This window comes from Tyto alba, unplaced genomic scaffold (genome assembly GCF_018691265.1).
Source record: "Tyto alba isolate M040663 unplaced genomic scaffold, T.alba_DEE_v4.0 Super-Scaffold_3, whole genome shotgun sequence".
Taxonomy (NCBI): Eukaryota; Metazoa; Chordata; class Aves; order Strigiformes; family Tytonidae; genus Tyto; species Tyto alba.
The window spans coordinates 19,783,247-19,853,733 of record NW_024881304.1 but is presented as its reverse complement, the minus strand read 5'-3'; the positions used below and the strand labels follow the sequence as shown (position 1 = coordinate 19,853,733).

Below are 70,487 nucleotides of genomic sequence, written 5' to 3'. Positions count from 1 at the left end.
GTCCGACAGCGCGGGCCTGGATCGGAACCCCTCGGAGCACGGGCAGCCCTCGGCAGAGCCGGGCTGCGTCAGCCTCAGGGGCCGACAGCAACAGAGGGGGCTTCGCTGCCAAAGAGGATGTGGAAATTTGCCCTATGGCCATGGTAATTCCTTTCCTCTAGATCTGGAGCTAGTGGACTGGTGGAAACCACCTATTTTGTCCTCATTTCTCTGGACCCCAGCATCTGCAGTGTCCCTGGTACAATTTACAGCCACTTTCGAGTACTTTGTAGAATCCTATCGTAGAACAGTTGGGGTTGGGAGGGACCTCAAAGCCCCCCCAGTCCCACCCCCTGCCCTGGGCAGGGCCCCCTTCCCCCAGCCCAGGGGGCTCCCAGCCCCGTCCAACCTGGCCTTGAACCCTTCCAGGGAGGGGGCACCCACAGCTGCTCTGGGCACCCTGGGCCAGCGCCTCACCCCCCGCACAGGGAACAATTTCTGCCTTACATCTCACCTAAATCTGCCCTCTGGCAGTTTAAACCCGTCCCCCCTCATCCTACCCCCACCCCCTGACCCAGAGTACCCCCCCCTTTAAGCCCTGGGAGGCCGCTCGAAGGTCCCCCCGGAGCCTTCTCTTCTCCAGGCTGAACCCCCCAACTCTCTCAGCCCGGCCTCCCCGGGGAGCTGCTCCAGCCCTGGAGACCTAATATGACAATTAGGTCATACGTTAGTGTATGAATATATTTGCTGCTGCTCGTTCATTCATAGATAATTAATTAGCAGAGACGTCTGATTAAATTGAAAATTAAAGAAGGGCAAATATCATGCAAGTTCATGTATCCTGATTTTGCAGATAAAGCTGACAAATTTTTCAGTGAAATTTTTAGTGGGGAAGCAAGTATGAACCATCTATTACGTTTTATATGAGGGGGACTCACTCTCATTGGACACTGAATTAGAAAAACACTTTATTTTGAATTTATTAAAGTGAAATGTCTATGTTGCAAGAATCATTACTTGGAAGATTGAGTTATAGGAAAGGAAAGAGGCAAAACAGAAGCAGCAGCAGCAGAAGTGCTCTAACTCTGCACTGCAAGTACCACAGAGTGGCTGGAGCTGTTTTTTCTTCAGGTGCTCTGGTTGTATATTGCTCTTTCTTTCCCTGTGTAGTTTCACTCTAATACATAAATCCAGGCATAAAAAGGCTAAGTTGACCGGGAGCCAAAACTGTCTGTTCATAGTTCCCTCGTTTGAGCTATTTTACAGCGTGTTTATTTGATGAGCAGCAGTTAACCCAGTAAAATGAAGAGATAAATGCTTTGTAGGTGACACACACAGCAGCACGAGGAGCTGCAAGAGTCTTTGCTGAGGCAGAGCAAGCAAAGCTGTGATTCAGGGAAATATCTCTGCAGTGGCTGCTGGAGACCCCTCAGCGCCTTGGTGAGACGGTGCTGGGGACCACTGGCAGACTGGGACAGACTGGTCCTGGCGGCAGCGCGGGCTGGCGGAGGGGCAGGGTGGATGCACACCCCCGGGGGGCTCCGGGCAGGACGTCCATGACCAGCTGTAGGGCTTGATGGCAAAAATTGAAAAGATTTCTGGCTTACGAGGGGAGATGGCAAAAGAACTGTTTTCCTCGCTGCCATAGCAAAGCAAGCTGTTCAGAGCTGCTGTGGTTGAACAGAAAGAAATAATATGTTTATTACCTAAAGGTACGGCATCTAAAAGACACAACACAGACTTGCCTCTTACAATTGTTATTTAAACAACTCTTTTGGGGAATGCAACCTTTCCTTAATTCCACAAACACCCACTGAGCAGAAAAGAGTGGGGCTAGAGATTTGTTTAGATTCAATTTCAAAGGCTTTTCCTGTCAAAGTCATGTGTTTCTCTTCACATAACTTTTGAAGTTTTTTAATTGCGTTACAAAGTGGACTGCTTGGCCCACTGGACACAGAGACACAGCTCAGGACCCTCTCAGGACCCTCAGCAAGCCAGTGAAATTAAAACGAGCCTCATCCCGAGCCCCTCCCCAGTTCCATATCCCAGGAGCAATGTCTCCCCCCCAGAACGGCGGCTCGAGGGTGGTTTCTGTGCTGAACACGTCCTGGCTGCATCGCTGAAGCGTGGGGCACCCTGACCCGTCCGTAGTTTTGGCTCGTGAAAAAGGAGGTGGGGGGAGGACAAGAGCCCACCTGAGCCTCTTTAGCGCCGGTGCAGGGACCCACCTTCGCCCTCTCCGTGTGTTAATCAAGGGCATTTTCAATTATCCAAATTGTTCTCTCCTCCTAGATAAGCTCTTTTCGAGGAGGTGCTGGTGATGCACCTGCAGCCCTTTGGCTCTCCCCTTCACAGAACGGCACGAAGCCCGTCCTGGCTGCAGCAGCACCTTCTCTGGAGCATCCAGCCCAGCTTTGCCGAGGCCAAGCGCAGGAAATAAGATTCTCTCCCCCTCTGGTATGTTCGCCCAATACAGTATTTTAGACATTGTCTTGTCTTCCTCCAGAGCACCGTATTTTAGCTACCGTAGGACTGAGCCAGATGAAGTGCTGCTCTGCCCTGACACAACACTTGCTGTGTTTCCAAGGCAGAGGGGATGTTCTCGTGGTGGCTGTAAGTATTGCAAACACGGTTGCGTGGCAGAGGTTGATTCCCGTGGACCTTCCCTTAGGGATTTGCAGGATCTTCAGTAAATCCGACCCCTGGGCACAGCCTCCCCTCCCAGTTGCAGCTGCGTTTGCTGCCTGCCCCAGCCCGGTGCTGCTCCCGGCCTCGGCACGGGGGGAGCGTGGAGAGGGGGAGCTGTGCCACCCCAGCACTGCAGAGGCTGAGGACTGCTTCGCATTCAGGAACAGGGGAAGGCGCCAATGAAATGACAAATACAGCAGCAGAATCAACCAAACGTCATCTTTAGCAAAAGGAAAAAGTCCTGGTGTTGAGCGTTTCGATGGCAAATCAGCAGATGCAGGGCACAAGAGGCTGGGAGCAATTTGTGTCTGAACTCTGCTCCCAAGCCCTTCAGCTGAAAAGGGCTAAATCTGCACGAGAGAGCTGAAATACCACCTGAGAAACACTTCAATTAATGTATTGACATTTTTGACTTTGTATTTCACCTGTTTTACCCATTTTTCCTCTGCATGGGAATACAAAATGTTTCCTGCTTGATAGCTACTGTCTGCTACCTTAATTGCAGCTCTGGCTGGGGGTGAACAGAGAGCACTGAATGTCGTGCACAACCAGAGACAAGGAATAACCGCATAGGGAATTGCTAAAAGAAATTGAGCACTGGAAAGTAAAGTAATCTCATGCTGAGAAACAAAGGGTCTTAGCGCTGCCTTTCCTGGACTGGGATGCTAATTATGGGGTCTTTTGGCTTGGTAGTATTTCTCAAAAGCACACAGCATCCTTGCTTTTCTGTAAGTAGCTGAATTAACTTGCTTCAGTGTTTTTTTTGGGGAAAAAAAAAAGGAATTGCACCCAGGCAGAGAACCAAGCAGCCAAACAGAGGCTCTAAACCAAAAAGCTGCCAAAAGAATAAGCTGTTGGAGGTGATCAAATAGAATGGAAAATATTACAGACCTACCAGTGCATCTAAGCGCACAGCTTATCAGTTCAGTAGTTTTTATATTGGAATAACTTGGAGCTAGTGCGATTACTCATGATTTTCATCACATTTATTGGATCAGCATCAGTGTCCAAATGGGAGGTATCTGCATGCGCGAGAACAACGGCTCTCTAACGTCAACAAGCATCTGCTGTGGCAGAAGACCAAAACCAGCAAAGGCTAATTCATCGATGGCTTATTATTTGAATTTGTGTCCCTGTCTCGAGTCAGGGCTGCGACGGGGTCGTCTGCCGCCTCCTCTCCCCGAGCTGCCAGTCAGGCAGTCACTGGCATTTCATGCTGCCCTTAGGTCAGGTCCAACTCGATCAGCATCGGTTTATTAAGAAATGCCCAGAGTGATTTTACTCACGGTGTCTGTCTCAAAACAGGTCAAGACAAAGTTTAAATATTATTTCTGGCTCCTTCAGCCACTAACTCTAACAGCTTTTTCATGGAAGTTTCCATGCTGCTCTGTAATACTGCAAGATTTTTTCCACTGATTTACATTGGCCTAAAGACACTGAAGTTGGCGTAAAAAAAAAAAAAAAAAAAAAGGGATTTTGTTTGTGCTTTCAAGGCATTTCTGTGTGAAACGACCAGCTACTGGCGGGCCGGTGGCGCAGCTCAGTAGCGGCAGGAGGGATCTGCCTGCGGTTCGGTGGGGTGCCACCCGCAGTGTAACCTCCGCCGGGGGGGACAGACCCGTTCCAGCACACGGGCCGTGAGCACCCTGGCTCATGAACCTGGCCTTGGATCTCACAGCAAATTAAACAGCTGCAGGAAAACCGGGGGCACTGCAGGGCTGGCCCTGGGAGGGGGCTCCGGCCCCCGGCTCGCTCAGCCCCGCCGCCGCCTCCCGGGGACCCCCCACCCGCCGAGCGCGCCCGCGGCCTCCCCGAGGGCACGATTAGTCTGATTGCAGAGGCTGAGTGGGGCAGAAGCTAAGCCCAGGATTTGAGTGGAAGGCACTCTCTGTCTCGTGAAAGCTTATTCCCTGGCTGCTGAGGTCTGTTTTTGTAATGGCCCTTCAGAGGGTTCCTGGTTTCCCTGTTCAGCAGGCGCAGGCTTCCCTGTTCCATCAAAACCAAGTTAGGAGCAGGCTGCAGACACCCAAGCCTGACTAACGGTGCGTTTGGGTCCCGTCTGGTGACGGCTGCTCGGCCTGACGAAGCTCGGGGAGGTTTGATGCTGCGCTGCGGTGAGCAGGATGCGCTCGCCCAGTTGGAGGAGCAGGACCGAGCTGAGGGTCCTCGTGTGTGTAACGGCAGCTCTGGCACTTGGGATTTAATTTGTCCGTTTGTCCTGCAACGAAAAGGTGGGGCATAATTAAAAAGACCTTTCTAGTTTTTGGGCCTTTGCGTCCTATGCAGAGAAGGGATTCTGTGAGCGAACTGGGATATGGATCATAATTCAAATATATATAACTTGCTCCTTCTCTCCGCCTTGAAGATCGTATTTTTGACCTCTCAAGGAGATGCTACAGCATTACAACAAGTCTTATTCCTTGTGAAAACAAAAAATGCACGTCAGGAGAACTTTTCGTGGGGCAGCAATGTATGAAGTGCATAGTGCAGCGGGTTTGTTCCGGTTGCATGTTCAGGCATGGCAAAAATGGCACTATAAATTGCAGACACTACAGCAGCCGGTCGCATTCGCCGCTGTAGGTGCTAACAGCCGTCGTGCCAAGCCCCTGCTCAGCCTAACAGATGAGGAAGGCGCGGGGCAGGGGTGGTCCCTGCCTGGAGCTGGACGAGGGGGTTTAGAGCTGGGGAGAGGCCTGAGCTCTGCGCCGATACCTGCCAGGGAACCCAGCCGGCGCGGGGCAGCCGCGGTGGGAGGCTGAAGGTGCCGGTGCCGGCGCGGGGGGCTCTGCGGTGCCGTCCCCACCTCGGGCACCAGCGCAGGCTGCCGAGGGCTGCGCAGAAACCCCGAGGAAGAGGAGGAGGCTGTGAAGCACACGAGTGTCTTGCAGGGCCCCAGCGTCGGCTGGAAATGCCGATCATCGATTTGTAAACTGCCACTAAAAAAGAACTGCAGTTTAAATTGGATTTTGTAGAAGCAGCCATAAAACATCTTGCCGCGCAACGCCGTCTCCTTCAGAAAGTGCCTTGTCGTGCAAAATACCCTCCGTGCTGTGTGCTTCAAAGCGGCGTGGATCGCTGCTACCTGGCGGTTCTGTTCGCTTGCAGTGCTCTGACTTGCCAGGTTCGCAGCTCTCCGAGGAAATGATGGGAACGTGGAATAAAATGCCCCGGTGCCAGGGGTGCCCGGGCTCCGCTTGTGCTGTTCTGCGAGGGCGAACCACAGAGAACAGTGGGTTTTGGTCAGGTTACTATACTGAACCAAATAGCGTCAAACACGTAGGACAGAAGTATTTCCTGACAGGCACTGTCAGGAAACGAGTAAGTGGCATTCACAAAGCTTAACTTTCCATTACTTCTAAGCTTAATTACATCACTTGAATCGATGCTCGGAGCATTTGGCAGCATTACCTTACCCAGCAGATCAGCCCCTTCGTTGCCTCTGTCACCCAAAATAGTTCTTTGGTCAAGCCCTTTGCCAAGCGGGTGGTATAGGATGAACCGAACTATTTAATCAGCAGTTAGAGCTTGTGAAAGTTTAGTGAAAATGCTTGTGCTTTTTGGTCTAACGTATTCTCTCATTACAAGTCATCTATTAATTTCAGGGGGCTTTTCGCATGCTGCTGGTTCGAAGAACGGGAGGCCCGTGTTTGAGAAGTGCCTGCAGAGCCGGGGGCCCTTTGGGGTCCCGGGCGGTTCGTTCCCTTGCCCTTTGCTGGGCTGCCAGGCGCGCTGTTACCGGAGAATGTGCCCGGCTCGCTCCTCTCCAGCCCAACTGACTCCCAGCAATGAATTTCCACGGCCGCAGGTCTGACCCCCCGGCCGCTCAGCCCGGCCCGGATTTCGCGCCTTGTGCCGCCCTTGTGCTACAGACCAGTGCTCCTCCCGGCTGAAAAGCACCCCGGGAGCTCATTGTCTGTCCGCTAAGGACAAAGCACCCCGAGTTCACAGTCGTGTACATGACGTCCGGATTTGCTATTTATGTATTTCTCACTATTTTTCTGGCCTTTGCTTTCTTTCCATGAGAAGGATCGAGCAGGGGTTTTGATACCAACGTAGGCACGTTTCATTCCATGCTGTTCTTCACTCCCTGCTGTCCTCGGCTAAAACACTGGGCAATGAAACGCGCACGCGCCGGGCAGCGGGTCCTTTCCTCGCGGAGCTGGCGAGCCCGGCGCTGACCCGTTGCCGGTTCTGCCCTTTGCTCCCAGGAGCTGCTTCGGGCCGGGCCGCGCTCAGCATCGCCGCTCGAGTGAGCGCGTCTGGCCCGGGTACCGAAACTGCATCACCTCACTGCCGTGAAAAATCCTGCAAGCAGAAATGTTAAATTTCTTCGGTGCCTCCTGTCTCTGAAAGGGATATGGCAGAAAACAAATCTTCATTGTCTTGCTAGACTAATGCTATTAGTTTTAATGAACTGTTTCAGATTGTGCCTTGAAGTAAGAAGGAGAAAAAGCACAGAATTTCCTGTTTCTGATGACTCTCTGTCTCAGAAAAGAGAACTTTGGCACAAGCACTAGACATTTGCTAGGAATTAGATGCTGACAGTGAGCATCGGAATGTCCCGGTTTTCCTGCCTGTGAAAACAGAAAATGCCGTCTCTGATGCAGGATTGTTAAGAGGATAAATACATTGATATTAGCGCAGTACTTGAAATATTTATGTCCTGGTCTTGCAAGGTGTTTATACGCTGGTGGTCTGCACCAGATCCTGGGAAGGTCACAGAAAAATGTTTGTGGCCCCTGGGGATGTGCGAGGGAAGAACCAAGCATTGCTGCGCTGGTGGGAGTTTTGTTCTTACCCCATCCCAGGCCAGTCCTAACACTGAGTACCCTTCTGTGGTATGTGAAAGAAGGGAGAGATTTAGCTTTGTACAATAATGCCATAATTTCAGAGTGAACTTTTCAGTAAAGTAATTTATATGTCTCATTTAAACCCTTCTCTTCAGCTTCATGCCTGAGAAGTCTCTCTGCATTTTTTTCTAATAGTCAAGAGGAGTTCTTAAATGACAACCTGGGTAATAGTGACTATTATTAGAAGATTAAGGCAGCCAAATTGAGTACACTCTAGAGAGACTTCTGATCCCAGCTTTGCGCACTTCTTTCCATATAAAACTCTGACAGCAGACCTTTGAAGAAGTGCTGGCAGTGTGCTTGGGAAGGGGGGGTCTGAAATACCGCTGCAGCTCTCGGCCAGTTACTCTGCGACCTCTTTCCAACCCTGATGCCGCAGTGTGAACACTCAGGTTCTCCCCAAATATCCTCAGAAAGGCGAAGATGAGCAGCGAGTCCCTCTCGTGCGTGGTTCGCCCTGAGCTTGCCCCTGGGAGCTTCCCTGCGGCCGCCCCAGGGCGAGGGGCCCCGCAGCCCCCCGCGCCGGCTCTCGGCACCCTGCTCAAAAGGCTGCACCGAGCATCTGATGGAGGAGGGGGAGACGAGATGATTTCTTCTGCTTCTGTCACTCCGAGAGGGCTGGTTTAGAGGGAAATAGACTGCAAACAGATTTCTGAAGGGGGAAAAAAAAAAATAAAGTGCTTTGTGCTACCAGTTACTAATGCATTAAATGTCACAGCGGGGTTACATTTTACTCGAAGCATAAAACTAGGGTAGAAATGTCTTATTAAACATTGAAAATACGCCCCTCTACCTCCAGCAACGACTCCATTTAAACCCCCTGTGCTTGAACCCTTGTGACTTGCTAAATGACAAAGGTTGTACGTATTGCTTAAAATATAGATGTATATACTTACAGATCATGATCCCGACTGCTTACAAAACTTTGAAAGTAGAAACAAGACAAAATACAAGTTACGTTCAGGTGGCATTGTTTTTTTAGACAAAACTATCTACTACAAAAGGACGATGCCGGTTGATGTGCGAGCTATCAGGTAAGCAAGCTTTGGCAGTAAAGAGCAAGTGCGTGCCGTGGTGCTGAGCCTCCCTTCCCACACGCCGCGGTGCTGAGCCTCCCTTCCCACACGCCGCGGTGCTGAGCCTCCTTCCCACACGCCGCGGTGCTGAGCCTCCTTCCCACACGCCGCGGTGCTGAGCCTCCTTCCCACACGCCGCGGTGCTGAGCCTCCTTCCCACACGCCGCGGTGCTGAGCCTCCTTCCCACACGCCGCGGTGCTGAGCCTCCTTCACGCGCGCCCGTGACGCCCCGCGCTCCCTCGCACCCCCGGCCGTGCCGGCGCGGTGCCCTCAGCCCGGCCCAGGCAAAAGGGAGCGGAGGTTTTGGGGCGAGCGGTGGGGCTGAGCCGTGTTTCGGGGCTGACTCGCGTTGCGCTCTGGGCTGGTCGGCTCCCTGCGCTGGCAGAGGTCAGAGCGGAGGGGCTGTTGTTTTGGTTGGCACGGTGAATATTTAATTCGGGTTGCTATTGAAAGGGTTGCTTTGACAGGGACTTCGTATAGTGCCATCTCAAGAGTTAGTACTTCATGGCGGGATTTTTTTTTTTGTTCTGGAATTCTCATCATCAAACTAAATTTAGTCATGTAGAAATCAATAAATTACCGCCAACTTTAACATAAGGGCAGAGTTAGGTCAATATTACATGTTTTTGAACAAACTTACTCGTGGTATTCAGGCTCTTCTCCTCTTTAGTTAGGAATGACATGACGAGAAACTTTCCACTGCTTTAAATGTTAAAGAATCTCTGAAAATATTTAGAAACAATCAATTCAAAATGTTCTATGGTTCGGGTTTTGATTTTTTTGTTTTTTTTCTGAAGTACAGTATGTTCTTCTGCAGATTTTCATCCAGTCTACATGCTCATGTCCCAGAGGCTTGTTTCCATGGTGCATTTGTATTTCTATCAGAGAGTACATCCAGTGACACATACGTATGAGAGGCAGAGCCTGGTGGAGTATTTTGTTTGAAGAGTGATTTACTGAGGGCAGCTGAAGAGGAGCCGTTTGTCTGTCAGAGCAGAGAGAAAACAACCAGTTCTGTAAGCAGCACTGGGGCTGGAGCCGCCTTTGGGAACAAGCAATTTTTACATTATTAAGTTGTGCACAAACAGCTGGGAACTATGTAAAATGCCACTTAAATCTCCTCTTTGTCTCAACAGTACTTAGGAAAATAAGTAGCTTTTGGAGATTTGCTTCATGTTGGGCTATTCCATCTCCTACTAAGCTCTTCCATACATTTCTGCTAACCAAACAGGGCAATAAGCTTACAGAAATGCAGGTTGGTAAAAACTGCTATTTTAATTTAAACGGATATTTCAGGGGGTCGGGAGGAGAGTATATGTTCTCTGTTTTGGTGTTCTGTGCATAACAACAAGTTGTGGCTTGGTGGCTCAGCAAAATAAACCAGCTTAGTACTGCTACACCGGAGGGAGTCCAAAGCGCCAGTCAAACAGCGGGAAGCATTCCTACGGAGGAGGAGAAATGTCCTCGCTCCGCAGGAGCCCTGGGGTGGAACTCTGCTCCCGGGGAGCCGGGGAGTTTTGCCTGACCGAACTGCCGCGGCAGCCCGGTACGGCTGGAGGGGGGCCCGGGGGTCCCAGTGCCGCCCCCCGGGATGGGACGGCGCCCAGGCCCGTGCCCCGCGGGGAAGATGCTCACGCACGGCCACGCTCTGAGCTGCCGAGGCCGGGGGAGGCCTCCCCGGCTCCGCGGGACAGAGCTCCAACCGCAGCCTCCTCTCCTGCCTCCAAACACCACCAGCCCCTCTGGTGGGGCGAGGCCCCGGCTGCGGCGCCCCCAGCCCTGTCCCTGCACCCCGTCCTGCCTCTCCACACCCCCCGGCACGGAGCCACCGCGAAGCAGAGGCACCGCCGGACGGCTCTGCGAAACGCTGCCCGCGGCCCCAGCACCGCGCTCGCCCCTCGCTGCCCACAGAGGTGGACGCTCTAACGTCTGGGCCCTGCAGCTTTCTTGGTGTAATGGAGGAGGATTCAGGTGAAAGCACAGGTTATCCAGTTTTTTGGAGACGGTGCTTTCCCCATAGAAATAGTTTCAGTTCCTTCTTATTTAGTGGCAGCCTGTGTGGATGGTGCTCGGCTATAAACTCGTTGCCCTTTGCTACTCATCAGTCTACCAAAATAAAAAATAAACATGTTGCTGTAGTAATGAAACCCTCATGTCCGCTCCTGGGGAGGGTGAGTTAATTGCCAGCCAATAAGCTCATGTCAGAAAGTGTGTGAACCTGGAGCGAGATCTGTGGAGTATGAGAGGGAAGAACAGAAAATTGAAATCCCGTAAGGGATTTGATACATTGCATTTTCACAGCTCGCAGAGAAAGCAGAAGAAATGGATTCCTTAAGGTGGAAGGAATGGGCACTTAAATGGCAATGAAATTATTCTGTAAATTTTAGCGCTTTCAGCAAGTGCCAGACAGTAATCAGATCCATTCAAATATATAAATTCAAAGATTCGTAATGTGTAAGGCCAGCAGAGACCATGGAGGTAAGTTCTGATGACCTCCATCATGTAGGTCATGAAGTACCTTTATATATATATATATATATATATATATATATAACTGAGTGCCAGTTCATGGAGCTTGACTTTAGCTGATTCAAAAATCAGATGTGCACAAATCAGGAGCAAGACCACGGAAATTATACTGCTACAAAAACTTATAGGACAAATCAGGCATCTGTGGGCATGGTTTTCAGATAGCAGCACGTTTGTGTCAGCAGCAGCTGCAGAGGTGAAGTGCTTAAACCTGTGAAATGAAGGGAGCAAAGGGAGGCATTATTGCTCTGCAGACTAATATATAAAATGAGTAAACACACGTTTTGCGTGTGCATCTGTGTGAAAACCTCTTCTACAACAAATTTAGTCAACAGGAATATTCGTGACAGTGTGCAGCGTGGAGCGTATTGGCGTGCTGCCGCGGCGGGTCTGCGAGGGGACCAGCCCTGCCTTGCTCAGCGCCTGGTTTCTGAAATCTGGATTGCGCCGAGGCGGCACAGTGCACTTTGTGGTCTTATCCTGCGGGCCCTCGGCACTGTGCTAATTTCCCCCAGACCCTCGGGCAATCAGTGAACCTTCCGAACCCACACTGGCACTGCTCAGCCACGACCATTGCTACCTGCCATTTTTTTTGTTTGTCACCCACGAGGCCATGTATTTTTAGCCTGGGTTTTGCGACGTCCCCTCTGCGGCAATCGAAGAGCCAGAGTCGGCCATGCCCAGGCCGGAGGTGACGGTGATGATGCCCATTTCCATGGCAACCCAGCACAGCCCTGCGCGCCTGTTCCCATAGCAAATGGCTGACGTACACCCGCATGGAGAGACGTAAACGGGAACCGGGACGCGTGGTGAGGTGGTGGAGCAGGTTAATTGCCAAAGGAAGGAAGGTAGGCAGGGGACAGCTTTTCCAAATCTCGTGCACACAGTGTCTTAGAACATCTCCTGGGGGATACAGGTGAAGACTCTCCCGTCTAGCTTACGGGACCGCTCAGTGACACACCACATTTGTCACCCGAGTAAACCGCTTGTCACGGTGGCCGAGTCATACTGCATCCAGGAGCTGTGCGCGGGAGCGCCGCGGACACGACGAACGCCCAGCCATCGGTGACGTTATTCCAGCAGCTTTGGGGGTGTCTGTGTTAGGAAGTACCTTCCACAGGTGCATTAAAAAAGGGGAGAGGAAGGTACTGAAGTGGAGGATTCAGTCTCAATAGGCGCAATAGCTATTAAGCAGTACTCTTTATTTGATGTGTTGGAGGCATGGGGGATCATTCCTCCCAATACACGTACCACCGGAGTGGAGTTTATGCTATTTATACACAATTCACTTACATATTCACGTGATTTCCAAGAACTAATTACAATATTAATCACTCTTCTAAGAAATCATTATAATACGTTGCCACCTACTTCCGCACGTGCGTTACAGTCCCGGGGTGGTCTTGTAGGACCCCGGGTGGTCGTTTACTTCATCATCCTCACCTTCATCACAGCATCCTTTCTGTGAACTGGGTTCTGTCTTCCCCTTTCCCTTACAGCTGAGACCACAGAACCAGCTCCATCTGGCAGTCGTGCAGGCTTCAGCCTCCTTCTGCCGTTATCTCGTTTCTCCTAGATAGGCCCGCACCTAAACCACGTAAGCAGCCAGGCTCAAGCCTGATAATCATAGATAAGGCGTACCTTATTCCTTCGTTAGGCAGGTTCCTAAGCACAACTACGAACGAGACACTATTACATGAAGCAGTCCTGTCACAGACCTTGCCACTACTGACAATTTGTAATTTCCCATGTGTCTTCCCTCTTCAGTGTTCAGAACGCCTGGCAGGCGATGCATGTGGCGCTGAAAAATGACTTCGGTGAACAGGATTTTAGGATTTCCCAAATCAGCGTTCGGTTAGAGGCCAGCAGAAGCGCGGAGCGGCCGGGAGCCCGGAGGGCCGCGTCGGGGCTGAGGCTGGCTGGGCCCGGCCGCTATCGCGACAGAGCGGGGCGGGCGGCGGTCCCTATCGCGACAGAGCGGGGCGGGCGGCGCGCTGCCCCGGCCCAGCCCCGCACCGACCCTCCCGGCAGCCGCAGCGGCGCCGGAAGCGCGGCCCGGCCGGCGGGCGCGGCGCGGGCGATCGGCGCTGGCTGAGGGGCCCGGCGGGGCCCGGGCGGCCATGGCGCAGCAGCGGCCTGGGCCCGAGCCGCCGTGGCCGGAGAGCCTGGCCCCGCTGAAGGTGCGTGAGGCGCGGCGAGATGGCGGGCGGGACGGCGAAATGGCGGGAGGGATGGCGAGATGGCGGGCGGGGTGCAGGCGGGAGGGCCGGCGGGATGGCGGGCGCGGGGCCGGCGGGCCGGCGGGCGGGATGGCGGGCGCGGGGCCGGCGGGCGGGAGGGCGGGATGGCGGGCGCGGGGCCGCGGTCGGCGCTGCCCGGGGCCGCGGGGGCAGCCGGCCCCGCCGCCCGCCTGAGCTCGGCTCTCTCTCGCAGGCGGTGGACGAGCTGCTGCGGTGCGGGATTTGCTTCGATTACTTCAGCGTTGCCATGATCATCCCCCAGTGCTCGCACAACTGTGAGTAGCGGCGCGGGGAGAGCGGCGGCCCCGCGGGCTGAGCTCACCGGGGGGCCGCGCAAAAAAACAAACAAAATAACCCCCAAAATTTACTTGTTTGGCGTTGTAAATCGCTGCTTCCTGCCCTGTCGCTGACGTATTTTACAGAGGGTCAATGCGTACATCGCTATTGGCTTGCTGGTTGCAGTTTACATTTACTTGGGTTTTAATAAAATGTGCGCCAAAACAGCTGCTTGAATAAAAGCTGCTCGAGTAGGAGCAAAGGTAAATGGGGCATTCAGTGTGGCAAGTCACTGAGGGGGCGGTGAGGTTGTTCTTTCCTGTATTCTGGGACTTTGTGGCATTTAGAATTAACATATTTCGTGTCAGTGCACCTTGCCGTATGTTCCAGGGAGAACCGGGGTGGCTGTGATGGGAGTGTGTCTTGCCCCTGTGACCCTGTTTAAGCCTGACTTGTCATTCAGGTGACAGATTAAGGCAGGCAGGTAGGGCTGAGGAGGGTGGACTGAAAGAAATCTTGAGTGAATGGTTTGGTTTTCATACCTCTTTCCCAGGAAACACAAGACTGGAGAACATCCTTGTCTGGCAAAATCCTCTTGCACCTGAGCCAAGTGACAGAAAACTCTTGATTAATGTCCTCAGAAAAGAGTTTTCTCCTTTAGAGTTTCAGAGACAAGTCATCATTTGACCATTTATTATTTACTGGCACCTAGAGCAGAGGTTAGCAGTCCTTTATCTCCTTTATACAACATGTAGCTCTCCTACTCACAGCTTAGCCAGCAAGGACGTTTGCCTCGGAGGAGCTCTTCTGCATGAAAGCTGTGAAGCAGCCAGCAACCTTTCCTCATCCGGTTACGGTTGCAGCCTTCTGTCAGCACAAATGCGTGTCATCTGGGTTAATACACTTAAACAGCGCCTATTCCTACAGCTCTTCATTTAGTATCTTTCCTAACATCTCGAGGGCGGAACAAAATGCAAAGCTGTATGGCAGAGAGCATTAAGTGTTATGACTTAAAATTTTCCGTGCTGCTCTGTCTGCCTCAGACTGATACCTGCTGGAACGTGGTAGCGAAGCAGTTTACTGAGAGTGTCATTAGGGAGAAGTACATTGCCTTTTCTCACGTTGAAATAAATGCTTATAATTGTTTTGTTCAGAAACTGTAGCACTTCCGCTTCCTTACATGTAGGAGGACATTGTAGTTTGGCAATGAAATTTAGTTTACCTTGGCAAAACTGTCACCATTGAAAACAGCACAGTTATGGTGGGGAGCACTGGAAGTTCTCTGCAGTAGCTGGTGTGACAGCCTGCCTGTGACACAGCTGGGTTCAGAGGCCCTTAACTTTGAAAAGAATCTGTCAGTTTTCCAACAGATTACATGCTTAATTTCCCCTTGCAAATTGCAGAAAGCCTAAGTTTTCTACAATAAATCAAAATTCCTTGAAGTATTTTCCACTCAGTTGTTTCTGTGTCATCTGTGCAGTCCACTGAGATTGTGCAAATTGGAGCAAAAAGCCCTCTGCCATTAATGAGTAATTATTTGTGAATAAATGAAAAATTTGCTTGCAAATTTTTTTTGGCTTCTTTTTTTCTTATTGATCTATTACAGGGATTCTAGACATCTCTCTAATCTGTTTGCACCTGTAGTCACTTAAAATTCCTCCTCTGCTCGTTCTTGGGTGACTGGTAGCTCTCTTGACAGTAGCTGTTTAACTTTCACAGTGCTTTGGGCTGTATCTTTAGTGACAGTAGATGTGCCATTCATATTTCTTTCAGATAATAAAAACAGCTGAAGATGAATGTATTCTTTTAATATGGATGTCTAACCGGGCAAAGTGTGTTGAAATTACTACTATGCTTCTAGCTAAGCAGGTTTCAGAATTGCTTGCTCACTTGAAAAAAAACCTATGGTCTTCGGTATGTGGTGTGTAAATTGTGGCACTACTGAGTTTTCTCGTGTCAGGCTTGTTTTATTCCTCTTTCTTTTCACAACCTTGCTACTTCCAGATTAAAGTCAATAGAGATTGTTATTTGCTGGCAGTGACTTGTACATTTTCATTCTGTCGTTGGCGTTAAATATCCAGTGATGGTTGTCAGCTGAAATTCATACTTCAGGATTCTCTTCTGTATGCTGAAATACAGTGTGGCGACTGAGTCTTATAATTAATTTGGTAGATGTGGTTTTACAGGTGGGTTTGGCCTGTCGGTGCAGATGGAAGTGAACGTTGTGGTACCATTCAGTTCTTGGCGTATGAGCCATCTACAGCAGACAGAGACCTGTTTTGTTGCCCCGGGAATGGCAGGCTGAGACCCGAGCCACGGCGGGGCTGGCTCCCATAGGAAGAGGCAGCGGATGGGAGAGGAGGGACTGGGGACACAGACTTGGAGGCCGTTGTCTTCTCTGCACGGGCCCAGAGCCAGCCCTGGGCACAAACGTTAGTGCTGAGAGCTTGTGTGATTTATTATCCCCAGACTGGCTTCAGCTGCCCTGGCTGTGAGCAGGGATGGCTGCAAACAGGCCGGTCCCATTGCTTACAGAACGTGACGGGGTGTTGGATGTTGGTACAGTTGATTCATATTCATACAGTTAAAGTTTGTTTATTGTTTTAAAGGATTTCTTGCCCCATATCACATCTTACTATATAACGTAATCTTTGAGTATTTAGATGGATTTGCGGTTTTAAGTGTTGAATTAGTGCATTAGTGCTCCTGCTGCTTTTCAGACTCCTTCACGAAGAATCTTTGAAATATACCTGCTTAGGTGTTGAGTGCTGAGACTGACCAATAATGATCTCATAAATGGATGTCTGTTTGGCTGGAGAGCGATGAAACTTTTTGCATCTTGGAAGTGGTTATGAAAGCTCATAGATAAGTAGAGAAAGTAGACTAATTTCAGGAATTTACTGTGACAAAGTGAAGCTTCTGGCATATTTCACCAAAGAGTCTACTGAAGCATCCTGGGATGATAGTATGACTTGCTTTTCCTGGGAAACATTTAAGCGGTCTCTCAGTCAGTGTTCCAGTGCTGTTTCCCATCCGTTCTACCCTTTTCCCTCAACAACAGGTTGGTATTGTTTTGAACCTGGAAAAAAGAGGGGATAGTGAGTTTGAGTGAGGCTATGCAGGAAGATGAAAGTGTTCTAACATCAGTCATGTTAAAAAAAAAAAAAAAGCGGTGGTGTGGGAGTGAGCAGTGCAAACACACTGCTTTGTAGTGGTAGCAGACTGAGGTTCTCTTGTCTTGTGTTAGAGAAACAGAAGTACGCATCTGCTTTTGACAGAGCGACTGAGATTAAATCTTGAAAGATGCTTGTGTAAAATACAGATTTTTTTGCTACAATGGTAATCTTAATTCGCTGGAAAAATTACGTATTTTCAATATTGGGGTGTTGTGGAATAGTTTGCATATATTGTACAACAAGAAAATATACTGGTAAGAATGTTGAACTGCATTTGGAAGAATGCCTGTTTAAAAATTACATATTTCCTTTTTCCAGATTGTTCCCTTTGTATACGCAAGTTTTTGTCCTACAAAACTCAGTGTCCAACATGCTGTGTGGTAAGTGTTTTTCTTTGGTTTATTTTTCAGCAAATCTCAGGAGTTTTCCCTTTGGACTATGCTAAATAATTAACTCTGGTCATATATAACACCCTCCCTTTTGGTGAGCAGCTCTTTGGTGTGGTGCTCTCACAGCTGAAATTCTCTCGTTTCAGAGCCACTCTTCTGTCAGCACAGGCAGAAGTAGGTGAAGCATCAAACCTGGGGTTTGGCTCAGAGCTGTGTGTACAGGCTCTCATGAAACATTTAACATTGCCTCCTAATTTGTTAAAATACACCATCACTTAAAACATGAGTGCTGAAATTTAAGCACTTAAATTTTCCGTGATTGAGTGGCCTCACTTCATCTTTCCAGGAGTCTTTACAAGTGTCCACAGACCACCTAGTCCTAAAAGTGCCTGACTGTACTATGGAGCCGTTTTGGGGATGAGAGGACTGTGTGACACACCGGGGAGAGGAGGCATTTGCCATGAGAAGTAGATTGAATGTCAAAAGCACTAGAGGCAGGTTCAGCCTGCTCTGCAAGTGGGTGATTGTTACAGTCTGACTTCAAGGCCCTTTTTGATTAAAGAACACAGAATGCAGTTTATTCTAGGCTTTAATCTAACTTTTCATTTTAAGCCAATTGGGCTTTATTGAACTCCTAAAAATGGTGAGCTGCCTAAAAACAATGAGAGGCACTTCAGGAATACTGGCAAAATAGAAGTAAGTTTCTTCTGTGTTTTTAAACCATGAACCAAAGACTGGAAAACAGATCTAGGTGTAGCTTGTCTAGTTTTGAAACATTTGAACAAGACCAGACTACTTGGAGTGTGGTTTACTACTGCATTCTGAAAAATCACAGGTATTGATATGGGCAAGACTGATAAAAGCTTTGTAAAAAAGAAGAGCGGAGAGAGACAGCCAGAGAGATAAAAATCAGAAATTGTTTAAGAAGAATTAATCGAATGCACGAAGCCATCTCTAAATTAATATTTTCATTCCACAATCAGAAGATTAACATTTCCCTTCATCAGTTTTCATGCCTTGTTGCTTAAGGTTCTTATCACATTCATGGGATCCTTGGTTTGCTTTTCAAAATAATTCGAACCAGGCTACAATGAAGCATTGTTGGAGACTGGGTACAGTGGATTTTGTTGCTTCATTTTTATCTATTACCTATAATTTTCCAGGCTTACAGTACTCAGGCAGTTATTTTAGTTTGAGATATTTTTCAGGAAAAAATGTTTACACTTTATACATCTTCATTCACATAGCAGTATAGTGGGGGCTTAGCTGAGGCGTTGATCCAAGAAACAGATTATTGATCACTTGAACGTTTTCTGGGTACTTGTTTTCACTGCATTTGAATGTTTGGGGTTTTTTTTTTTTTTTTTTTTTTTTTTTTTTTTCTTTCTTTCTCTCTTTTTTTAATAGGCAGCCTCGGAATCTGACCTGAAAAATAACCGGATGTTGGATGAAGTGGTACAGAGCTTTAATTCTGCAAGGTATACTGTAATTTTATGAACACTCTGGTTTGGCAGCTGGAAAGGCACATGTGATTACTTTGTGTGACCAGGCTAGGAGTCCCTGTAAAGGAGCAGAGCAAGGAGCAGTGTGAGGACTCGGTGAAAAAAGTTGTGGTGTCACAGAAACGTTGTCATCTTTTTGTTGTCATCAAAAGATGAATGTTTATGGCTTTGGAAAAATCCTGTAGTTTTCTGGCTGAAGGTTACTGTGTGCTCAGGTGACGTGTGGAGGTTGTGTAAGCTTATTTTGGCTTTGTTTCTGGTTAGCTGCTGTGTAAGTTACCGTCTCTTCCAACATGTAGGAAGTCAAGCAGACGTGTCAGGATTCTGCAGGGAAAATAATGGTAATAAATACTTTCTTTCAAGATCCTTCCTATGTGTTCAAGGGAAATTCTGAACAGAAAGATATTGTCCAGTGGTAATGTTCAACTTGCAAGAGAATTCTCGTTGTGAAGTAATTGTATGGGAAAAATGTAGGTATTGAGGGACCACAGATGTGAGTTTTCCTGGATAAGAGAAGGAATGGAGTATTGTACTTTCACCTGAATTTCTTAGCCACTTTGATGTTTGCTTTTACTTCATTTTTGATCTGCTTGTCCCTTTGAAAGACAGGAACAACAGAATAAGCATGATTTAGTTAATGCTTATCACAGTAGATATGAGAATTCTTGTATTATCTCTCTGTTTTATTTTGATTAGTAGCAGCTCAGTGATTTGCTAGGTATATTGTAGGTATTCCTGTGTCTATGGGAGACAAATACACTATCATCTTTTTCTCTGAAATGAGCTTGGAACTTGAAGTCAATGAGATTCTTGGCTTCATAAGTGATAGGAATATAGTTCACTTTATGGCTTTGTTTCTTGAGAGCATTTCTCTGTGATGGAGATCTAATATTCTGTATGACCACTATCAGATTGAATTGATTTTATTTGAAGAATTGAAATTCTATAGTTTCATTATTTTATCTCAAACTCTGTCTTTGTTTCCTAGTGATAAATGGATTACTTTTTCTTTTTTTTCTTTTTTTTTTTTTTTTTGTTTTTTGTTCTTAATGTCTAATTTTACAAGGAACAAGTAGTGCTGACTTGGATCCATTATGATATTGAATCTTAAACGTTAATTTGTTTTGACTGCTTTAATGGATTGGTATAAATCTTACCAGTCAGAGTAGTTTAATCTTTCCTTTTGTGACTTGGAGTTCAATCAATTTCTCAACGTAAAGCTAGATCAATAAGACAAAAACGGTCATGTCCTGTTGTGTACCAGGTGAGGGTGAGGTGGGAGAGAGCCAGTGCAGGGTTCTTTCTTGATCTCGGTAAGAAAGGCCCAACAACAAATTGCTTTCTAACTGCTCTAATAAATCAGACTCATAAGAGGAATATAGATAGCGAGTAAATCCCGTGTCTCTTCGGATGCTGGGCACCCCACGCTCGTGCCTCTCTCAGCCTGGGTTTGCATTTACTCTGCAGACGGTCCTGAGTTTGAGGGGAACACTGCTTGGCTGGAGAGTGTTATGTGATGTGAGTACCTTTAAATCAGAAGAGCATCGTTGGTTTCTGCCCTGGTGATGTTGGCTGCCTCCCCCTGTCCTTTCCCATCAGCTTTGTTTCCTTTTGGCCCACCCCAAAACAAATCCAAAGTCATAGGCATTGATTTTTGAAACATGCTCAGCTCTTCGAGTCCATTCTGACTTGACTGTGAGCCGCAGGTAGTTTAGCATTTATGAAAATCAGGCCTTAAATCTTTTCAGTATTTCACAAAATGCAAACACATTTCTTAAGTCAGGCCTGTAGGGAAAGAAAATGTTAATGTTGGTAGTACTTAGCAAAGTGAGAGCTGTGCTCCCAAGGTCAGTGTGTGCGTGGAATGGAAATCATTCTAAACAGACCTGAGTGCTGATCCCATTTATACTCCTGCTCAGCATTTAGCTGAGTGTGCAGAATCAGAGCTTTTGTGATTATTTGTGCTCAGTGAGTGTTGTCTTGGGAGCCCTGCTTCCTCCCTGTAGAAGTGGTGGACTCTGCTGTTGCCCAGTAAAAGTGAAGATGTTGTTTAGTTCGTTATGGCCCATTAGTGTTACGTTCTGTGTGAAAGGGTAGAGGAGCAGTTTTGAATAGGCTTAAATATCTCTGAATTTGCATTGCTTTGTCCTTGTGTTCAGGTGGAGGGAAGGGAGCACTTGGCTCAGGGCTCCATTGCCTTGTACTCTGCTTTTCAGGTAGAATTGGTCGCTGCCTGGGGCAGGTGAGCAAGATGGGCACTGCTACTTGTACCGTTGTTCCTTTAGGAGCAGTATTTTTATCAGTAGCAATGAGGCCAGTGTTTTCAAAAATAAGCGTAAAGTCTGGGGGTTGTTTTGAAATGAATTTCGTCGTCCTGTAATAAAGAGGTGGTTTTGATAAAAATTGCCAGTTTCTGCATCACCTAGTTAGAAAATTTAGCAATAGAAATTATACTTGCATAAGTAGAGAACTACTAGTCCTCGCTGAAAACGATCTGTGCTTTTTCTCGTGCATAGGGAAGAAAAATGTGCTTTTACTTTCAAGTTTATATCTTAGTTTCCTAATCAGGGTTACTTGATAGCTGGTGAGTCAGAGGAATAAACGCATCCACTCTGAGTGCTCAAGAGAGCAGGTACTGTCATTTCTAACACACTGATTAAACTTCCAGGAGGAGTGCAGAAGGAATTTCAAGGAGAGAAACTGTCCTTTAGTACAGTCAGAACTGCCCCGTGTGAGCTGTTCATAGGAAGATTCACAACCCCATCTCTTCCCTGGAATGCTTGTGGAAGCACTACATTCCCACCTACTTGCTCTGCTTTATAGCTGCATCGTCAAGGGAGAAGTAAATGGACCATAAAATGGGAACCAGGATCTTGATGAAGAAGGACATGGAAGGTTTTTTGTGGGTCTTGCAGCTCTGAAGAAAAAAAAAAATGGCAAGATATTTATACTGTTATTAAAGCATGCCTGGCAGAGAGAGTGTGCTGTATACAGCATATTAAGAGGACTGTCCATTTTTAGTTAAACTACAAGAAGCATAACTCCCTGTCCTGACCCAAGCCAGCGATTAAAGAGGATGGGTCTCTTAGGAAGATTTGGGTAGTGGTTTTAACAGTGCATTTTAGGACTCGCTGACATCTTGTTGAGTCATCTTTCAGCCTTTAACGTGTGCTGCTTGTGCTCTTAAACTGAGGTCTGTCAGCTGCGATGCATTTGCTGCTTTTGTGCCAGGAGGGTGAAAGAGTATCTGCTATAAACCTCTCAGAACTGATAGCAGTTTGTGTAAAGTTATTACGAGTATAATAGGTGATGCTGAAAACTGCATGCAAAACACAGAGCTTTTTGAGAAGTGTGTTGTCCTGAGGTTTACCAGCAGAATCAGTGTCTGGGTGAGCTGGACAGGCTGGGGGGGGTGGGTGGACTTCTCCATCAACTGCCTGCTTTCCCTCGACTCTGCCGGCTGTCTCGGGGATGAACCTTCCAGTCTGGTCATGCTTGTCGGAGTCACTCCGACAACTATCAGAATTTCTGTGAATACCGAGGAATTTGAGTAATTTGCTCGGGGCGTTGAGGGAGGGGAGGGCTGGTTGCTAAAGGTCCTGTTGGAGAGCCCAGGGCTGTGTGGGGAGCCGAGCTGGGGGGTGTGGGGGGGTGTCGGTGGGGTGCGGGTCTGGTGGGGTGTCCACTAGATGTCATCACGCAGCCAGTGAAGCTGCTCAGTGGGCCCAAAATACCACATGCTGGGAAAAGCCAGTCTGGGAGTCTTCTCTCCTCTTCTGAGTTTAGTACTAGCATTTTCTGTATTTTCCCACCAAAAAAAAAAAAAAAAAGGACATACCGAGATTTCATGTGTGCTTTGGCAAACAAGTTTTCATATTGTTGTTCTAGTGTTCTTTCCGTTGATTCTGTGCCAAGATCAGATCCCTTCGGAAAGTCTATTCGTAAGTCTTTATCCTTCAGTAAGAGGAAAAACTCCATATGATTATTTGTAGACCAATGATACAATTAAAGCAACTTTTATTATCAAATTATTGTTAGGATAGATTTTGGGGTTTGTATTGTTTTTCCAGTTTTTATCTCTCTTTGTTTTATATCGGATCATATGTTATTGAGACAATTTATTACAGATTCTGAAATTTCTGTTCGGATGATTTCCCTATTCTGGCTGCCTTCATGCAAATGTTATCAACTTGCATTTGAAGTGAGATGGTGTTCTATTTGGGCAGTCCATCCCATCAGCTCCAGAGACACTCTCCCGAGTTCAGAAGTCTATCCTTTCGTACAGGACACGTTGCAAAAATGCTGAGCTTTGTGCTCTGAGCCTTTTGCTGTGTGTCTGCCGCCTGCTTCTGCTGCCCACGGGGCTGTCTTCCTCCCTCCAGCCTTTAAAACCGGAATTGTTCAGCTGCCCCTTGCTTGGCCTTGCAGGCGACTGGGGTCCAGACCCACCCCCAAACCTGTGTTTTGGCCCGGCAGCCTTCCTGAGGGACAGGTCAGACTCTGAAAAGCTCTGCTTCAGAGAATTGGAGGTGTTGCAGGCTGTACTGTTGTGATACATCCTGAGAAAGAAATGTTGAGAAAAAGATACAGGAGGCATTCTTAAGTCTGGTGAAAAGATAAACTGATGTGAAGTTTGAATTTTAGGAGTGTTGTCAGCTAGTATGAACACACTGGGAAATATGTTCTAAGTAGTGAATGCATGTTGTCAAAAAATAAACACATAATTGGGAGCTACAAATAGTCGAATGTGTTACTTTGACAAGTGGAGGAGCTCTCAAAAGCATTAGAAAATACACTGAAAAGATGGGGGAGATCAGTTATGTTCTTTTGATGAAGACAATGAGTATAGGCAACTGGCTAATTGTTCTGATGGTTTTGCCTTCTGAGCTTATATCGTTCTTTATTTTATGGGAGAGCTAAATTGATACGATGCCAAATGATTGCATTTATTGATCTGTTTCATGTTATCTGAGCAGCAAAGAATTTATCTTGCTATAGCATAGGATGCTGGGCTTTTGTGTAAAAATGGTTGCTTAAAAGCCAAAAGAATAATATGATAAGACTATGTGTTGACTTTCATTAGCTGCTTTAATGGTAGGTAGCCTCTATGAAAACCTGGGGGAGTCTGAAGAAATAGATGACTTTTACATAACCAAAAGAGAAATTCCTTGCTCAAAAAAGAAAAAAAAAATTTTTTTTTGAGAGTACATCTTTGTTAGAACACCCAGCAGCATCCTTTTGAGGATTAAACTTTGCCTAAGTGTGTTAGGAATAAAAGGCAGCTCATTTGTTCATTTTTGGACCTGATTCTAGAGTATAACCATCTGTGGTGGGACAAGTCTTCTGAGGCTACAGTTTGTTACCTTTAAGTTGAAGAATACTGTGCATTTATCTGCAGTAAAATGAGATACTTTGCCAACTCTTGCTGCTGGTGGCTGTGTTGGGCAGCGATAGGCTGTCAGACCTTCCCGATATTTCTGGATGAAATCCCCCCCTTGTAAACAGCGGCCGTGGGGCCGGGCTGTGTGAAGGCACGCTGTTCGTGTTGCCATTAACCAGCTCCTGCGTTCCCCGTGAAGCTGATCCTACGCCAACAGTAGCTAGACTACTCTGTGTCTGTGGCAGCCGGGGAATTAACCTCCTGAGAAACTTCCAGTCCATATCTAGGCATGAGCAGACAGGAAAACAGAGTTTTGCTGCCACACTTCATTGCACTTGTTTGCACTGCAGAAGGCCAGAGTCTTGGGACAGATGTGAATTGCCACTGACGGATGTGGTCATTGCATCCAGTAATCCAGGAAATTTAAACCCCAAATCGGGCTTCTGAATCTGGCTTGAGTATAACCACTGCAGAGCTTCTGGTCTGCTGAGCTGGCTGCTGGGGTGGTTCCCCAGGAACTTACCCTGAGCGAGTATAATTGCGGGGTTACCTGGTGACTTATATGAACTAATTTTTAAAAGATATATGTACAGACAATTCTGAATTAGTTGTTCTTAGACATGAAAAATCTTTACCTTAAAAGACTGAAAAGTTTCTAAGGAGTTACCCAATACTGAAGTGTCATCAACTGCAAAATCTGAGAGCATAGCTGCATTTCAGGCTTCTTATGGGCCTTGTCTTCTTGAAAGTGCTGTAAGAAACAATTCTATGGCAGTGTGCATTATGTAGGTACCTCACCTACAGTCCTGTCCCCACCCCCCCTTTTCTTTTTTTTAAACAGAAAAGGAATAGTATTGCGAATTGTTTCAGCTGTTACTTATGCTTTCTGACTTAAAAACTTTGCAAATTGAGGACCCACAGCTGTTCTACTTCCACAGGCTTTGTCTCCTCAGGTGCAGTGAATTGTCACAATCAAAGCTGTACAGCTGTGGCATTTAAATAAAGAGCATGCACTCGCTGAGCAATGGCAGGAGTAAAAATCCTAGTGCTTGGAAAAGTGAATGTGTTCTAGATGGGAAGGAGGAGGACTCTCTGGTGGTGTTTGTGGTCTCTTGGGGCCATGCATTCGTATCCGAGGGATACCCAGCATCTTATGTCATTGTAACTTGTCTCGTGAAGAAGTTACCGTTATCCTTACTGCCCTGGGCCAGCGGCTCCTCAGCACCGGTGAACGCTGCGGCACGGGGCGGAGTGCTGGAGGCGCAGGCACGTGGGGATGCAGTGTGCCTTTTTGGGCAGAGGCTCCTGGACTCCTCAGCATCCTCGGAAGCTATCCCTATTCCTCTCCCTTCCACTTGTGTTCTCCTGCTACAAAGAGAAGGGAAGGTCCCCTCTGCCGCACTTAACAAGTGGGGACAGAGCACCGCTCTGAGGGGAACCGATCTCCTCCATTTATTGTTAGAGACATGCTGCCTTTCCTTTAAAATCTTCCCTTTTATTGTAAGCTGCCCCAGTTTGCCAGAGCTTGTAGATGGTAATTTTTTTCCTGTAGTTGCTTTTTTTTTGTTTGTTTGTGTTTTTTGTGTTTTGTTTGGTTTTGTGCTTTTTTTTTGGTGTGTGTTGTTGGGTGTTTTTTTTGTTTGTTTGTTTTTGTTTTGGTTTTTGTTTTTTGTTTTTTTTTGGGGGTAGAACTTCTGGCGATGCAGCAGGCTGGGGCTTGGCAGGTGATGGTTTTGAGAATGGCAGCAAGTCAGGGAGGAAGCTCAGGAACGCTTGGGCAGCCGTGCAGGCCTGGCACTCTTGGAGAGCTGGACAAGCAAACGGTGCGCAGGTGGCCAAGGGGTGATGCAGCACTGGATTAAAGGCTAATGACTGCATGTGTGCTTCTGCCAGCTGGTTTTGGCTGGATGATAGGAACTTCTTTGTGACCCTCAGGATGTGGAGGACTCTTGTCAAAATAGGAGTGGGACTTGTGGTTTGTCTGTTGCTGGTGTTAGCTGGGAAAGCCTTCCCTCTGCCTCTGGTGGTACAGGAGTGAAAGTGAACCACAAGGTATGTGGGCAGGCTGTGCCATCTCCCTGCCAAGGATGCAGTCACTGGCTTAATTTATCTTAGATTGAGCTGCATAAAATACATGGTAAATAGGATTCTACAAAAGCCCCTGGGGCAGGAGTAGGAATAAGACATGCTTTAAAGATCTTACGCAGTTGCCGAAGTAGGACAACTGTGACTTTGTGATTCTTTGTATTACCTCAAAGCTAAAAGAACTAATGAGACAGACATGAGGATGAGCCTTCCTGCGTTCCTGCTGATAAAACACAAGTTTGTCTATTTGAAAAGAGACTTCTGTTTAAATTGCATCTTGATATTTGCTAGCCCTGAGGAGGGCAGGGAGTATGAGTTGGGGGGATAAAGCATGCATAGACGGGTGGTAAGTATTCTGGTGGAGCCTGAAGTGGGCTGTTCCTGAGGGCAGTTATGTTTCCCTCTTATTTTCACATGAAAAAAGAATGGAGGGTTTGTGCTCTTTGGCTGATCATCATGAAATGTGACTGAAATAGTTTAGATTACTTGGTGCTAAATCTCCAGACCTGACAAGCATGCAGTTATCTCTTGGTGGGGTTCTGCTCAAGTGGGTGGGCAGGGAGCAGCTGTGTTCGGGAGATGCACAGTAAGGAGGGACAGAAGGAATATGGTAACGCTTTCTGCTAAGCTCTTTGGTTTCAGGAGCCTCTGTCACAGCTGTGTGACACAGTGCTTGAAGTACTCTCACTTGAAAATGGCTATTTACCATCTTCAAGTAAGGGGGAAACCTTTCTGTTCTTTACTGTGTCCTGTGTGATGTTTTGAGAGGCATTTTATTCCATTTGCAAAGTAATTCTCAGATTCAGTAGAGCATAGTGAGGCTCAGCTGGTGTGCTCCTGCTCCTGGTTTGTGTGGGCTAGCCAGTTCCCGAGTGCTGCGTGTGAGCAGGGGGGAGAGGGAGGAAGGAATGGAGGGAAAGCTCCATCTGTTTTCGTTCTGGTCTCTTTGCAAAGAAAAAGCTAATGCTGTCCAACATAGCTAACTGCATGTTGTCTCCTGGGTGCTTCTAGACAACAGCTGTTCCAGTTGGTCCTGGATGCTCCGCTGATGTCATCTCCATTGGCTGGTAGCAGGCGTTCGGCTGGCAAAAGCTGTGTTAGCAGTCCTTTTTCTGGGCCGGCTTTAAAAAAAGAGATGTCAGTGATTGACAGTTTCTTGGGAAAGGGAAAAGTTTGCACTTCAACAAAGTCAGAGGGCCTGGCAGGAACGGATGAGAAGATTTTCAGAACTGGGGAACATCAGAACCTTTACAGCAGTTCTGCAGAGGTTGATGGTAAAGACAATGAGGTGGGATCACAGGAGAGGCCTGAGTGCACCAAAAGTCCTGAAAAGCCTTCTACATCTGTGGTGAAAGTAGTCAATAAAGGTGAGACGCTTAATTTTTGGTTTTGTCCTATTCTCTTCCCCAAGTCCATGGTTGTGGTTGGCTGTATTCATCAGAGTACCTTCGGTAAGTGGCATTTGTCTCATTTCTCTGCATGGCTCTGATCTGTGCTGGCGTGTTCAGGTGCTTCCCGTTTCACTGACTGCTGCACTCACATTACTGCTCATGGGGGATAGCTCTGCTATGAGCATATTCTTGATGAGGAAGCTTGGGCTGATGCCAAGTAATTACATGAAATTCAATGCCTACAGATTCCAGTTGCTTTGAGTAACGACTCTAAAAAACAATAGTTGCACAAGACTTGCTCAGTAAAAAAATGAAGTCATTTTCTCTTCTCCTTCCCCTTAATGAGGAGACGTACAACGTTGACATTCATTCTGCTCTTGTATCCTTAAGTGACCAAAAGCAAGGTATTTTATAATATGGTTGTTGAGGGGTTGCACCCACATTCAAAAAGATCATGGCTTCAGTTTTGTTAATATTCCTGTTCGTATGCCTTCCAGAAGAAAGTAATCTGCTTTATTCTTTTGTAATTCTACAGTGTTAAGATTAATTTATTTTGAAAGCATGGAAATGCCCATTTATACTAATCAACTACAATAAAATGACAGAATCCTCTTAGTTTTGACATGATGCAGCCGTCCTATTGACCCAATTAAAAGCCTAAATTAAAATAAAAGACCATGTAGGAGTACAACACTGATTCTTATTAGTTTGCATTTATCCGTTCTTTTGTTTAATGGTTTATTCAACTGGAACCCTGAGGTTTATATTTGTTCATTAGCTAGGTAAAAGCTCCTTAAAGATGTAATACAGCCAGAAAAGTAGCCATATGAGAATGGCATCAACTTAGTTGTCGTTTCCTATTTTTACGCATCAGACTTGCTAGCGTTAGTAATTTGAAACTCCTATGAAATTTTACTGCTCATTTATTCTTGAGCAATTGAAATCTTCACTTGCTTACCATTTTATGACCTTATTAAATCTTCAAGCATGTACTACATTGAAATTATTTCCACAACTGCAAAATAGTTGGTCAGACAATATAAATGAAAGACTTGAAATGAGGCAATGCTGAAGTGGTTTTAGTAAGTGTTATTTGTTCCTGTGCTAAGAATTGAAATGTTAACTACAAACACAATAATAGTCTGCACAGGACTATTGTGTTATGTTACTGTCCCAGCTTTTTTTTAAACCTTTGACTAGAATATGATGTCATGGGAGCCAGGAATTGCAAAGCAGTGTAACCAGATAACTCTCACAATTCCCACAACATTTTACTGTGTTTGTCATAGGTTGTTTTTTGTTTTGTCTTTTAAATCAAAACTGACTTCCTTCATACTAATACAGAGGATGCCGGTTAAAGAATCTCTCATATTGTTCATTTAAAGGTAGCCTTTTGTTTTGGACATAATGTGATTGCTAAAGATGAATATTTTAAGTCTGTGGTTTTTGACTGTCTTTACAGGTAATGTTTATAGGTGCTCCTTGAAAATGTGATGCAAGAAGAATTCTGAGTTGGGTGGGACCATGCTGTAGGGCATTTGTGAGCCCAAGTCCCAGAATCTACTAATCTGCACTAAGGAATGAGTGTGAGGCATGGTTGGATCGTAGGATTCCCCTGAACCTGAGTTAACTCATGTATTGACAGTCCTGATGAGAGCTGTAGATTGGGAAGATCATGTTAAATATGAATAAAGTTTGTGCTATACTGTTTTATTAAAATGAAGCAGCTTCCTTTATTTAGAACTGAAATACTGCAAAAGTGAAACACATTAGCATGGAAATATGCCTATGTTTATATTAGCCCCTAGGTTTCTGTGTAGTATGTACATTTTTCCAGATTTTTGTTAGAGATTCCATTCTATCTGACTGCAAGGAAGATGTAAACCATTCTGATATTATATAGTGACGAAAATAAGTGTTCTGAAATGAAGATGAGAGCTAAAAATTAAAATTCTGGATAGACATGCCAGGTCTTTTAAAAAAGTAACGTTGGAATTCTGGATTTTCATTTTCTTCAATCAGCAGTTTGGTTTTCAGATGCAAACTTTTGCTCTGTGTTGTAATATTCATGCTAGTAAATGCCTTCTCCCTTGCTTTTAGTGGAGTGCCCTGTTTGTGAGGTTGCTATTCCAGAACAATACATAAACAAACATCTGGATGGCTGCTTGACAAGAGGAGAGAAGAAGGACAGCCTCAGAAGGTAAGAAGCAACTTTAAGAACTTTTACATGCATGTAGCCATTTGTCTGCACTGCTGAAATAAGAAATATTATTTGATGGGTTATTATACAGTAGATTGTGTTTGTTTCTTGGTTACCTGCTGTATAGATCGCTCTAAAATCCCTGTATGAATATGATAGTGGTGATTTTCTCCTCAAGAAAGTATGTGGATTGCCAGCAAAATTACTTTTTGGCTTTTAGTGGCGAGAAAACACTCGACAGTGTTTTGAAGAATTCAACACAGGGACTAAAACTTAGTCTGTCCATTATTCTCACCATGTTCCTGCTCACTAGCGTTAAAATTCTACTTAGATAACACTTATTCCTATTTTTTACTTGATGAATTAATCACTTCCATCAATTCAGATGGGTCAAAATAGAATTCCTTCACTAGATGTCAAGTTAAAAAATAAAAACTGCACCTTACTCTGCTCAGTGTGGTTCTTTTCAAGTTGCCACAGTCAAGGTTGTTTCTTTAAGATCTCAATTCCCACAGATTATTGCGTGCCTTTGACTTTATGCTTCCGCCCTAGAATTTGTCACGGTCGCCACATTCACATCAGAAGTATAGATTTCAGTTTGTTTTACTTGCTAGCATAAATTTAGGCCATTACTATTTCTAACTGATCAGACAAGAACTGTGAGGGTTTTACTGCATGCTTGTATTTCCAATTCCTCCAAACCTTGAATTAGAAAGTAATTTTATGCTAAAGCTCTTATTTTGCCCAGTCGTGCTTCGAATGCAATCTATAAGCTAGAGGACTTTGAAGTTAAATACGTGGTAAATTAATACTATAATCTGATGTTACATTTTAATTTTAATTTGGGATGCTTTTAGTGTCTTCTCTGTTCTTCATGGATGGAAATAAAAGCCAAATCTTTATTTGGTGTTAAGTCCATGTCCCTAACAGAATTTGAAATTTTGCTTATTTTACTTAGACTGCTTGAATCTTAAGAAAGTATCGTGCAAGATACTTCTCCTTCAGGACTGGCTACTGTGTGTTAAATGCTGGCTTTTTGGCAATGTACTTGTTTTATGGCAGTGTTGTTTGGGTTTCAGGAACAGCACGCTTCTAGTTCTCCTCTGAGGAATTCTAGCTCTGTTTGTTCGCAACATAGCAGGCCATGTGCTCCTGCTTTAACAGTTGAGCAGTATTTCAGTGGTGCTGATATTTTAATCCCCCAAACCTGCACAGGAGTAATTACAACAGGTAAGCATGTGTTCACAAAGAACACTGCATTTCTCAAAGATGGGAAAAAATGCCACCTGCAAACGTTTAAGATTCAAAACTAGTGAATTGTTTTCATGTATCTGTCTGCTCACACAGCTGTCATCGCTCTTCTAGGTCATGCTGCTGGTGAATTACAGTACATACAAAGCTTTTTCAGGACTTAGAGTTTTAATTATTCAATGATTTTTTTTATATTTCCCCAAAGAATCTGAAAAAAGTCTTCTCCTGAAGAGTGTATTGTGGTAATGAGTCTTTTTTTTTTTTTTTTTTTTTTGCCAGCTATGCTACAAGGGCTATGTGAGAGTACATTAATGACAATTTTTGTGTAAGCCTTATTAAAAAAAAAAAACTTTTATATTTATTTTCAGTGTGATAAATTGAAGGTGCTGAATAAAGTTTTAAAATGTCTCTTGCTTTCACAATGGAAAGCTGTTAACTTCTCTGTAATTCAGAGCAGTGTAGCTGAACTTCATTTTGCTGCAGGAAGACAAGTGTCTAACTGAATGCTGTTCTTCTGTAACTGGTGGATTTTGTAAGTCGAAGCAGACGAGCGAGGCAGTAGATGGATTTTGGTACCTTTGTTGGCTAGTTGGAGTGTTATTTCACCAGGAGGTGTAGGGCTGACTGAGCTCATTTGTGCAGAAGGAAGCTGTTCTGTGAATGTTAGATGACAAAAGTTGTGGTAGGACTTGAATTGTCTATGGCAGTTTTCTGTGATTAAGGTGCTTTCCCTAGCTATGCCAGGAATGTTGAGTTCTGACATAAGGCAGTGTGAAGGAGTAAGTTTTGAGTTTAGATGCTATTTATCCGAGAGCACTATTATTTCTGTTTAATGCCACTTTCTGTATTACCAAACTACCCTTCTGTTAGATGGGAACTACAGATTTGCTTTCAGGTTCATGACTATCTCGCTCAAAGTCATTTTTTCCAGAAAGCTGAGAAATCTAATTCAAGTTTTGGCTTGCAGTTTTAATGCTTTTAAAACTTCACGAACTCATTCAGGTAAGACATGGCCAGTACTTGGGTAGAAACCGTGTGTTTCAGCAATCTGAATTTGGTACATTTCCCTTTGAATTCAGGGCAAATGTGGGGCTTGAGCCTAATGAAGATGAACAATACTGTGTTTGCTGCTGTGATTCTGAAGCCTTTGCTGTAGATATTAAAAACTGAGCTGCAGTGCTTGTTACATGAGGAGTGTGTGCGTCATCTCTTAAAGAAAATCAGACTAGACCTATTGCTTTCTGCACGTTTGAAATTTTCTTTCTGGTAGATGGAAAAAGTCTTCTGGCTTCCTGGAGCTGTTGCATCGGTGATACCCTGTGTAATTGATTGTGTGTTTGTCATGGCTGAAATGATTCTTTCGGGTATTTCTCACCCAGAGTGGGTAAAATACCTTTTAAAAATGCAAGTCGGTATTTTGATTTTCATAGGAGTATTAATTAAAAAAAGTTTGTTTCCTTTTGCAGTTCAGCTCTCAAAAGGAAGCCTATGTCTAAAGTTGTTTACAACTTGCTCTCTGATCGTGATTTGAAGAAGAAACTAAAGGAACATGGACTGTCTACCCGTGGGACCCGACAGCAGCTTATTAAAAAACACCAAGAATTTGTGCACATGTATAATGCTCAGTGTGATTCTCTAAATCCCAAATCAGGTAGGTTAGAAATTCTAAGAGAGTTGTTACCATTGCAGACCATTTGTATGCATTTTTCCTTCTCGTAGTTCTCAGGGGAGGAATAAGACTGGTTTGAATATTTGGGAAAACTGGAGCTGGAAGAATTTATCTTACAGAAATCAAGATTCATGCAAAAAAAGGAAATTTAATGAAAACCAGAAATGTGTTGCTATACTCTGGAAGTATCCAGCAAGGATATATGTTTGTGTTGAATTTCTTTGATACTGCCTGGTTTACTAACCCTGTTCTGAAAAATGTTTTGTGTTTTTATTGACTTTGCATTTTAATGAGTGCTTCCAAATTAGACTGAGGCTTTAGTCAAAAAATTGGAAATACCTGAGGTTCTTAGTAAGTGAATGGATTATTAATTTATCTTCTGTTCTGAATTTGTTCTCTTCCTCCTATACACTGAGACTTTTATGTTTTTATTGGATTTAATTTCAAAATCAGATTTCTTTTTGGAGATGATAGATAAGGGTAGAATGGATTAAGAAGAAAGAGTTAATGTTTTGCTGGAGTTTATATCAATTTAGGTGTTTGGCAGCAATTTTATACAATTGAACTCAGACTATATGTAGCATGAAATGGCTCTGTGGGATAAGGAGAGTATGTTTTTGTCTCTAATGCGAGTGCAATATAAACTTCCTTTAAACAGTGGTCTGTTGTTTGCATGTGCTTAGGCTTAATGCTTGGAAAACGCCGGGGCAGGAACAGGGAGGATGAGATCCGAGTAGGGAATTTGTGCTGCTTGGTTCTGTAGGCAGTGTGGCCATTTTAAAAATTTTGAATAGCATGTATGAGCTAGAGGGACAACTGTCCCAGCTCATCTTGTATTTTATTTTATGCAAGATGAAAATATACATCTCTAAAACGATGTGCCGTTCGTCATCTCTCAGTTCAGTTCTGCAAGTGACACAAGCAACAGCACAAATATACTGCTGGGAGTGGGCGAGAGATGGGTTTATAGTTATTTTTTTAATTATTTGATTAGAAGCTTATGGCAAACAGTCCTTCTAAAGAGCTTTCTAACAGGCTCACGTTCTGATACTGCTCTCCTGGGAGCTCTCCTCTGGCTGGGTTGCATGCTCTGCGCTGGGTGCAGGACGTAGGCTGTGCTCTGCCAGGGCAGTCCTGCTGCGCGCAGCGAGATGAGGAGTGCCGTCCCCACCCTGGGTTTCATCTCTCATTTCTGTGGGCGCAGGGAGACCGAAGCCCTGAAGCACCGGTTCACCATTTCTTCCAGAAGTTGTAAAGAATTCTGAATGTTTTTGCATGTATTGAAGGGCTCAGAAACTATTTGGACCAGACACCATTTTGGTCTCAGTGGCAGCAGCGGGACTGTGAGGTGTTTATTTCAAATGAATATTAAAAGCTCATACATTAACTCCGTGCACATGTGGGTTTACGTGTGATCGGACTGTTGGAAATGCTGAATATCCACAACTTCTCCTGTGGCATTTCAAAAATAAAAGTATGTTCTTTTATTGAACAGGCAAAGCCACCAGATGTGGGGCTTTTTGAAAAATGAAGTCAGTCACTGAGGACTATAAATACAAATTTAGCACCTAAACTTTAGGCTCCTGCTTTCTGAAATCTTGATTTCACTTGCCAGCTCTTGGCTTCGATTGTGGGAGCAGGTCTATGAGAAAAGTGTTTGCAGTCAGCGCTGTTTGCCTTTTCATTTTGCTCCTTTAAGCATTTTAAGAACTTGACTGAGAAGGCTAAGTGCCTAAGTGGTTTAGGTGCCAAGTGTTACTGCTTAGTTTGTGCCTAAGCACTTATGAAAATAAACATAAATGTTTCCAGAAATTGTTTTTTAGGACTTCAGAAAGTCTCTGGGACGAGAACCAGCACACAGTTAAGATTGTGTTTGACTTCAGCAACGATAGAAGTTTAGGAAGCTCGTTGTTTAAGTCTGTGAGAACAGCACTTCTGTCAGAATTTCAATCCTGCACGATTTATGTTAATTTGGGAAGTTTAATTAATCACTGTGAGCCCCTCCCTGGGTTCCCCCAGCAGCAGGAATAGTTGTAAAGCCGCTGTGGGCCGTGGAGGTACGCTCTTGTCCGGCGGCTCAACAGGAACGGGGGCAGGTCTGAAGCAAAGCGGGGAGTGGGCTGGTGCGGAGCGAGGGGCGGTGGGTGCTGGTTCTGCAGGGGCCCTGTGTCTGCTCTGGGCGAGCTGGAGCTGGTGCTGGTGCTGTGCAGGATGGGTGCTGGTTCTGCAGGGGCCCTGTGTCTGCTCTGGGCGAGCTGGAGCTGGAGCTGGTGCTGTGCAGGATGGGTGCTGGTTCTGCCGGGGCCCCATGTCTGCTCTGGGCGTGCTGGAGCTGGTGCTGGTGCTGTGCAGGATGGGTGCTGGTTCTGCCAGGGCCCCGTGTCTGCTCTGGGCATGCTGGAGCTGGTGCTGTGCAGGATGGGTGCTGGTTCTGCCGGGGCCCCGTGTCTGCTCTGGGCATGCTGGAGCTGGAGCTGGTGCTGGTGCTGTGCAGGATGGGTGCTGGTTCTGCCAGGGCCCCGTGTCTGCTCTGGGCATGCTGGAGCTGGAGCTGGAGCTGGTGCTGGTTCTGCAGGGGCCCTGTGTCTGCTCTGGGCGAGCTGGAGCTGGTGCTGGTGCTGTGCAGGATGGGTGCTGGTTCTGCAGGGGCCCCCTGTCTGCTCTGGGCAAGCTGGTGCTGGAGCTGGTGCTGGAGCTGGAGCTGGTGCTGTGCAGGATGGGTGCTGGTTCTGCAGGGGCCCCGTGCTGGTTCTGCAGGGGCCCCGTGTCTGCTCTGGGCGTGCTGGATCTGGAGCTGGTGCTGGATCTGGAGCTGGTGCTGGAGCTGGATCTGGTGCTGGAGCTGGATCTGGAGCTGGTGCTGGAGCTGGATCTGGAGCTGGTGCTGGATCTGGAGCTGGTGCTGGATCTGGAGCTGGTGCTGGTGCTGGAGCTGGATCTGGAGCTGGTGCTGGAGCTGGTGCTGGAGCTGGTGCTGGTGGTGGTGCTGTGCAGGACGGGCGGTTCCGTGGGCTGTGCGGGGGGCACTGGGCTCCCCGGGCCGTGCTTTGGCTCAGGCTGCTGAGTAGCAGCACCGCGTCCCTGCCTCGCTCGCCCCAGCTAGCTACCTGAAGAGCTTCCCGGAGTGTTGGTGCGCCTTAGCCCGCCCGCCCTAATCGCTGCAGAGCTGGGGCTCGGTGCTGGCTCAATACCCATTTATAAAGGGCGAGTTATTAAACTCGCACTTGAGGTGCAGCCATGCGTTTTCAGTGGTAGCAGTGAACCGGAGGGCACTCTATAATACGGATAGCTGAGCGTCTGAGGAAACACGGGTGCCAAGTTGCTGGATTTTGCTTAAACTGGTTTTGAACAGGTCTCATTCCTTCACAGTTTAGTAAGCTTTTGTTCTCTGGCTGCTTTACTGTGGCTACTTTACTGTCTAGTGAAAGTGTGTGTCTTAATAAATACCCGTAGCTACTTAGTAGCTCTGCGAAAGCTGTTAAGTGTAGAAACAGATTTGTAAATGTCAAAATAGCAGTAGTTTTAGTTACAATGTTAACACACAGTTTTGTCTGTTTATATATTTGTGAGCTGTCTAACCCGATTGTTAGAGTAGGTTGTGGTTCCTCTTTGGACTATGGGTTTTGGACATAAGCCTGCAGAGAGGTTTGTGTTGCCTTGGGAGGTCGTCCTTGGAGGTGAAAGCAAGCTAAAGAGTAGATGTCATTATTTTATCTTCCATTGAAAGACACATTAGAAAATGGAAACACTTTTATAAAAAAGACATGCCCACACACCACAGAAACACTACAGTGTGCTAGAGTAAGAGTCGGATATGATTTGAAAAGACTCCTTTTTGCCATGAATTTGATACAGAGGAGATGAGAGCAATGGCCCAGGAGGTGGCTGAGAGCCTGCGGGCTCGGGGCTTGCTGGGTCTGGGGGCTTGCTGCGGGACTCCTCGGCTGAGGCCCACGGCTCTGCTGGGCACGGGTGTAAAACCATCCCCTCGGGAATCGCCCCTGCGTGGGGGACAGGTTTGCGCTGCTGGAGAGCTAATGCTGGTTTGTCTCTGCATGATTTAAATTCATGGCGGTTTCATTCAGCGCTATTAGCTCTTTTTATTTAAGAGCTCCTGTTTTAGTGAGCCCCTTCTTGTATTTTCAAACAGTTGCAGAGGTCGTTCAAGAGCTGGAAAAGAATGAGAAGATTCGGATTGAGCTTGAATTTAATAAACCCAGTGAAAATGTGAGTTAATTATCTTTGTTCTCAAAGAAGGGGGGTGGCTAGGGGAAATCGCTGCGTGGGCACTGAGCATGTTTGCCTGTCACTTTACTATGGGAACTCCCAGGTTGCATGTTGGAATTTGCATACACCATCTTACAGTCAACATGATTTTCTCATACCAGTCATTTGTCATGGGCAGTTCTTTGTGTTCTATGCCTGAGCCATCTGAGTAGGGGCATTTTTTTGATTGCAGTAAAAACTCTTCAGAAATGTTCCTCTTGGTCACATTGGAGGATTCTGACCCTCCATGGCAGCGTGGGGAATATTTTGCTTCCTAGAATCCTCTAGGATTTAGCAAGTAAATTCCTTGCTTCTGTATCAGCAATAGTGCCTGTTCTTTTCCCATAACATATGATACTTTTGTGACTTTTGGAGCATGTTTGTTGCACACTATTAGGTAATACTTTATGGTCCACACATGCTGGGTGTTATATGGGCTGCCTTGGCTCTAGACCTGTTGACTTTGTGAAAGCAAAGCAAAACAGCGTATGTACTTTAAATATATACTACTGTCTGTGGATGCGACAGTAAGAGCTGGTGGGGGGAAACAGGCAGCTGATCCCTCTAGTTTTAACGTATGTAGTTTTATCAACCTTTTGTTTCTGTAAATAAACATTTGTATGATTTCTGTAGATCTTGACCTTCACAAAGGACCAGACAGAGGAAGAAATAGATGAGATCCACACTGACTATCGTAAGTAATACGCAAGTTTCACTTAATTTTGCTTTTAAATTCACCTTGTTTTCCTTTGTACCAAAATATACACACAAAAGTGATGCTTTTCATGTGTGTGTCCTTCCCCTGCCCCCAATTTAATACATCAAAGCTGGAAGTTCTCTGTTGGGGCTGAAACTACCTCTTTGAAACTCAGCTTCCATTAAGTACTGCCACTTGCCAAAACTCACTGCCAGGGCCGGATAACACTGAGATGGAACCTGATTGCCTCCTTAGCACACCGCCGCTTCTACCTGCCCTCTTAACCCTCCTCCTGTGCGCGTTGGACATAAAGAACAGCAGAGTAGCATTTTTGTGTCTCCCGGGCTGGATGTGTGATGCGTGGTTGTACGATTTCGCTGGGAACCCTCAGGGAGAAGCAAGTTGCAGAACCTCTCTGAGGTTCCAAGACCCCGGCAGCGTGGGGCCCCGCCGGGCTGCCACCTGGAGCGCGAGCTCCGTTGCAGCGTCCTGCGCTGCGTGAGACCCGTGCAATTCTTGCTGTGCTGGCTTTGAAGAGCAGTCGTGGCTGCAGTGAAGGCTGATCGTGCTTTGCTTGTGAGATTGCACCCTTCCTTGCCCCAGATTTTTTGGCATGTTCTGAGAATAATCTGAATTACTCAGCGGTTCATGTAAATTGGTTAATTTGTTTGCCGGTTCTGTGCTTTGTTAGAACTTGGAATTGCAGCATATGAATATGTCTGTATTAAGTCACTCGTTGTAAAAAAGCAGCTTATTACCTACTATTGTGTCTCTCTGAACAATGGCATGGACTCCTGAATATTTTTATACGTGTAGAATTTTCTTAGCCTTGGGTTTGATGTTGTTTTCTCCCTTTGTTGAGGTTTTGGGCACGGTATGACTCCTGCCCTGCAGGCAGCTCTGCTGGCTGTGAGCCCTTGGGGCCGCTGCAGAGACAGGGAGCGTGCGGGGCTGGCAAGGTGGGGTGAACGCTGGCTGTCCTGGCCCTGCACTCACCAGTATATACCCAGTAACACAGATCCTGGGTTCTCCTCTTACTCAGATATTCCCTTCTCCCCTACGCTCGTAATGATCAGACATTGGCTTTATTTAAAATGCACCTGTATTCTGCGTGGTGGTTGGTCTTCCCAAGTCCTCTAACTCATCCTGTAGCAGATATGTTTGTATAAATTTACTCTTTCTATACCTTATTTTTTAGGTTTGGTGTTCAGTGCAGAGTGACATTAACGACAAGCAATGTAGCCACAGTAGTTTAATACGGCATTTCTGAAATTCTCAATGGCTGCATGTGAGCTCAGTAGTGAGTTCTTTACACTTCTAAGTTGTCCAAGTGGCCAAAAAGTATATTTTAACTGAGCTAAAAATGCTTTTCCATTATTTTATGTGTATACCGCAATTCTCACCTCACCCAGGGTTTCACAGTGCTCCTCACTTTCGCTCCCTTCCTTCCTACCCCTCTCCAAAAGCACTCGCAGGTTCATTCTCCTTCCTGCACCCTTTCCTGCTCTCCCCTCCCGCCCAGCCCCGGGGTTCTGAAGCAATCTCTTACAAAGCATACTCTGCTCCTTTGAGCTCTTCCCCTCCCTCCTGTGTAGGCAGCTGGGATTCAGTGCAGACTGGGTCATCTTTTTTATGGTTTTGTTGTTGCGGATTGTTTCCTTTTTTTTTTTTTTTTTCCATACTGAGTTCCCTCTGTGTGTGCAAGGAACCAGTGCCTGTGTTGGTTATTAAACCTGCTTCTGCCCTGACAGAATAACAGCATTTGTTCTGGGAAGTGTAGCTGGAGTAAATATTTAAGGGAAAGAAGAGACAAAAATTAAGAAAAATATCTCGGGGAGAGCTATAGTTCAATAATACAATTTTGTTTGGTGGGGGGGACCTTTTTTTTTGTATTTTTTGGGGGGGGGTTGTGTGGTTTTTTTTTTTTTTTTTTTTTTGATGGTGGGGTTTTTTTGTTGGTTTGTTTTTCGTTTGTTTTGTTTTTTTTTTTCAACAGAGAACTGATTCCTACTTAACTTGAGCCTGGGAAAGCACCGTATTTTAAACTGTCATTTCCTTACTGTATGATCAAATTTGAGAATAATGTTTTCTCTATGGAACCATCTAACTATCTTTACGGTTAGTTTAGAAGCAAATGTTCGTGTGAGTGGTGAAGATTACAGGACTTGCATCCTATTGTAGTAATTTAGTAAAGAAAAGGCTAATGATTTTTTACAGATGACTTTCTGACCCTTCTTGGTTTGTTTGTACATCAGGTTTTAAATCGCATTGCTTTGCACTTAGCTCCCTAGTGGTGTTTTATTATTCACAGTTTCTTTCCTGTTGTTTCCTACTCGCTTTGCTTCACCTGCGCGCTGCTCGCACCCCCAAACGTGGTGGTTAGCCATGTAACGTTAAAACAGCATTCAAAGAACGTTAAACTTCTCTGCTTTGAGCCACAGAGGAGCAAAGCAACGAAGGGACAACTTGTTCTGATTATACTTAAGGGTGTATTTAAATCTGCAATATGGTCATATTTCCTGTGTTTCCTTGCGTTGCTTCAGGCGTATAAATTACTCCATAATGCAGCTAGATTTAGCCTTGTTGATTTTAGTTGCGTTTCTCTGAAGGCTAAATAAGGGCCTAAATCTTTAGCAAATTTTTCCCTTGCTTTTTGTTGCCGTTCCTGAGAAAATATATATATTTTTAAGCGTACATGCACTGTTTGTGATTTTTAATCTTAAGCATTCGCCTCGGATTCCAAATAGTTGGTTAATAATTCTTCTCTTGCCATGCAGAAATCTCTAGCAATAAAAAGAAACAAGCAAACCAACCAACCAAAAAAACCCAACCAAGAAGTAAGATACTTTAAAAAGTATTAATCCCAAATTGGGTGTTTTTCCCCGGGGGGGCTTTAGTAGCCCTGGAAAGACCAAATCCGAAGTTCAGGGAGGGGGGGAGGCCCGGGGCGCGGGGCAGGTGCCTTGTCGCCAGCCGCTCCGCTCCTGCCGAGCAGGGGCTGCCCCGGGGCGGTGCCGGGGCCCAGCCGGCGGGGAGCAGGGCCCCCCCCTCCCTGTCCCGCAGCCCGGGAGCGTTTGGGGGTGCCGGGGGGTGGCCCAGGAGCTGCCGCGGGACGTGCCGCTCCGGCGCGGTGCCGCAGGGTGCGTCGCAGGGCCGTGCTGTCCCGGAGAACTGAGCCCGTACTAGAGACCCGCTTGACTTGCTTTTTGAAACATTTCGGACGTGCACCGAGCCCCTCGGAAGGCTGGAGCCCTCCTTGCCTTCCCGTGGCGACCTGGCGAGCGGTCGGACTGCGTCACTGGGCTGGGGGGCGGGAGCGGGGCCCCCCCAGCCACCTCCACGCTGCGGGCCTGGCGTTGCCTGACCTTCCTCTTGCTCTCTTGATCTGTTGTATGCTGTCTTAATTTTCTGAAAGTGGGTAATTTACTGAGTTTATATTGTTAAAAGGCCATGACTTCAAAATTACCAAGATCTCCAAGTGAATAAATTTTACTCGGGCATCTTAATTGAACATTTAAAGGTCTCAAAAAAAAAAAAAAAAAAAAAAAGAAAGAGGAAAAAAGAGAAGATAGAAAAATATTTTAATGGGAACATATGGTTTTAAAATTAATAAAAAGTGATAGCCAAAGAGGTAAATGTTAACTAATGTCAGCAAATGATTCCTCATAAAAGCAATAGGGAAGAAATCATAAGCATGAAGGAAGAATTTTACATTAAAATTAGAGGACAGAGATTAAAAGAACTTTTGTCAAATGTCATTTTTTCACTGTAGCACAGATGGACTTTAAAAAACTGTATGATACCATGAAGGGTTTTTTTTCCTTTTAATTTACAATACTTGCCCCTTAGGTCCCTAATTCACAGCTGAGTTAATGAATTAATTAACTCTGACATATTTTCTGATTAAAAAACCCCAACCATACACTTTTTGTTGTGTATGAACATGTTTCCATATGAAACACACAACGCACTGGTGTTACAAAACAGCCTTGTTGAAAAGCAAGATAAAACCTTTCTCCTTCTTTTCTTTACAATTTCCCAGGATCCTAGCAAATTGCAAATGATATTGGTGGTACTTTTTTTTGTGTGTGTGAAGAGTTTTTGAAATAGCAATTAATATCTTTGGCTCGATGAACTTGAGGGTGGTTTATATGCCAGCTGGAAGCTTTGCTTGAGCACCTGCCCCGCTCGGTGGGTACGATTAAATGCACTGTCCCCTGCAGCACCTTCCTTCTGCTCCTCGGGAGCTCAGTGGCACCCTCAACCCCATGTCAACCTCATTCTACTTTTTTTTCATGGTCAGGCCTCTATTTAAGGGAGTTAAAAAAATCTACAGGAGAAGAGATAAATTAAAAAAAAAAAGGTAGTCATAAATCTTGTAATTTGCAACATTATTCGGAGGCTTACTGATTTATCTCTTGAGTTTTAAATATTTGTAATTGTATCTGCAGTTTTATTATTGAAATGCCTGGAGTTTTATGAAATGTGTGTGGTATGTCATTTCAGCACAGCGATGATTTACAGCATATCCCAATAGTGCCTTGTTTTGCCAGGATGTTTTTTTTTTTTTTTACATGAAAAGCTTTGTAGTTACACCATAGAGCAAAACAACAAAAAATAGTAATACTGGAAAAACTGAAGCACCAAAGGAATTACGTAATGAATGTGCAGCGGCTTAAACAGAAGGATCTGGGACAAGAACTTTCTTTTTATGAAAAGAGTTGTTGACCTTATGTGGCGTTTTCAGCTACGCAGGGAGAGGGAGTCGGTTCTAAATCTGTTTCCTTCTGTGGGGCAGGACTCGATAGGATTTTATCTTGGCTTTTCCCCGCTCCCACCGCCGCAGCAGGACGCAGGTGTGGGTTAGGTGCAGCGACGATTTACGCGTGCGGCGAGGGGTGTCTGTGCCCAGGGGGATGCCGAGGCCGGGCGGTGCTGTGGGGAGACGTGTCGTGGTGGAGGTCTTGAGGTCAGGGGTGCTGGGGGGGGGGGGAAGCCAGACCCCACGGCCGGGCTGGGAGAGGGGGGGCGGCAGGAGGGGGGCGGAGAGGGGGAGCCTCGTGGGTTGGAAACGCGGGGAGCAGCCAGGCTGCAGCCGCGGGGAGGGTCGGGTTGTTCCTGCCTCTCCCCCCCCTCCCTGCAGAGGAAGAGGAGGTAGTTCAGAGACTGATGTGAAAAAAAAAGGAAAACAGAAGCAAACAAGCAAGACAGAAAAGTTCTGAGGGAGTTCTTTGTTTCAGCCGAGCTCCGAGTTGGGGTCTAAGCGCCCCGATTCACCAGGCCATTGGCTTTGCTGCCGCCGGTTGGGCGCTGCTCTCGGTGCTGGTGGTGTGCTGGGAAGCGTGTGCGCGCCCGCAGTGCGGGGCGGGCCCGGCTGGGCTGGCTGGGTGGAAGGTGGCCCAGTTTGCCCCTTGCTAGCCCTCGGCTCTCTATCCTGAGGATTCCCGTTCGCTTTGCCGCCCATCCTCTGTGCCGGGGTTTCTCTTCGTCCTTCCTGCACATGTAACGGGGCAGCGCGCGCGCGGCGTTTGCCGGGCGGAGACTTGAAGCCGCCTTCAGCTCCGTGGGAGCAGGGAGGGAGGAGAGGCAGTGGTGTGCGTGGGGCAGGGTGTGCTGCCCTTTCCCGGGCAGCTGCTCTGCGTGGTCCGTGGCCGTAGCGCGGCGGCGGGGAAGCTTCCCTGGCAGCGTGCCGCCCGCCTTCTGCTCGGGGCGCCGGGGGGAGTACTTTACCTGAACTACTTTGAGAAACACAATTGGCCTTTTGAGACAGAGTGATGTTTTGTTGAAAGTCCTTCCAAAAAAATGGAAATTCGTTTGCTGCCTTCACTGTACCATATCCATATAAAGCCAGGCTTATGGACTGATAGAGCTTCATGATGTGTTGCCTGTGGGTAGCTACAGTCAAATATGCTGTTTCAGTAGAAGCTGGTGTGTTCTGTCGGGAAAACAACGTGTTCCCTTCGTGCCCAGTGAGGGCCAGGTAATCTGCATCGCCTGTCTGAGGACACTGGGTATTTTCCCAGCCTAAGTAAAGAATTTGAATTATCTAGATTAAAAAACAACATTGCTTTAACTGAATACCAGAGGATTGCTTAAAACGTACTAAGCTATAGGAAGTGCAAAGCATATGCCAAAGAGCAGTTAACTGTGATTCAGAGGATCTGAATCAAACCAGTATAATAAGCATGACACAAAAGCTCTCGACATTGCTTTACTGCAGGAACGGGGGAAAAAACCCAAAGCGACTTTAAAGCAATTGGCAGAGTAGTCATGAGATTTTACTCTCTCTAGCAGAGTGCTCCTTGCAGGACTACCCAGAACTAAACCATATGACTAAGAGCATTGTCTGCATGCTCCTTGAGCTCTGACAGGCTTGGTGCCACGACTACGATATTAAATGTTGTCACAATGGTAATTGCAATACTTAACAAGTTTAGGGGAAAAAAAGATAATATAAAGAAGAAAGAAACACAGTTCTTCTGGGCAGAAATTAAGTTTTCATCTGCGCAAGTGTTCTTGACCGCTGAGTGACTGTAAAAGCATAGACACAGTTTTGGATCATTAACAGAATATGGAACACTGCAGTGATGAGTTTGTTTTTATCTACTGTAACAAAAATGTCTTTAATTCAGTATTTTGTGTTTATTTCTGTTCACGTCCTTTTCGTTTTTTATGCTATACCTGAAGAGTTCTGTGGCAATGGTCAGTAATGCACTGTTACATTTCAGGAAAGAAACACAGAGATGAATTCCAGTTTTTGGTGAATCAGATAAATAGTCGGTGGAAGAAAAGTGGCAAGAGGAAAACAGAAAGTGCTCAAAACAAAGAGCAAGTCACTGTCGAAGAATTGCCACCAGCCACAGGTTAGTAATATTGTTTGATACAGTCCCCCTCTTCGATCCACGCTAACGAGTAGGAGGTTTCCCAAAGAAATGCTCTTTCCTCCCATTGTTCTCCCACAGCCCTTAAGGGGAAAACAAAAAGCATGAAAATCAAACAGACCCTAGAAAGATTGACTGCCATTGATTTTAGTGTGATACATAAGCACAGCCCGTCATGAATATAGGATTCGTTTGATTTGAATGGGATTGTGTGTAGATGTGCTTTATTTAGGTGCAAATTTTAATTAGCTGGTTGAAATGGGATCTTGTGTTCCAATCCAAATCTACTGAAGTTGCGGAGAGTGGGCATGTGGCAATCTGCACCTGTAAGATGAAGGTGGGCATGGGTATCAGCTTTCCTGTATCATTAATGTGATAGGGAGCCAATAATTTGGGACTGCAAAGGTATTTGTGTGGATTGGAACAAGTATTTATTTATCCCGAGGTTGAAGCAATAAAATACTTCAGCTTCTTTCAGACTGTTTATACAGTATATTGCCTCTCTTTTTTTTTGTGTGTTTATATATGTCAACACAGTGAAATGTGGGAATGCAGAGCTGCAGTTACTCAGTTCTTTGAGTTAGGAACAACATCTAGCATATGTTTGTTATCCTCACTACCCACAGCATCAAAGAAATACCCACGTGTGCTTTTAACTTGTTCCCTATAGGCTTGTGCACTCTCATTTGGTTTATGTGACTGGCCGCTTTGGCAGTGTACATATATCTTTGAACGTGTGATTTAGAAGAGCATTCCTCAACCTAATAAAACTTGTGGAATTATAATCTGTTCAAGACACTGAGTTTTGGAGAGAATTCCATTGCCCGGAATTGGATGCACTGTTGTTATCCTTGGGAAAGCGTGGCAGTTCAGTTTGCATCAGCTCTCACAAATCCCTGCTCTCCTGAGTTGAGCTGAACTCATCAGGGGCTGTTTCCTCTAGCATACTGTTCATAATAGTATGAATTTTATCCTTACCGTTTCATGCAGACCTTGATGCAACTCATAATCACTGCCATGTGAAGGGTAAAAAATTAAGGAATCTCAAGGTAAAGTTTATCTTGTTTGACATAATTTACATTGCATTACAGAAGCAGTGTGTTGTTAGATGATGGGATCACAGACTTTGAAATATTAATGTCTGGCTATGCTCTGTGGAGAGATTGGCTACTATGAATTACTGGGTTTCTGTCTTCTGTGTAAGACTTTTCTTTCTGCACTGAACAGCAGACTTTGAGAAGCTGAAGTAATGCCATATATGTTTTCTAAAAGAGTGCTCAGGTAGAAAATAACTTATATCAGGCGTGCCATCCTGTATCACGTTGACTGAGGGACATGATACCACCTTGTCTGGTTCTGACAAACCTGCAATATTTTCATTATGCTTTTTGTGCACTGAGCTTTCAACAATCTGAAATTCCCGTTTCTAGTTTTATGCCAAACATCTGCACCTGGTGGACTGTAAGCCACTGAACAAAACAAGATGATGATTTATGAGTGAAGGAACAGATGCCTAAAGCCTGTTTCCTCAGTGTTCCTTATTAACAGCAATTACCTTTTCATTACACTGAAAATTATAATACGTGAAAGGAGGAAAGCCAGCAGTGGTCTGATGACTTGCCGTTTGAAAGCATAACTGTTGAGAAGAGCAAAGGCTTGTATGCATTCCTTGCCCACTTTATTTGGATTCTCATGGAAGTAGTGGAATTGTACAGACTTAAAACATACTTTTGTGTTGTTTTTTTTTTGTTTTGTTTTTTTTTTTTTTTAAAAAAACCCTTTATATTTCTCATTGCACTCTGTTGTAGTACTGGTTGGTGTAACATAAATCCTGAAAATCTCGCTCTGTTTTTGGTGATGTTTTAATCATCAGTTCCTGATTTACCTCATCTTCTTTTGCATATTTAAACTTAAAATGTTCGATTTTCAGTCTTTATATTTTATAACTTTTAAACATAAGGTTTTGCTTTGCCTAAGGGGAAGCACCATAAGAATTTGATAAATACCTGTGATACACCTCTTCTGGGTTCCATTATTGCACAGGCCCTTTGCTATTTTTAACCTGTTCATTTTAGAATAATGTTTCATTAGTTGGACAGCTGACTCACTGTAATCTGCCAGTTGTTTTCAACAGACAAAAATATTTAATTATGCATTTTAGTGGAAGGGAAAGGGCAAGCTGTAGCTGAATTCAGAGACTGTATAGCTCCTCCACACTCTAATTACAGTTCTGTTTGGCCATTTCTGTCAAAATCATTCCTGGAGGGGTAGAAAAGTCCAAGGGGTTTGGGCGGGGGTATAGCTTGGTTCGTGGGGGTGGACAGAACACTTCTGTGCATGGCCATAATAAGGGTTATTCATGAGATGAGTCTCGATACGGTTTGAATGTCCTGTGCAACTTTCTAGTTAAATAACTTGTTTAAAAATATTTGTGGCTATGGTGTAAGAGTAGTTTATCTTTACATATCGTACTTTCTAGTCTATATTTGTTTACTCTTTGGAGAGGTAGAAGGTATCTTTTTCAGAGAATTGTTCATCTTTTTATAGCTAAAAACACTTGACATAATAAATGCTTTTACAATTTGTGTCGGATATGTGTTGTCTAGAAATGATTTTTCCTATTAAAAAATGGGAATGACAACTATCTAAATTGACATCTGTCTTAGATGCATAAGGAAATAAATTGTAATGCTCCTTTTATTGAAAACAAGCCTATTAACTTGACCTGTAAAACTTTAAAGCTGTCAAGCTGTCTCATGCAGTGGGTGAAGTGAATTGGTGGCAAGAAGCAGCGAACAGCAGCGCTGTCTCATTAAGTGTTTGCTAATTTCTGAAATAAAGTTTCCTCTTATGAAAAGTGACAAATAGCTTTACCCTTTATTTCAGTCCTTGTTTGTGTTTGAAACTCCTAACAATGAAATGTTTCTGTTTCAGCCTCTGCTTATTAGAGGGTGGGCTGTTTGTTGGGGTTTTTTTATTTTGTGGGGTTTTTTTTTTTGTTTGTTTGTTACTATGCAGAAAAAGAAACCTTTGAAACTGAGAGAGTTTCAGGAAGCATCTATGTGGAAATGAGGCATTGGTATTTAAATATCTGTAACTTATTTTTTTCTTAAAATCTATCTCCAGGCTGCAAAAATTGAAGCAATAGTATTTTGCTTTGTCATTCTTGCTAATCTCTGCCTTTCTTCTTGGTAGAGCATAGAGAAGAGCATCATACAGCTATAGTCCTTGGAAAAACCCAGATAATCAAAACAGAAACTTCTGATGGCAAAAGTGAATCTCATTCCTTGGAGGAAAGCCAGAGATCAGTCTCTCCTGCATTCTCACTCTCATCTGATTCAACAAGCAGGTTGGTGAAGAAGAGTCTCTTCTCCCTGGTTTGTACTAGGTTAGACCAAACATGGAAAAACTTTGCCAGTAACCTCAAGCAATATATATATATATCTGACTTCCTAGGATGGGTTCCTAATCTGTGGTTACCGATTCATTCTCTTCCCTGTTTCTGGCTGTTCAGTTGTTTGAGGGATGGAGCTGAAATAGATTCAGAATTCCTTTAATAGTTTTGTAGTGACTTGATAGAGGGGTGGCAGTGTGAGTATTCCTTTTGATTCAGAAACAGTGACTGGAATGTCTGTGGAACCAGGAAAAGGTTTGGTGTTTCTTTTCCACTGCATCATCTTCCCTTTTGTTTGAAGCTTTATTTAGAGAGGTCCAAAATATTTATATAGTGTCTTTCAGTAGCTCTTTGAGTGTTGCTGTAAGAAATAGAGTTTAAGTGACCCATGATTTGCAGTCAGTGGTAGAATGCTACTGAACCTTGAAGTCCTGACAGCCATTCACTTTTCTTTTTTCATGCATTTAGCTTTGCTTCCTGAAATTGCAAATAAGTGGTTTCAGAAAATGAAGGATTCAGGAAGGCTTTATAAATAATGTAAGATTTTATGCCTTTGATAGCGCAATGATCATTTCATTGGAAGGACACTCAGCTGTTACTGCTGATAAGATCTGTCTAGCTTCTGAAGGTTGTGTTTGTATCTAAGATCTTCATGGATCATAATTTGTTATCTACTACTTCAAAGATGACAAAGATGAATATTGAGATAAACGTCCTATTGCTATACTGGTTGCTGTGGCCCCAGTCTATGGAGGACAAGTCATTGAAAACAAATACAGGATAACTGTTTTTTGATATGTGTCTAAAAGCAAGAGAGCTAATCTTGAAAATAATCTTGCTGTCTTGTTGATAACAGAAATGAGAGGAGAGGGCACCCTTTTCAGGTCCGCATTACTAGGAATAAAAAGGTTTCCTTTGTTTAGAAGTAGAAGATAATCAGAGGAAGTAGGTGAAGGTCAACAGCTGAGCTAGGCGTAACATTCCTTAATTTCTCACCCATTACACCCATGGTGTGTGCCTCTTCCTCCTTGTTCTGCACATATTAAGAATAATATACTGGTTGGTTTCATCCTTGTTTATTAAAAGAACAATTTAGTTGTTGAAAAGTTTAACAGGGACAAAGTTTTCTAAATTCACTTTGGTTCACAAAGAGTTTTAAAAAGTCAGCATGGGGATTAAAGATGTAGCTTTTCACAAAGGTAAATATTAAACTGTGAATGAAAGCCTAGGAAGACATAGGAAAGAGATTAACTCAGGGATTAGAGAGCTCCAAATGTTAAATGTCCTTGTTTTATATGAACAGGTTTTGCTGCCTGTTTCCATTTACTTGAACTAAAGGGAGCATATAGTAAAAGTTTGTCTGTAAACAGCAATATGCTGGCTGGGCCGGTCACTTATGTGGAGGCACAAAGGGTCTTTGTGGCTCTTTCAAAATACCATTTACGGTTTTGTTTGGCTTCAAGCTTGTGTTATATACGAATAAAGTTGTTCCCCTCCCGGTGGCTTTTCCCCTCTTTATTGTATGTGTCTTTCTGCCTGAATTGTTACTATAAATTTGATAAATGTAGCATTTCATTGTATCCACTGTTTAACAACAAACCCATTAAGGTTACTGATGTACTAGTTTTGTCTGCGGTTCTCAGGACGTCGTGCAAATGATGATAGTTTTTCCTCGGTAATCTCTTTACTTATAGGGTCCAGTGCTCTGGACTCATGGAGACTTGCACGTTGCAATACCTGATATTTGAGCGTCTTATTTTCAGGTCAGGCCTTCAGAGCAGAATCCACAGGTCTCAGTAGGACACGCTGAATCACAGGGGCTGGGCGACCCGCTGGTCCATCCCCGCCCAGAGCGGGGTCAGCCGGAGCAGGCTGCTCAGGACCGTGCCCCGTCAGGTTTTAACAGCTCTGGGGACAGAGACTCCAGGCCCTCCCTGGGCAACCTGCTGCAGCGTTTGACCACCCGCACAGCACAGAGGCTTTTTCTTATGTTTCGTGGGAATTCCCTGTGTTTCAGTTTGTGCTGGTTGTCTCTTGTTCTGTCAGTGGATGCCACTGGGAATAGACTGTCGTCTTCGCTCCCTCCCATCAGGTGTTGCTGTGTATTGGTAGGATCCCCTCGAGCCTTCTCTCCTGAAGGCTAAACAGTCCCAGCTCTCTCAGCCTCTCCTCTGAAACCTCAGAAGAGTTGAGGGTGTTGGAACTGGCTTTGTGTGAAGCAGCATGCCGGGCAGTGAGTTGGAAGGACTTGGTGCTGGACCCCACAGGTCAGATTGTCTTTGAACTCTGCCCGTGGCAGCGTGCAGGTGCCTGGCTTAGCAGCGGTGCCTTGTGATCCACAGCCAGAGCCCTCTTGATTTTAAGCACTGAAGCCCTTTTCGAAATGGACCAAGAACTAAGCCCTAAGCTGGAGGGGGAGATGCGTCTCCTGCCGGGCTCTTGCAAGCTTGCACTGTGAGGGTTGTGACCATCTCTCTTTGAAGCTGCTCCACTCAGGATCCGTACTGAAAGATGAAATGGGCCTGGGAAAACAGCTCCTCAGGGCTCACTTAGAAGGGAAGACACCAGCCCTGTGGCTTTGTTCCAGAGACTGGGTTTGTACTCCTGAAGCCTCAGCTGTCCAGTTTGCAGCTTGGGCCGTGGCCGCTCTGCCGTGGCCAGGCAGTTCTGGGGAAGCAGCCGGATCCTGACGCGGGGCTGGGGGCGGTGGCGGGCAGGAGCCCGGGCAGAAGCTCTCCCCCAGGGTAGTGCAAGGTCTGTACGAGCTGTCACGTTTGACGGGTGTGCAGGTGATGGAGGGACCTGCTTCATCCTCACCGTGCCTGCTGCTGCAGTCGCCCTTGAGCTCTGATCGTTATTTTGGTTTCACAAAATAAATGCCTTCAGCTTGGCTCCTCATCCAGAATTTAAACAAGGTGCTCCTGTTCTTCCCTATTATACTTTTTTTTTTTTTTTTCCTGATTGCAAATTAACCTTTTGGCATTAAGGGCCTTGGAAAGCTTGGAGTTCTAATCTTACAGAGCGCGTTCTTGGGAGGTAGAAGGGGCTTGTATTAGCTCATCCAAGGTATCATTAAATCTCTATTTCCCTGCCAGTTTGGTGTGTGAACAATGTTGAGAATGATTCTCCCCATGGCCTCTAACATCAAAGTACAACTTTTATTCTTTACCTTTTTCTGTCTGCAGGCTTGTGTGTATCAACTTAAAGTCTGGATGAAAGTGTGCCTAAGAGACTGTAAGAAAGCTTGCTAAAGGATATTAGCATGTGGCAGTTACTAATGATCTGAATGTGCTTTCATGAACCAAGTTGGCAGATTTTGTTGGACAGTGTGCATTTGTTTGTGCTATGTCTGGCTCAAGGCAGAGTTGTTTATTCCTTCATTTCACACATTCACTCTCTCCAAATGAAATATTTCCAAAGACTTCTTGAATCAAACACAGAACCTCTCAGTTGTACAGACCAGTGGATATGTATCACAGATATTTGGACCTTCTTTCAAAAAAACCCATGCTTAATAGCTCCCTGTGGTTTACTCTTAAATTCAGCTCCTGTGGAACAGGAACAGAATTACTAGAGTCTGCACAGAATTGTTTTTTCAGAATCTCTCTGGGATTTTCTCTTCACTTTCCTACTTTGTGCATATCCCCTGGTTTGTATGTGTGGTATGGTTTCTATTTATTTTTCTTTAAATATAGGGCAGTTTGCTTAACCTTGGAAGCTAGCTACTGCAATGATCAAGAAGTTCAACAAAGTGGTGGGAGTTTTTTGTTGGTTGTTTTTTTTTGTGTGTGTTTTGATTTTTTTTGTGATCAACCCCCCCACATGCCCCTTACGTTGTCTAATTGGCAGTTGGGCTCTGGGGTGTGCCTTAGGGCATTACATACACACTGTAGATTCTCATCCTTTACATCCAAACTTGTTTTTGTACTCAGAGAAGTGAAAAGTGAAGATAATACATCGTGTCCTGGGTTGAGTGAATGGTGGAGTTTTTTTGGTGGCAGGGGAGGGGGCTATCGGGGCGGCCCCCTGTGAGAAGCTTCTCGAAGCTCCCCCAGCTCCAAGCCAGCTCCACTTCTGTTTGGAAACTGAGCCCATCAGCTGCGCCTCTGCCAGAACGTATTTAAGAAGGGACGTGGTGACGGGCAGTGGGACTGGTGAGGAGGAGTTGCTGCAGCTGCATGAACACCAAGGTCAGTGGGGGAACGGAGGAAGAAAGGAGGGGGGAGGTGTGCCGGAGCAGAGACCCTCCTGTATCCTGTGGGGAGACATCAGGGCGGCCCCCCCTGCCACCCATGAAGATCTACGGTGGCGCAGACATTGATTTATGGCCTGTGGCTTCTGCTCAGATGATCAAGGTTCTGTGCCCGAAGAAGGCCGGGGTCTTGTGGGAAAAGGCAGCCCCGCTGCTGTAATTCAACACTGGGAGGATTGCAGCATGCGGGGGGTCCCACGCCGGAGCAGCTCGGGAAGGGCTGCAGCCGTGGGAGGGAATCCAGTCGGAGGAAGTTAGTGACCCACGACGGAGCAGTGTGGGGAACGCTGCGGCCTGTGGGAGGGACTCATGTTGGAGAAAGTTTGTGGAGGACTGTCTCCTGTGAGAGGGGGACCACGATGGAGCAGGGGGAACAAGTTTCGGACACTCCCCTCACCGAAGATAAGGGAAGTGGCAGCGCTGACTGCACCCCCCATTCCCTGCCCCTGCGCCACTGGGGGAGGAGGTAGAGATATCAGGAGCAGAGCTGAGCCCGGGAAGAAGGGAGGGGTGGGGGGAAGGTGTTCTCAAGATGGGGCATTGCTTCTCACTGTCCTACTTTGTTATGTGTTGTTAGTGTCTGTAATAAATGTATGTTCTTTTTTTTTTTTTCTTCCCCTAACGAGTCTGCCTCTTGCTCGTGACCATAAAGGGGAATTTTTCCCCATCCCAGTCCTATCTCAAACCCCAAGCCTGGCTCTCTGTCCCTTCTCATTGCTGGAGGGGCAATGCTCAGCTAGAGGGGAAAGTGATGCTTTGTGATGCGTGGAAGTCCCCTCTCGTTTGACCACAGTGTTCCTTGTGCCAAACTGTACTTTCTGAAGAACAATTCAGTGTGTTTTCTTGGAAACAAACAGGTTTCAGGGATCACCCCTCTCCAAAGACTGATGTGGAGAAACGCTTATGAAGAAGAATTAAACGTGCTTTTCGTCTTTACTGTTTCTGTTCCTGAGAGCTGCTCTGAAAAAACAGCAGGTCTAACGTCCCAGTGTTTGGCCCTTGGAGACACGTCAGGTTCTGCCGTGCCCACAGCCTGCCTTCGGCCGGCGCAGCGCGGTGTTGGGCCGCGGCTCACGCTCCCAGTATGCTGCTCACACGTTTCTGGACCTGGACTAGGGCGTTAGTACATGCACCTGGATTATGGCAGGATTTTCAGGGGTTGTAAGAAGTAGGTATAGTCATAGAAACTGCACGAGAGAGAGATAGATTTCTCACTCTGTGGTTACCATGGGGTTAATGTTTTGCTAATTGTAGTGAAATAAATATAACGCAAATCAAAAAAAGAATGATTTAGATTTCGAGGGTTTAAGTAGCATTGTGCTATTGTACCAAGTAATGATTTTCTGAGGCTTGTATTTTATTTCTGATAATAAGAGGATATCCTTTGACAATTCACATTGAAATGTCAAAACTTGAAATATATTTGGAAGTCCAAGTCTGCATGCTGTGTTTTTATAAAGGGAGTACTTCTAACTGGAGGGCTGATGTTATGATGGATCAAAAGAAAATCAGGATTTTGAGCAGCATATAGAATATAACGTAACAATCTTGAAGTCAGAGAATTTAAATGCTTGCTCTGTAAAAACCTGCTGCAAGAAATTAATGATTCTTATGTTTTCTGTCAATCTCGCACCAGTGTTTGCTAAGGAAGCAGTTGGTTAATATTAGAAATTCATACATTGTACAGTAATCACTGATGTACTGATATTATTCAAAAGTTGGTACTTGCAATTGATAAAATTTTACACCTGCTGCAAAAAGGGTGCAGGTCATGCATAGAGGTTATAGCGTTGACCCAAACATATTTGGTCTCTTCATAAATTGATGATCCCACCAAGAGAGTGAAATGTGCATAACAGATAAACACCAAAACAAAGCCATGGCTTTTAAAGGATAATTTTTCAAAGCTATGAAGCCATACTTAAAGCTTTCATAGAACTTTAGTGCTCCAGATAATAGTCCCATTGTGTTCTTTTACTTTCTGGGACAGATGCCAAATTTTATGCAACTACTTAAACAATAGGAAAACTGGAAAAGAAACTAGGTGGGACAGTGATAAGCCAGTTAATGAACTATCTGGAGGAAATATTCTATTAAAAGTATTTTATATAATGGGGATAATACTCAGTTTTTAAAACAAATTATTTCTGTTTAAAGTTTTGTGTTAGAAGGAAATGGCCGTTCTTGATGACTAGAAAGACTTGCAACAGCAGACAGTATATATTGTTGGCCTTGTCAAAGACACTGAGGTGTACACTGAAACCCAGTGACTTAATTTTGAAATCCTGGTGGAAAAGTGCTGTATCTGCAGCTTGTATAAATCTCTCTGCTGTTGGAATACACAGAGCGACTGTAGCGTCTGCCAGGTGAGATTCATGCCCACGCAAGGGGCCTCGTTTGCAGTAAGTGGGCCTTTTTGGCATTAAGTTTAGGAGCTGTTGACCAGGATCTAAGATCTGGATTTAGCCGGTCACTTAGTGTTGGATTTGTGTGCTTTGCAGAATTTGGGCTTTAGTTCATCAGTGGAAGAAGAGGTAGAAATAGGGAGCTATGCTTCAGTTAGTGTGGAGTTCACTGGATGGCAGCAATCCTCTGAAAACCTCTCAGCAGACATCAATTTCTCAAAGAGACTGTTGACAAGATGGAACGGTTGAAAAAGCTGTGTAAGCTCTTCCCGGGCAGTTGCTTCAGCCTGAGTTTAAAGAAGGCGTTGTCCTGGTCCCTAGGCTGGCCATCACTGTCAAATGAGAGAAGTATGTGAAAATGTGTTGATCGGGGGAATAACTGCCGGTTTCAGTTCTCTAGTACATTTTTGAGTTAATAAATCTTGGACTGCTTTGGCTCAGAGATGATATATAGCCCAGTGTTAGATAGGAGTGGTTTCCCTTTGATTTTTCGCCTCTAATACGGGTTTGTTGTGGAAGGCTGCTGATGCTTCTCTGCTGTGTTGTTGATTGATGCCTGCCTTAGAAAAACGGCGAGCCTTAACAAATGGCCACGAACTGCGAGGCATGATGGAGGCTGTCTTGGAGAAGTCATTTCAAATGGTAGCAGCAGATGACCTCAGATGGGGGGGGGGAAACGTGATTATCTATGACATGTATCCAGAAAGACATCAGTCCCTAGTCAAGAGCCGTGGGGTTTGCACACCTCTGAGCCCCCAAAACAGAAGCGATAGTACCCCAGAGCTCTCCAGTGCTTCAGCCTCGATGGCCCGACTGTTGCCAGGCTCCTAGGGAAAGCAGTTTAGATAGATCCAGCAGATCTTTTCATTTCCCAAAGGCAGAGCCTCAAAGGCATGCTCTCGAGCCGCAGAAGGGACCGCAGAAAGCCTGGAAAGAGCCAAGAAAAACAGTGAACTAGTGGAACCTGTGTAAGGTTTAGCAGAGAGGAGGGCCCTGCACGGGGAGTCCGCGGGAAGGTCAAGGCTGGCGAACCTGGTCCCCTCCACGGGCAGGAAGATGAAGCCGTGCTCAGGGGTGCGTGGTTTGAAGAGGGGGTGCTGGGAAGCCAGGGGAGACCCCGTGGGAAACCATTTATCTTGGATGTCACGCAGGACTTGCAGCATCTCCATCACCAAACTCATACCGTTTATCACAGGCACGTCGAAGCCGAAGCGGAATTGCAAGGTGGAGAAAACCATTTTCCCTCACTCCTTGCGACTGGGCGCTCACCTTCAAATGACATTGGTAAAATGAGACGGGCTGGAGCTCATTTCTCATGGCAGCCTTGAGGGAAAAAAATGCACAATACACATGCCAGAGCGAAGTACATAATGCACAGCAAGATGGACTGATTAAAGGACACTGGCTGTTCACCATGAAGGAACTTAATCTGCCTTAAAATAAACAAATTTCATTTTTAGAATGAGACGTGTTCCTCACACTTATGTCAGGTTTCTTCTCTCTGTTTTAAGGTGGTGTGTTTATCTTAACAACCAAAAAAAAAGGGAGGGGGGGGGAGAGGGTAGAAGTCAAATCGAAATGACGGTCTAGAAGGGAGTAGTTTACTCTTGGTTGATTGTCTGTAAGTGCTCAGAATAAAGTAATCCTGCAGAAAAGTGAGGCAAAGTTGGGGAATTGCTCGAGTCCTTGGAGCTGCACTTTTCTCCACATGGAAATGTGAGTGAGTCCAGGAAATTAGAACACTTTACACCCTGTCACCTTGTCTGTCAGCCTGTGGCATCTTGAGCAGTGAAATTTCAGAACTTTAGTGGTTTTGCCATAAAATTTTACTCACCTGGAACTGATACGTAAAATCTTAGGATAGAATAATGACTTGTATTAAAGAAAAAGACAGAAAACCTCTTGTGGGAGATTGTCTTGGATTTGGAATCTGAATAAAGGCTGAAGATGTGTTTTGCTTTATCTGGCCTCCTCCATATTGGTAGATATCTATGGGGTATTGAAAAGACAGAAAATACTGAAGAAATTAACAAAACTATTCAAAATTTGGTGATCTCTTTGGGTAAAATTTATAGAAACAACATGTGCAATGAGGTCGCTGTTTCTTTTTTATTTAATTAATTTTCTTCAGCGTAAGGACTAATCATTCAATACCAAGAAGATCTTAGGAGATTTTTTTGGGGGGGAAGAAACACCCAGTCGGTGGTCAAAATTTCTATTGCTTAGTTGAAAATGTTTTTGGTTTTGTTTTTTTGATTATTTTTTTTCAACTGTCTGGCATATTTAAGGATTTTTTTAAATTTTCAAACAATTCTTTTCCCCTGCATGTGGAAGAAAGGTATATAATTACTTCAACTCAAAATCAAGCAATTGCCCTGTCTTTGTAAAAGAAATTGATGTTTAAGAGAGACTAGATGCAGAGAACTGTTTCATTGAGTGCCTGGCTCGGAACAAGGGATTGTTTGAAGAAATCCTGAAACAAAGGGCTTTTTAGCTACAGCTGGAAAGTTCATAACCCTGCAGCTTGGTTTTATATAGTTATGTTACACATACATCCTCCGTCTCAATGCAGTTACAGCATAAAAGTTGATTTGGTTTGCTGAGGGACTTTGATTGCTCGTGAGTTGCTGGCCCATTCACATCTACGTGCACAGGCGAAGGTGGTAGCTCACTTGTACATTTTGTGCTGGGTTTTAAAGTAATTTGGTAGGCACAGACTGTGGATTACACATGCAAATTAGGAACTTGCATTATTGGCCTGAGTGTTAGCCAAATTTTTTCACTTTTATTATTTTGCTTGTGACAAACACGGTGATAAATGATAATAACACTACATTTTTCAAGGCAAGGAAGTACATCATGTTCAGGCATCAAACCTGCTCTTTTTCTATTTTAGGGGACCTAAAATCACACAAATAGCCTCTTGTCCTCCTCCCTTTTTTTTTCAAAACGTAATGGGTACATTGGGGTAGGATTTAGAAGTATGATAACAGCTCATTCCTTGGGCATCCCGTTGGTGTACCAAAAAGGAGTTTTTGATGGACTTACGGTTTTAACAGTAAAAAAAAAAAAACGCTGGACTTTACAGCTTTCTCCATACAACATTGTTTTTACAGCACGTCTTACCATGTTTTGCATTTGAACGTTTCGTATTAGATTTGTTGCCGAAATAAAAAATGTAAGCGGCTGCCTGAGCCCAGGCTCTGGGGAGAGGGGAGCTGGGTGCCGGGGGAGCGCGGGCAGCTGTGACGGCTCCAGCAGACAGCTGCCTTACCAAGCCACGGCCCTGCTTGGCTCGTGCTTCGAGGAAGCCACACTGACCCATTAAATCCATTTTGTTTCAAAATAATTTTCTCCATGTGGCACCAGTGCTTTGTGGATGTTTTTTGGTATCTTTTTTATGACCAAATATGCACGCATTAAAGGTTTCTCTAAGGCATTCTGGTGGTGTTTTTCTCCCTTGAAATCCCGTTGCTGTTTCTGTAGTTATCGCCACAGTAGCGTTAATATTTGTGTAATATTAAGTGTTTTGCTGAACTTCTGTTCTCAAAAATCTGTGAGCCAGGTAATAAGCTGAGATGTTAGACTCCTGCAGCCGGGGTGTGGAAGTTGTGCATAGAGCTGTCCTTGCTTTTTAATTTGTAACTCTCGAGCAGAGGACGTGCCGGGCCGTTCGGCCGCAGTCCTGGGGGAGGAGTGCAGTCCGCCGTAGGTCTGCACGGAGCGGTCCCCGTCGGGCACAAACGATGCTGAAACGGTGCAAGCGGGGCCGGGCGGCCAGCGGCTCTCCCCTTCCCCCGGCCCAGGCTCTGCCTTTGAAAAAATCACTCCGTGGGGCTTCTGTGCAAACACAGCCTCTCTAGTATGAGACACGTTGTTTAAAATGATTTTTTTTTTTTTTTTTTGGCAGAAATACCATTTGTGAACTTCAGCAGTTGTCCATGTTATCAGGACTCTGCTTTGCCACGCTGGAGTCTGTCCTGTGAGAATGAGTATCTTCGGGCTGTTTTCCTTACTACGTGTTTTGAACAAACATATAAACACACCAGTGTCTATGTATATATAAAGTTATGGCCGGGGGGTTGTATCTTTACAATTTTTGTCTGCTATCTTCTAACAAACAGGGGATTAATTTTGTTGTAAAGCCTTTAAAGTAAATCCAAGAGAACTGGTATCCAAGTGCTGTCCCGTGGTTTACACTAAAATCTCCCAACTATTTGTGTAACACAGTTTGTTATGTAATTTCTGCAATAACATGCAGAGGGTTTGAGCTGACAGGCATCTTTTTGAAACATAGGTTCCAGAAAACATTTTCCAACTTGTTAGTTGATTTCTGCGACCCTGCAATTTGGCATATACTTGAGAATTTTGCAGTAGTTTATATCACGGAGTCTGAACGTGCGATGAAAGTTATTTATCAATAATTGACCAGGGTATTTTGTTCACTTAATTCAGATTTTATTGAAATTTGGCAAAATTCTCTGATTTAAAATACAGGCTGAAATCATCTGTGGAGTTGTTTGGGTTTATTGTTGTCTTGGTTTTTTGTTTTTTTTTTTTTTTTTTTTGTTAGACTTTGAGCACGTGAAGGGGTCTGACTGGTGTCACTGAGCTCATACTTGTAGTTCACTAAACACGTGTGTGTGTTTGTACCCACGTGCATGTATCTGCACACACGTGGGTTCTTCCGAAGTTGATGCAGTAGTGATAGCTGGATTTGATAACACGCCGATTTAAGTGGCCTCTGTGAGTGCTGTAAAACACGTGCAGATGTAGGGGGCAAAGTTCTGCTGCGTCGTGGCTGCGGGCAGGGCTGGGGCTCAGCCGCGTCACGGTAGCGCCTCGACGTGACCCCGGGTTCCTGCGATGGGAGCCTCCAGCTGTGCAGCTGGGCGCTTGGCCCCTAGCCCAGGGAGCATCGTAGAACTCCTCGCTGCTAGAAAAGGCTAAAACATACATTTAAATTTTATATAGGCATAAGTGTTCAAAAGGAGCACAGTAAGCATAAAGACTTTATGCGTTGGTGTGGTTCTTAGAAAAGCAGCCTGGGATGACATTGTGGGTTCTACTACTGCAACAGCTCGACAGGAGTTGCTTGGTTGCATTGTTAGCCAGGTTGGTAGCCTCTTGCCATAAAACTCGTGATGTAGGGTGGTTCTTATTAATTTGTTTGTTTATTTATTTTGAGCTACCATCTTAAATGCTTTACATTGAAGCTTCTCCCCCATCCAGCACTGGTACCGAGTTTGACCTATTGTGTTCTGTATTGCAAATGTATAAATACTGACTTAGAAAAGAAGTATTTTCCTTGTCATGTTAGAATGTGAATTTGTGTGAAGATGAAAAACTACATCTTTTCAAGCAGGTTGTTTTTTTTTTTTTTTTTAAAAAAAAAAAGTTATGACGCATCTAGCTCGATTCAATCCCCATTCACCTCGATTTGCAGTATCCAAGGCACTGAGATGCTTTTTTTTTTTTCCTTTAAGAACAGCATCCATTAAAGCTTTAAAGGAATTATTTTAATTAAGAAATAAATAGCTTTATGAAACATGTCTTTCAGCGGTCAGTCGTATTCTTCTCAGAATGCGCGATCAGACCACGGAGCCAGACCATCCTCCCTCGGGGGCGGGCGGGCGCTGGGGGCCGGCACGGGGAACCTCGCGCAGCCCCGCGAGCCGCGGCCCCCGTGCTGGCTGGCACAGCACCTTCCCCTGCCTTTGGTCTGGCTGCGCCGGCGGTCTTGGCAGTTTGCATTTGTGTCGCTAACAATTTCAACGTGAAGATTTTTCTTTGATGTTGAGTCTTTTTTTTTTTTTTTTTTTTTTTGTTACGGTCAAAATGTAAGCTGACGCCTAAGCCTCGCGTTTTGAAGTAAGTGCCTTTACTCTTTGAAATGTACTTTACCCACCAAAGTATCTTGCAAGTCCTTTCCAGAGGAATTGTCTGGTGCCTGTGAATATAAAGCTATTGCAGTTACCAGAAAGCAGACATGAACAGAGAGAATTGACTTGTATGTTAAATAATGAGAATAAGATCCAGTAATAAGTCTGATGATTCTGTGATGCAGAGACAGCACTTTCGGGACTGTGCTGTTGGTTGAAATGAGTTCTCCTTGCCAGCGCTGCGTGGGCAGGTCCGTCTCCTCTCCGGACTGTACTGCCTTCGCTAGGTAGAGCCCCGCTGTGCGGGAGGTGTTGCTAAACTAATTGACATCTGCTTTTGTTTTTCCCTTCAGCTCCAGTTCAGACATTCTGAGAGAACTGCAAGAGCTCGAGACATGCCCAGCACCCTCGGCCAAGTAAGTAGAATATATGAGTGGTAAAGTCCTTGCGACTGATACAGATCAGTAGTTTCCAGTCTGTGGAATCCCTACACGTCTTCTGCAGATGCCTCTGAAAAGTCAAACTTTTAGAGAATCTCCACAGTTGTGGGGGACACAATTTGGTCAGTGTTTTTGGATCCCTGGAAAATAGTGCCTTGGTGCTCCAGGGATCCACAGATGACTAGTTGAAAATAATTTTTCTAAGGTATGCTTGATTATGAATATTTATTTTTTAAAAAGAAAAAAAAAAAAACGGAGGGAACTAATTTTTATGGAAAACTAAAAGAATCTGATCTGTTGCATTTAAAGTTACATTGTTGTCAGTCTCACCTACCTCCCTGTCAAGTTGAACATGCTGGAATTGCAGCATCTGTTTTGATTTACTTCTGTTCAAAGTAAACAAGAAGAGAGAACAGCACTTTCTTGTTTTTAAAATCTGAATATCTTATTTCTTAAAACCAAAAATCCCCATCTATTATATAGTGGTAAAATTTAGAATTTGGGTCTGTCTGTGCAAGGTGTTGTACAAAGAAGTACTAAGAAACCATCCAAGGATTCCTGAAGTACCCAATTTAGATACATGAAGATGCAGAGGAAATACGGGAAATTTGGGTGCTGAAGGTGTGCAGTTATAGTGAAATTTGGAATAGTTTAGTGTCAAATCAAAGGAAAAGCTCTGTGGTTATACAAAGAAACAGGAATGAAGACTGGTGGAGCCTGCAAGAGTAGAACAGTTCACCCCTGGAGCTGAAACTGGCTCGGTCTGGGATCTCTCTCCAAACATCACGTGCACTTTGGTAGTTGATTTTAGGGGCGTGATGGGAACCATACTGCATTTAATTCTCATAGTCTGCTTTTTAAAGAGCATTTATGACACAATGTTCTCTATTATCCATTACATACGTATGTGGTCAATGGGTTGTGATGGCTCTTAAAATACACGATTACTGACAGATGTAACATTTGGGACTCTTAAAACGCGCGTTTAGGTAACCTAATGGATTTTAAGGAGCTTTAATGGAAGCAGTGCCAAGGCCTTGGTTACAGTGGTGGCACAGGCCAGTGGTGGAGCGCGCCACTGGAAAAACAGAAAGTAGCCATACAGGCTGTCATGCAGAGGGAGGCGTCCCGACGGGAAGGCGAGCGGGCTTTACGGGGAGGACCCCCAAAAGCACGCTTTGTTTTGTAGCACCTGCAAGTGGCTCCTTGAGACGGGCAGTAAAGGCAGAAATACTTGGCTGTAGGTATCGCGGATTCTGGTCTCTGTCCCCCCGGTGATGATGACCTGGTGCTGCTGCCATGTATCAAAGGGTGAGCAGCCACAACTGCCTTTCACAGGTATTTCTAGATCTGCTACAAGATTTGTGCGTGACCCTGATAAACAGGGGTCAGGGATCACGAGATCAGGGGTCAGCCAAAGTCCTTGGTAGCCACCTCATTGTGTAATTATGAATTACCTGTGAAATGTTAATTTCAGCGAGAAATTGCTGCGTTAAACAAAACCTCCGGGCAGCAACCGCTTGTTTAACCCATTCTTGTGTCAGCAGATGACAGTATCAGTCTGCTTCGTGATGTGTTGGGAAGAAACACAAATCTCTGAATTGTATTTTTGTGAAGGCGATTGTGTATTTTGTAATCAAAAGAGATTTTTTTTTTTTTTTTTTTTTTTTGTGCCCTTTACACTTCAGGACAGTGAGTCAAGTCACAGGATTCAAAAAATTGGTGCTCCCTGGGAAGGGCCCTCTGCTCCAGGGGAGCAGTGGAGGAGGCTGCCTGCCAAAGAAGGGAGCTGTGCCAGTGAGATGAGTACGTGTCCGCAGTGTGCAACCATTGTTCTGCACTTCTGGGGTGGAGAATGTACAGAGGAAACTAGCTGGAGATTGGTTTTAGAAGACAAAGATAAAATTAATTTTCTGTGTCATTCTGGGGTCTATATTATGCTCTCTAAAGTAGTTGGGATTGGCAATACTTCTTGTTTTTTCCCAGAGTTTGAGGATATGTGTGTTCTTGTCTGAAGGTGTTAGCTGACATCCAGCATGCTTAAGTTCAGGTCAAGACAAACCCACAGAGCTGTCGGATGAATAAGAAAATATTTTCCTCTCTAAAGCTTTGCAGGTGCTGTCATTTGTGTTCCTTGTAACTATAGTAAAAATAATACCAGATGGTGTTTAGGAACTCAGATGGGTTTTGCTAAATTCCTAGGCTTCCAGTCATTTGTCTGGTGTCTTCATAAATCCCGTACATGCAGTGGTGGGAAAAGGGCTGCTGGGCCGTTAGTTAATGGGTTGATGTAGATGTCCCGTGGTGAGGAATCCACAGTCTCCTGGTGTTAATGTGCTTAACTGCTGCCATCATTAAAAGGGTGGTTATTTCTTTGCTTCAGAGTGAGTGACATGTACAAGCCAGGTAAGAAGTGGAAATTTTACACCTTGGAAGACTATTACCGTTTCTCCTTGGTCTTATCTTTTCCAGAGGAAACAAAAGCAGTTTCTGTACCCTTCCCGTACAAGTCATGTTCCCTACGCCTCTAATCCCTCTCGGTGTTTTTCTTTTCTAGCCTCCTTTGGGGAAGGGAATGATGGGGGGAAGAACAGTGTGCCGTATTCATACTGTTCCACCTGAGGCCTTGCTATAGCTGACCCTCCTGGGGGACGTTCTGTGAAAAACAAAAGTTTTGGTCTGGTTTGTGCCCCTCTGTGTCCCATCCCCCCTGCCTGGCGGTTCTGTTTCCCCTTGCCAGCCGTTTGAGTACCTTGCATCCTCCACAAGTTCCCCACGATAAAGTGGAAGCTCATTAACCGGCATTTTTTTGACATTATTACCTTTCTCTCCAGTGAAGTGTCACACTTCACTGGAGTTTTGGTGGAGTGATTCCTGTGCTGGTGTGTGTTTTCTCAGATAGGTCACCGGTTGGTTTTTTCTGCAAATTCTGTCTTGGGATTTGAGGCACAAGCTGGTTTTAGACTCCTCTGAAGTCACCGGTGCTGGTACTGGGCACAGGCTGTCTCTCGCTGGCTGATTCAGAATGTTACTGACCAAGAATTAGTTATTTATTTCTTTCCGAGAGGCTGGGTCAGTGTGAAGGCTGTGATGAGATGCAGGTGGCAGTGCCACCGGGGTGCCCCGGTGGCGCCTGGCTGGAGCGCCGTGGCTCCGGGGTGCTCGAGCGGGCCCCGGGGGTGCTGCACCTCTGCTGCTCTTTGGGCCCCGGGCTCCAGTATCACACAAACGTCTGATCTAAACACGCTGCGAACTTACATAAGCAGCTATAAATCGTGTGGGCAGTCCCAGCTAAGACAAAGGGCATAGTGTTCGCAGGGCGGGTCTTTAGACTGATTTTAATCAGTTACTTCTTGAAATATATTTTTGCGACCAGTGTCTTCTCTGGCTTAGCAGTCACTTACTACATGGCTTAGATGACCAAAAGTTGTAATTAACTTCCCCATGTTTTCAGTTGTCTTCTTAAAATTTTTTTATTTGCATGGAAAATAATTAATTCCTCATTTCATTTGGTGTTACTGTTTTCTGATGTTTGAGCCCTATCTTAAATTCAGCAAAACAGAAAATGTGAGATATTTCGTTGTAGAACAAAATCTGGATACAGCAAAAGGACAGTAGAAAGTGGTCAGGTCATCTATAAAGTGTATGAAATACCTATAAACAGAGGCAGGGTCGTAGAAGTATTTATGGAAGTAAAAATAAAAGTGAGTCGTCCTCAGGCACTTTAAACTCAAATACAGTTGTGTCAGTGGGATATTTGGTATGAGATGGAGGCTGCCACAGAGGGTTTACTTTGCCATCGTAAGCTACGAGGGCATTTGGAGATGCTTAGAGATAATATTCCCTGGATTTAAATAGGTCGTCAAGTTCAGCACACTAGATGAGCCCCGGCAGGTTTCTCTGTATTAACTGTATAATCATCTTTGAAATCATTTACTGAATCTCGGGGATTACTTCTTAGCAGTTTGCTGTCAACCCGCAGACAGGATATCTCAAGCTGGACCTCAGCGGTTCATTAGTAAGCAATGCAATTCTTCCCAGACTGTACCTGTGGGCCGGTTGTATCTGACAGGATCACAAATAAATAAACCAAAGTTGGTAAGCCATCCCCCTTTTTCACAGCCCTGCCTGCGTATCTGTTTCTGCTCTTTATAGGTCTGCGGGCAAGTGCAGCAATTAATTTTAGGGGAAAAAAAAACATTAAGAGCTTAATGTGTTTTAGCTTTACTTAATGCAGTTAGTTTTGGGGAAGAAGCCTTGCATTGTTTTGCCGGGCATGGGGACGTGCTCTGCAGACCATTAGGAGCTAATTTAGTTCAGGGGTTCGTGCTGGAGCCGTGGGTGGTGGGAGCGGCTCGGGCTGGCTCGGAGGCTGTAAGGAGCTAGCAAAACGCCCCGGGATGGGAAGAGCAAAGGTGATTAACAGGGGATTGTTAATTGCTAGTGCAGGTTGTCCACCCTTCATTTATCAGTGGCCAAAGCCACATGCTCTGGAGAAGGGCTTGTGTGTCACTTCCATGGTTTCTCCTGTCCCCACGGAGCGTGCTGCTCCAGTGCCGCTCCTCCGTGGCTCTTAATGACCTGACTGCCGAGGTTAATTAATTAGCCCTCGTTCAGTCGCACAGCTGCAGAGCTGGAGGCAGATAGGCAAATCTCCTCGACCTGGAAGGGAAGATACAGCCCGTGTGCGGGAGGGAGCTGGGTATGATGGATACAAAGTGCAATAGCTCCTTCGGGTTTGGTTGAAAATAGCTGCTTTAGAGCTTAATCTAACGGCAAAAAATAATTTGTGTCATGGCACTCTTAAAAGACCCATGTGGCTGTTCATGAATCCCGTCAGCAGTTAGCTTCTGTGCGTTCCCGTTCGGCGTGGGGCTGCCTTTGGCTGTGCGTTACCGTGCTTGGAGGTTTCACTGAACAGCCTCAGCGTTCGCGTTGAACCTAAATAACGCAGCGCTGCGAACTGCAGCAGCAAGAAGGGTGACGTGCAGAAAGGGGCTCTGTTAATACCTGCTTCCACTAACTTTTCAAACCTTAGCTGCTTCTAGATTGGAAGGGAGTGATGCCATTCCAGTGGCCGAGTGCAGGGGCTGGAACTCGGGGAGCGGAGGGTACAGCCGGGAGGGAAAGGCCCCAGAAACCACCCGTGGGAGGTTTGCAGCGTGGGAGGGCTGCAGGCACGTGCGCTGATGGCACGGCCGTCCCAGGGCTCCAGGCTAAATCTGACCGTGCTGGGACTTGCGCTGACCTTCCTGGCCGTGCTCCGTGCTCTCGGGCGCGGGAGCTCTGCTTCCAGCGCGGTGCTCAGCCCAGCTCTGAAGTACGACTTGTTCCTCTTAATCTCCCCGGGTATATATCTCGGGGCAGTCAACAGAGACATGGACTTTGGCATTTGAGAGTTTTCCGCTGTTATTTTCACTTGTGAAGTCCCAGTTTAAGCCAAGTGCCCGCAGGATGGATTCATCCTAGCAAATGGTAGAAAAACCCAGAGTTCATTTATAAGGAATGTTTAATTAGTAATAGCTATTGATGGATGGGCGGTATCTTTCATGTCAACGCTATGTGGAATTTTAAGCTCCAAGGCTGGATGATGGTTATTAGCTGCTTGATTTAAATATGGCTGGCCTAACAGGTTTTTTTATTTAAAATTAACTCTGTGACTAAAAAGAAAACACTTCTTTGAGTTTCCACTGGAAAATTCTTTGTCCGTAAACGAGAGGAGCCTCTGGCAAAGCGAGCCTGTTTCCTTCTTGGGTAACCGTGACCAAAACCACGCGGCCTTCTCCTCGGGGGCTGTGCCCCTGGGCACGACTGCTTCGAGCCAGCCTTTCCTGGCAGGACGTGGTCACGGTTCCATCGGCGCCGGGGGCTCTTCCCCCGTTTGGCCGAGCCGTGGTCAGGGTTGCAGCCGCTCCCTGGGGACGGGAGGGGAGGCACTGGGGCGGCCGGCGGGGCTGGCTTCGGGGTGCTCTCGTCTTCGAACACGAAGCCAGAGCCGCGTTCCTGCTCCCCCCCCTCCCCGTGACACCTGCGTGCGTGTGCGCCCACGCACCGCTCACAGCGCTTTAGTACAGCCTCTACGATTTACTCTGTTCAGAGCATCTTCAAAACACTTTTCCTTTTTTTTTTTTTTTTTTCTTTTTTTTCCCCCAGCAGCAATTTTCTGGGTCTGAGAGTTAACAAAAGGAAGTTGCGTTGGCCCCAGATGCCAGAGAACAATCAACTGCTTCCCTATAGCAAGCGGAAGAGGAGCTAGAGCTGCAGCGCTGTGAAGCTTAAAGCCGTGCAGAAGCCTTAACGCTGAGAAGTACTTCTTAGTTTCTCCCAGATTTCAGTGTATCTGGGTGCTTAATAAAATGCCGAGTTCTCACCTGTCGTTCATACTGCCTTAAGGTAACCGGATTGGTGTGCTGATGTGTTTTGTTCACAGCTCTCTGGGCCCTCGAACTTTGAGATGGGACACGAAGTGCCGGAGCCCTGCGTGGGCTCGTGGGGCCAGGGGGGGATGTGGGGCTGGGTGGGGGGACGTGGGGCCAGGTGATGGGATGTGGGGCCGGCGGGATGTGGGGCCAGGCGGCGGGATGTGGGGCCGGCGGGACGTGGGGCTGTCTGCCTGCTGCCTCCCCTTGGGCCCCACTCTGCCCTCGGGGCGGCAGTTTTGGGACCGTGGGACGGCGTTTTGCTTTTGCTTTGCTGGGGGTCGGGCAGATGCTGATGCACCGGTTCCTGGCTCGGCGTGGGGGGAGGTGTGGGGGGAGCCGAGGGATGGGGTGGACTTCTGCTCTACAGAAACTCACTTTTTATTTTAGATATGTCTGTGTAAACTTGCTCCTTAGTATGTGTCATTTCAGTTTAAGGTCGTTAAATTTGAAAGAAATTGGAAGGTCAATGGACATCAAGTATTCTAACTTTAAAATAAACATTAACGTTAAAAAAATCTTGTCTTTCTTAGATGATGATGGAGTTTTTTAATAAAGTGATGCAATACAATTAAAGAAGGCCTGAACAACAGGTTAGGCTTTTAAAAATACAACTTGTAAGCAAAACACAAGCCATGCAAAATACTCAGTGTTCTTACAGAGCCCTGGAGCTTTGATGGGAGCCTTTCAGCGGGGGCTCCACAAAGCAAGCACAGAATCTTTTTAAGATTGCAGGTTACATGTCTTTTGACTTTAGACTGTAGCTGTAACGGGAACTGGACATTGTACTTCCTAAACTGTTCCTCCTCAAACCACGGTAGCAGGCAGTATTTTTCTTTAGAACAGGCTTAAATCTGCAGTGACTATAAATTGTAGTAAATCCACTGAGGTAAGTAAATGCAGAGGAAAACCAGGACGCGGATTTTGTTTGTTTGTCTTTTACTTAAATCACATCTTTTGAAAGAGAGTAATTACTGACTTCTGCCTTTTTTGGTGTGCCTTTTAACTATAGCAATTAATACAAGACAGATTTACATTTTGTGCGGTTAGCCAGGGAAGATTAAAAATGCGTGCCTAATGGTCAGTGTGTCTGAAATTCATGTAGATCAGTTTGTCAGCTGCTGAGCATCCCTTGGAGGGTTTTATCGTTACGTTTTAATTATATTTGAGTTAGCAGCACTTCATTTTTCTTCAGTGTGGTACTGATAGCCGCTGTCATACGCAGAAAATAGTCTCGGAAAACTCTGTTGGTACTGTTGGAACATAGGACTTGAGATCTGGCTGTCAAGAGGAGTGTGGTCAGTAAGTGGAAGCCGTGGGTCCCGCGGTACCTCACTGCCCCGGAGCTCTCCCTCCCGGGCAGGGGCTGGGCTGTACATGTGCTGCCGGGGCGGCTTGGGAACCAGGTGCCGCTTGCGGGTAAAGGCAGGAGCCTGCTGCTCTGAGATGAAAACGTATTTCAGTGCCCGGTAAGGAGAAATAGTCTAATCTATTTAAGGAAGTGCGGGCTAGAAAGTTCGTAGAAACGAATTGTCGTGGTTTAGGCCTGATTGGCAGCCAACCACAATGCAGCAGCTCTCTCCCTTCCCCTCCAGCAATGAGAAGGGACAGAGAGCCAGGCTTGGGGTTCGAGATAGGACTGGGATGGGGAGAAATCCCCCTTTATGATCACGAGCAAAAGGCAGACTCGTTAGGGGAAGAAAAAAAAAACCATACATTTATTACAGACACTAACAACACAGAGTAGGACAGTGAGAAGCATTGCCACATCTTGAGAACACCTTCCCCCCACCCCTCCCTTCTTCCCGGGCTCAGCTCTGCTCCCGATATCTCTACCTCCTCCCCCAGGGGCGCAGGGGCAGGGAATGGGGGGTGCAGGCAGCGCTGCCACTTCCCTTATCTTCGGTGAGGGGAGTGTCCGGAACTTGTTCCCCCTGCTCCACCGTGGTCCCCCTCTCACAGGAGACAGTCCTCCACAAACTTTCTCTGACATGGGTCCCTCCCACGGGCCGCAGCGTTCCCCACACTGCTCCGTCATGGGTCACTAACTTCCTCCGACTGGATTCTCTCCCACGGCTGCAGCCCTTCCCGAGCTGCTCCGGCGTGGGACTCCCCCGCATGCTGCAATCCTCCCAGTGCTGAATTACAGCAGCGGGGCTGCCTTTTCCCATGAGACCCCGGCCTTCTTCGGGCACAGAACCTTGATCATCTGAGCAGAAGCCACAGGCCATAAATCAATGTCTGATCCACCGTAGATCTCCATGGGTGGCAGGGGGGCCGCCCTGCCGTCGCCCCACAGGATACAGGGGGGTCTCTGCTCCGGCACACCTCCCCCCTCCTTTCTTCCTCCGTTCCCCCACTGACCTTGGTGTTCATGCAGCTGCAGCAACTCCTCCTCACCAGTCCCACTGCCCGTCACCACGTCCCTTCTTAAATACGTTATCGCAGAGGCGCAGCTGATGGGCTCAGTTTCCAAACAGAAGTGGAGCTGATGTGGAGCTGGGGGAGCTTCGAGAAGCTTCTCACAGGGGGCGGCCCCAATAGCCACCCCCCCGCCACCAAAAAACCCCACCACTCGCTCAACCCAGGACACAAATCGATAGGGGAGGGTGAGTAGCAGCAGAGGAGATGGGAAGCACGCGTCCCGGCTGTGTCGGTGCGGCGGGGGCTGGCGCGAGCCCCCGTCAGCGTTGTCCCGGGGCGCGAGGTTCTGCGACCCGCCCGAGCGGAGCGAGGCGAGGAGCCGCTGCTGGCGCCGCGGGGGGGTCCTGCCGGGCCTGGGGGCTGCTGAGCCAGGCCCCTGGCGCTTGAGCACAAGATAAAAGTTGCCCTTGAAGCCATACTCCGCGATGTAGAAAAGGCCGTCGGCTCTGGGAATGACTGTTTTCTTCCCATTCGTTCAATCAAATCGTTATTTCTCCAAGCAGAAAGCCAGAGCTTCATCCCTCTGCTGTGGGCGCTTCGAAGGATTCCCTTCCTGTCAGCCTGGGCAGAGAGCGAGACCGTTAACCTTCCTAACAGTGTTTTAATCTTTTGCAAATAGGTTCTGAGTATAAACCCTTCTGTTGTCATTTGCAGTGAAACGCAGACTTTGGTGCTACCTTGGATCTGTGGCGGGCTTTCCCCAAAGAGCTGCTGTCAGTTAAAATAAACCCCCCGCATGTTTATT

General features: G+C 45.8%; 1 protein-coding gene across 3 annotated transcripts; it reads left to right on the top strand.

Annotated features, from left to right (window-relative positions):
• The first annotated feature begins 12,133 nt into the window (after positions 1 to 12,133).
• On the top strand, positions 12,134 to 67,296 carry LOC122154047 (E3 ubiquitin-protein ligase RAD18-like). 3 transcript variants are annotated; one of them, XM_042799668.1, is made up of 14 exons: positions 12,134 to 13,303; positions 13,557 to 13,638; positions 17,134 to 17,195; positions 18,612 to 18,682; positions 27,183 to 27,538; positions 29,663 to 29,762; positions 32,480 to 32,664; positions 36,833 to 36,909; positions 37,582 to 37,642; positions 44,374 to 44,508; positions 47,722 to 47,875; positions 58,488 to 58,559; positions 60,813 to 60,875; positions 62,588 to 62,720. In XM_042799668.1, exons 1-14 carry the CDS (start codon positions 13,244 to 13,246, stop codon positions 62,703 to 62,705), a joined length of 1,596 nt encoding a protein of 531 aa, XP_042655602.1. In that variant the 5' UTR covers positions 12,134 to 13,243; the 3' UTR covers positions 62,706 to 62,720. The 3 variants fall into 3 exon arrangements, with proteins under 3 accessions (XP_042655602.1, XP_042655603.1, XP_042655604.1); XM_042799669.1 differs by lacking the exon at positions 62,588 to 62,720 and adding an exon at positions 67,056 to 67,296 and having other exon boundaries at positions 12,149 to 13,303; XM_042799670.1 differs by lacking the exon at positions 58,488 to 58,559 and having other exon boundaries at positions 12,165 to 13,303.
• The last annotated feature ends 3,191 nt before the right edge of the window (positions 67,297 to 70,487 follow it).

What these genes read in the sequence shown, in the direction of transcription:
- LOC122154047 (XM_042799668.1), top strand. Translation starts at nt 13,244, where the DNA reads ATGGCGCAGCAGCGGCCTGGGCCCGAGCCGCCGTGGCCGGAGAGCCTG. An exon ending in AGAGCCTGGCCCCGCTGAAG is followed by an intron (nt 13,304 to 13,556) that starts GTGCGTGAGGCG and finishes TCTCTCTCGCAG; the next exon opens with GCGGTGGACGAGCTGCTGCG. An exon ending in CAGAGCTTTAATTCTGCAAG is followed by an intron (nt 18,683 to 27,182) that starts GTATACTGTAAT and finishes GGGTGCTTCTAG; the next exon opens with ACAACAGCTGTTCCAGTTGG.